This window comes from Panulirus ornatus, chromosome 20 (assembly GCF_036320965.1).
Source record: "Panulirus ornatus isolate Po-2019 chromosome 20, ASM3632096v1, whole genome shotgun sequence".
NCBI classification, from domain to species: domain Eukaryota; kingdom Metazoa; phylum Arthropoda; class Malacostraca; order Decapoda; family Palinuridae; genus Panulirus; species Panulirus ornatus.
In genome coordinates this window covers 15003961-15076049 of record NC_092243.1, presented here as the reverse complement: position 1 = coordinate 15076049, position 72089 = coordinate 15003961, and positions in this window count along the sequence as shown.

The window sequence follows — 72089 nt, the reverse complement described above, 5'->3', positions numbered from 1 at the left end:
TATGTATGTCTCACATACATTCTTCAAAGCAAACATCTGATCCACACATTCTCTACCACTTCCAAAACCACACAGCTCTTCCCCAGTCTGATGCTCTGTACATGCCTTTACCCTCTCAGTCAATACACTTGCATATGATTACCAGGAATACTCAACAAACTTATGCCTCTGTAATGTGAACGCTCACCTTTATCCCCTTTGCCTTTGTTCAATAGCACTATGCACGCATTACGCCAATCCTCAGGCACTTCATCATGATCCATACATACATTGAATATCCTTACCAACAAATCAACAACACAGTCACCCCCCCCTTTTTTTTTTTTTTTTATAAATTCCACTGCAATACCATCCAAACCCTGCCACATTACCGGCTTTCATCTTCCGCAAAGCTTTCACTACCTCTTCTCTGTTTACTAAATCATTCTCCCTGACCCTCTCACTTCGCACACCACCTCGACCAAAACACGCTATATCTGCTACTCTGTCATCAAACACATTCAACAAACCTTCAAAATACTCACTCTATCTCCGTCTCATTTCACCACTACTTGTAATTACCTCCCCATTTGCCCCCTTCACCGATGTTCCCATTTGTTCTCTTGTCTTACGCACTTTATTTACCTCCTTTCAAAACATCTTTTTATTCTCTCTAAAGTTTAATGATACTCTCTCCCCCTCACTCTCATTTGCTCTCTTTTTCACCTCCTGCACCTTTCTCTTGACCTCCATCCGCTTTTTTTTTTTACGCATCTCCCAGTCATTTGCAATATTTCCCCGCAAAAATCACCCAAACGCCTCTCTCTTCTCTTTCACTAACAATCTTACTTCTTCATCCCACCACTCACTACCCTTTCTAATCTGCCCATCCCCCACCTTTCTCATACCACATGCACCTTTTGTGCAAGCCATTACTGCTACCCTTAATACATCCCATTCCTCTACACTCCCCTTATCTCACTTGCTCTCACCTTTTGCCATTCTGCACTCAATCTCTCTCAGTACTTCCTCATACAATTTTCCTTTCAAAGCTGAATTACTCTTACCACTCTCTTCACCCCAACATTCTCTCTTCTTTTCTGAGAATCTTTACAAATCTTCACCTTCGCCTCCATCAGATAGAGATCAGACATCCCTCCACCTGCCCCTCTCAGTACATTAACGTCCAAAAGTCTCTCTTTCACACGCCTATCAATTAACACGTAATCCAGTAACGCCCTGTGGCCATCTCTCCTACACGAATACGTACACTTATGTATATCTCTCTTTTTAAACCAGGTATTCCCAATCACCAGTCTTTTTTTCAGCACACAAATCCACAAGCTCTTCACCATTTCCATTTACAACACTGAACACCCCATGTACACCAGTTATACCCTCAACTGCCACATTACTCAACTTTGCATTCAAATCACCCATCACTATAACTCAGTTTCGTGCATCAAAGCTGCTAACACACTCACTAAGCTGCTCCCAAAACACCTTGCCTCTCATGATCTTTCTTCTCATGACCAGGTGCATAGGCACCAATATTTACTCATTTCTCTCCATCCACTTTCAGTTTTACCCATATCAATCTAAAGTTTACTTTCTTAGACTCTATCACGTGTTCTCACAACTACTCGAGGAGGAGTGCTACTCCTTTCTTTGCTCTTGTCCTCTCACCAACCCCTGACTTTACTCTCAAGACATTCCCAAACCACTCTTCCCCTTTACCCTTGAGCTTCGTTTCACTCAGAGCCAAAAGATCCAGGTTCCTTTCCACAGACATACTACCTTTCTCTCCTTTTTTCTCATCTTGGTTACATCCACACACATTTAGACACCCCAATCTGAGCCTTCGAGGAGGATGAGCACTCCCCGCATGACTCCCTCTTCTGTTTCCCCTTTAAGAAATTTAAATATGAGGCCTGCAAGAGGCTATACCGCTAGTTTAAACTCGCTTTTGACGAAGATGTGTCATTAGTAATGCAGTCTTGTCCAAAAACTTTTCACTTCAAGGGAGTTCACATTTTTTTACCAATGTATGTAGCGTAATCTTAGGCTCCAGGAGCATTAATATCCTGGATAACATCAGGATTCTTTCTTAGAAAGAGGTCCTGGGGTGACAGTAAATAGCTAAACCTCTTTGTCTGCTCTACTTTTTATATAACAATACCATCCCGAGAGACTCTTACCTACGCGCAATTCCTATGATCTCTCCACACCACATAGCATTCGTATATCTTTATCTTGCCCTCCAGTTATCCTCCCAGTTTTAATTATACTATGCAAGTTATTCGTCTTCTTTGGTCTTAGATGTAACTTGACCCATAAACGCTCGGGTTTTAAATCCACACATCAACGTTGGAACTCGATGATGCAAGCTTCTCGTCTGTAAATGACTTCTTGCGTTTCACCAGAGGATGCAAGGCACCTCCAATTTTCTTTCCTTGCATGACTCTCTTTCACAGACTCCGGCAAAACGCGGGCAAATGAATCCCCAATCAAAAGCCATCTCAGCGGTAAAAATAACTGAAAAAGAAGGTAGAAATTAATCAAAGGCTTCGGTGGTGTTTCTGGGCCTCACTCTTAAAGGCAGAAAGGTCATATGAAGTCGGAAAGACGTAAGAAGGAAGGGAACTCCACAACTTCCCAACTATCGACTTGAGCTTTCTCGCTGGCATCCTCACTAAACCATGATCCCAGGTATCTAAACCTATCCATGGCCTCCAGTTCTACACACTGGCAATTGATCTTACTCTCTTATCTCCCATCCCGTCCAAAAATTTACTTCTATATTTTTTTTCGCATTTACTTTCCGCATCCTTCTCTTGCATACGAATACCAGAACCGTTCCATCCAACTCTACCTCTGATTCAGTTAACAAAACAGCACTACCTACATACAACAAACGCAACAAGTTCGAAATTTTGTTTCTCCATGGTTATCACGCCACAACCATCCCAACTCGCTCTTATCTTCAGCAATCTTCCGTCCACAGAAATATCAAACGATCACTGTGACATCACACAACATTGAGGCATTCCTCTGTTCATTTCAAGCCACTCTCTCACACCGCCCCTTACTCTCACCCATGCATAGCATCCATCAAGTAAGCTCTAAACAGCATGCAGAGGTCACTCCATGTATATCATAGAGAGTCAGGCTTCCCCAAGTGCTCCCCAATTCAGATCATCTTATGCCTTTTCTAAGATCCGTAAGTGATGCAGACACCTTATATATGCTCTGTAACATTCTGATCCACAGGCCCCTCTTCCCTCCCTTGATCTTCACCAACAGGTGGTTCACTACAGCTTTCCACACGATCACTCACAATCCCACCACTCACCAGGCCAACCAAGGAGACTTATTTTTCTATGATTCTCACACTCACTGATACTCCTCTTTCCTTTACGTAATAGAAGAGCAATAGGCCTTTGTCCAATCATCTGGCACCTGCTCACTTTTCCATGTGTCCACTCAAACCTTTCAGATCCACTCGACAGTCACCCATCTTCCACTCTTCATTACCTCTTTCGTCATCTTTATGCACCCCTCAGCTTTTCCATAACTCAAGAGCTTTATTATTCTCTTTACTTCCTCCATTCTAGTATCTTCCTCTCCCATATACCTATTTCTCTATCTCTGGCTCTTATTACCCTTAATTCGACCGTAACATCAGACACGTCTCTTTCACCATCATCATTAGTGAGGTCTTTCAAATATGTACTTTCTCCATCTGGTACATACTTCCCGTCTCCGTCATTGGTCTTCATCTCTCAGGCTTGTTTAAGTCACTTTAACTCCTAACACAGGTTTATTGTCTGCCTTTGTTTGCCTTCTTGCTGGATAGTTTGTTATCATCTTTCAAATTCTCATGAAATTTTCTCTCGACATCATCTTTTTTATTTTTATAGATGTACATCATTCTTGTAACTCCTCTATTCACGGCCTTATGTTCTGCATGAATTATCCTCGTTACATCACTGTATCCTGGTTGAGTTATATAAATGGAATTACCTATCAAAAATTGCATAGGAATATATCTTATTAACTCTCCTCTCAGAAGAGCCCGCTGAATAACATATCGTAAATTCTCTGTAATTATGTTCTTGGTATTTTCTGATGCTGAATTATTCATCTGGTCATGAGGAAGAAAAAAAGTAATGCAAATAGTACAAACACGTACGTTCGCATAAGCATGAATAATAAAAAGATGACAAAACAACGATTGTTTTCTTATCTTTACAGTATTTCTTCTTCAAAAAAATCCACGTTTTAATCTTATTTTCTTGTTCTTTTTTTTACAGATAAACACTCCCATGTAACTCCTTTGTTCAGGGTTTGAAGTTCTACAGAATTTGCCCTCATTCCATTACTGCTTTTGGTTGATATTTAGTGCAGTCAATATAAAAAAGGAATTACTCATCACATATTGCAACGGAATATATTCTATTACCTTTCCTATCAAAAAGAAGAAGAAGAAAAAAAAAACCCTGCTCAATAACTCATCGTAAATATTCCAAAATATATTCATGGTATTGTAAGGTGCTGAATTATGCATTTAGGCATGAGGATACAATCAGGAATAAAAATAGTATAAACTGCTACGCTCTTATCAGCATGGGTAATAAAAAGCTGACAAAACATCTCCTGTTTGCGTATTTTGCGTATTTCTTAACTGATTGGTTATACATATATATATATATATATATATATATATATATATATATATATATATATATATATATATATATATATATATATATATATATTATACTTTCTCGCTGTCTCCAGTGTTAGCGAGGTAGCGCAAGGAAACAGACGAAAGAAGGGCCCAACCCACCCACATACACATTTATATACATACACGCCCACACACGCAATATACATACACGCCCGTACACGCACATATACATACCTATGAATTTCAACGTATACATTCATATACATACAAAGACATATACATATATACACATGTACATATTCATACTTGCTGCCTTCATCCATTTCCGTCGCCACCCGGACACATATGAAATGGCACGCCCCTCCCCCAAATCGAGTTAGCGATAGGAAAAGACAAAAAAGCAACATTCGTTCACAACCAGTCTCTAGCTGTCATGTATAAAGCATCGAAACCACAGCTCCCTTTCCACATCTAAGCCCCACAGAACTTTCCATGGTTTACCCCAGACGCTTCACATGCCCTGGTTTAATCCAATGACAGCACGTCCACCGCGGTATACCACATCGTTCCAATTCGCTCTATTCTTTGCACGCCTTTCACCATCCTGCATGTTTAGGCCCCGATCGCTCAAAGTCTTTTTCGATCCATCCTTCCACCTCCAATTTGGTCTCCCACTTCTCCTCGTTCCCTCCACCTCTGATACATATATCCTGTTTGTCAATCTTTCCTCACTCATTCTCTCCATGTGACCAAACCATTTCACTACACCCTTTTCTGCTCTCTCCAACACACTTTATATTACCACACATCTCTATTACCCTTTCATTACTTACTCGATCAAACCACCTCACACCACATATTGTCCTTAAACATCTCATTTCCAACACATCTACCCTCCTCCGCACAATGCTATTATAGCCCACGCCTCACAACCATATAACATTGGTGGAACCACTATTCCTTCAAACATACCCAATTTTGCTCTCTAAGATAACGCTCTCACCCTCCACACATTCTTCAACGCTCCCAGAACCTTCACCTCCTTCCCCACCTTGTGACTCACTTCAGCTTCCATGGTTCCATCTGCAGCTAGATCCACTCCCAGATATCTAAAACACTTCACTTCCTCCATTTTTTCTTCATTCAAATTTACCTCCCGATTGACTTGTTCCTCAATCCTACTGAATTTAATAACCTTGCTCTTATTCACATTTACTCTCAGCTTTCTTCTTTCACACACTTTACCAAACTCAGTCACCAGCTTCTGCAGTTTCTCACCCGAATCAGCCACCAGCGGTGTATCATCAGCGAACAACTGAATCACTTCCCAAGCCCTCTCATCCACAACTCTTGGTTACACCCACACACATTTAGACACCCCAATCTGAGCCTTCGAGGAGATTGAGCACTCCCCGCATGACCCCTTCTTCTATTTCCCTAAGAAAGTTAAAATACAAGGAGGGGAGGGTTTCCAGCCCCTTGCCCCTGTCCCCTTTAGTCGCCTTCTACGACCCGCAGGGAATGTGTGGGAAGTATTCTTTCACGCCTAACCCCAGGGATATATATATATGAGGGTGAAATTGCACTTCAGTTGGAGTTCATACATTTAACATGTAATTTTTTCTATACATGTGGCACGACATGTTTCGTGGAGACAATCCACCTCATCAGGTTCATCGTCTTCACAAAACATGTTGTGCCACATGTATAAGAACATTACATGTTAGATAGAATTTTGTGAACTCCTACCGAAGTGTGATCTCACCTTCATACTATCATAACGGACTAGTGTGATTATCATATCTACACACACGTGTGACACAGCACAAACACATACACACACACACACACACACACACACACACACACATACACACACACACACACCCACACTTACGCCTGGTCATGGTTAGAAAAAGCATGAGAGGCAAGTGTTTTCGGAGCAGCTGAGTGAGTGTGTTAGCAGCTTTCGTGCGTGAGACCGGGTTATGGTGATGGGTGATTTGAATGCAAAAGTGAGTAATGTGGCAGTTGAGGGTATAATTGGTGAACATGGTGTGTTCAATGTTGTAAATGGAAATGGTGAAGAGCTTGTAGACTTGTGTGCTGAAAAAGGACTGGTGATTTGGAATACCCGTTTGAGAAGAGAGATATACATAAGTATACGTAAGTAAGTAGGAGAGATGGCCAGAGAGCATTATCGGATTACGTGTTAATTGATGGGCGCGTGAAAGAGAGACTTTTGGATGTTAATGTGGTGAGAGGGGCAACTTGTTTGATCATATCTTGTGGAGCCGAAGGTGAAGATTTGTAGAGTTTTCGGAAAAGAAGAAAGAATGGTGGGGTGAAGAGAGTGGTGAGAGTAAGTGCGCTTGGAAAGGAGACTTGTGTGAGGAAGTACCAGGAGAGATTGAGTGCCGAACAGAAAAAGTTGTGAGCAAATGACGTATGGGGAGTGGGGGAGGAATGAGATGTATTTAGGGAAGCAGTAATGGCTTGCACAAAAGATGCTTGTGGTATGAGAAAGGTGGGAGGTGGGCAGATTAGAAAGGGTTGTGAGTAGTGGGATGAAGAAGTGAAAATGTCAGTGAAAGAGAAGAAATAGACTTTTCGATAATATCTGCGGGGAAATAGTGCAAATGACTAGATGTATAAAAGAAAGAGGCAGGAGTTCAGGAGAAAGGTGCAAGAGGTGAAAAAGAGGGCAAATGAGAGTTGAGGTGAGAGAATATCATTGAATTTTAGGAAGAATAAAAAGATGTTTTGGAAGGAGGTAAATAAAGTGAGTAAGACAACAGAACGGCTGGTTTAGAAGGTATTGTAGTGGAATTCATTAAAAAGGGGGATGATTGTGTTGTTGACTGGTTGGTAAGGATGTTTAATGTATGTATGTTTCATGGTGAAGTGCCTGAGGATTGGCGGAATGCATGCATAGTGCCACTGTATAAAGGCTAAGGGGATAAAGGTGAGTGTTCAAATTACAGAGGTATAAGTTTGTTGAGCATTCATGGGAAATTATATGGGAGGGTACTGATTGAGTGGGTAAAAGCATGTACAGAGCATCAGATTAAGGAAGAGCAGTGTTGTTTCAGAAGTGGTAGAGGATGTGTGGATCAGGTGTTTGCTTTGAAGAATGTTTGTGAGAATTCCTTAGAAAAAACAGATGGATTTGTCAGTAGCTTTATGGATCTGGAGAAGGCATATGATAGAGTTGATAGAGATGCTTTGTGGAAGGTATTAAGAGTATATGGTGTGGGAAATAAGTTGCTAGAAGCAATGAAAAGTTTTTATCGAGGATGTAAGGCATGTGTATGAGTAGGAAGAGAGGAAAGTGATAGGTTCCCAGTGAATGTCGGCTTGCTAGAGGGATGCGTGATGTATCCATGGCTGTTTAATTTGTTTATGGGGGTTGTTAGGGAGGTCAATGCAAGAGTTTTGGAGATGGGGCAAGTATGCAGTCTGTCGTGGATGAGAGGGGCTAGGGAAGTGAGAAGAAAGTTGTGAGGAAATGTGAATAAGAGCAAGGTTATTAGGTTCAGCAGGGTTGAGGGAGAAGGTAATTGGGAGGAAAATGTGAATGGAGAAAAACTGGAGGAAGTAGAGTGTTTTAGATATCTGGGAGTGGATTTGGCAGCGGATCGAACCATGGTAGCGGAAGTGAGTCACAGGGTGGGGGAGGGGGCGAAGGTTCTGGAAGCGTTGAAGAATTTGTGGAAGGCGAGAACGTTATCTCGGTAAGCAAAAATGGGTATTCTTTAATGAATAGTGGTTCCAACAATGTTGTATGGTTGCGAGGCGTGGGGTATAGATAGGGTTGTGCAGAGGATGGTGGATGTGTTGGAAATGAGATTTTTGAGGACAATATGTGGTGTGAAGTGGTTTGATCGAGTAAATAATAAAAGGATAAGAGAGATGTGTGGTAATAAAAAGAGTGTGGTAGAGAGAGCAGAAGAAGGTGTATTGTAATGGTTTGGTGATACGGAGAGAATGAGTGAGGAAAGATTGACCAAGAGGATATATGTGTCGGAGGTGGAGGGAACGAGGAGAAGAGGGAGACCAAATTGGAGGTGGAAAGATGGAGTGAAAAAGATTTTGTGTGATCGGGGCCTGAACATGCAGGAGGGTGAAAGGAGGGCAAGGAATAGAGTGAATTGGAGCGATGTGGTATACCGGGGTTGACGTGCTGTCAGTGGATTGAATCAAGGCATGTGAAGCGTCTGGGGTAAACCATGGAAAGCTGTGTAGGTATGTATATTTGCGTGTGTGGACGTATGTATATACATGTGTATGGGGGGGGTTGGGCCATTTCTTTCGTCTGTTTCCTTGCGCTACCTCGCAAACGCGGGAGACAGCGACAAAGTATAATATAATAAAATATATATATATATATATATATATATATATATATATATATATATATATATATATATATATATATATATATATATATTTTTTTTTTTTAAACTATTCGCCATTTCCCGCGTTAGCGAGGTAGCGTTAAGAACAGAGGACTGGGCCTTTGTGGAATATCCTCACCTGGCCCCACTCTGTTCCTTCTTTTGGAAAAAAAAAAAAAACGAGAGGGGAGAATTTTCAGCCCCCCGCTCCCTCCCCTTTTAGTCGCCTTCTACGACACGCAGGGAATAAGTGGGAAGTATTCTTAATCCCCTATCCACTTCTCGTTCCCTCCACCTTTGACATATACAGCCTCTTTGTCAATCTTTCCTCATTCATACTCTCCATGTGACTAAACCATTTCAGTACACCCTCTTCTGCTCTCTCCACCTTTTTTTTTTTATTACCACACATCTCTCTTACCCTTTTATTACTTACTCGATCAATCCACCTCACACCACATATTGTTGTCAAACATCTCATTTCCAACACATATACCCTACTCCAAGCAAAACTATCTATAGCCCGTGCCTCAGAACCATACAAAATTGTTGGAACCACTATTCCTTCAAACATCCCCATTTTTGCTCTCCCAGATAATGTTCTCCCCTTGAACACATTCTTCATCGCTCCCAGAACCTTCGTCCCCTCCCCCACCTTGTGACTCACTTTCGCTTCCGTGGTTCCATCCACTGCCAAATCCACTCCCAGATATCTAAAACACTTCACTTCCTCCAATTTTTCTCCATTTGAATTTCACTTGTCCCTCAACCCTACTGAACCTAATAACTTTACTCTTATTCACATTTACTCTCAGCTTTCTTCTTTCACACACTTTACCAGACTCAGTCACCAACTTAGCAATGCAACTAAAATGAGAAGATAACCAAAATAACGGAATGTTCATAATGACAATACTGCCAATATGAAAATATATTCCCCATAGCACTATAGCTACAAAGTCAATAAAGCAATCTTCACAAAAGAGTAACACTGAAAATACAGCAAACGATAATATAGCCACTATGACAGTACAGCCACCATGACAATAATGTCACGACATAAATCTATCACGGTGATATTAGAGTCACTTTGATAATAAACTTGTAATGACTATATGAATATCTTGAAAATATAGGTTCCACGTCAACATATTTACCATGACAATTTAGCCATCATGGTAATATACTCAAGACGACAATGTATTCACTGTAACAATAAGGCCATGATCATATAACTGATATGACAATATAGCCAACGCAACAATAAACATTCAAATCATATTCAGTATGGCAATGTAAGCACCTGACAATATAGATACTGTGACAAAATAGTCTCTTTCGGATCATAGCAAACATATAGCCTCCAGGATAATATAGTTTCCATGACAAAATAGCGACCAAGACAGGATTTCTCATTGAAATATAGTCTCCTTGACAGTATAGCCAACGAAACAATGTAACAACATTGAAAATGTACCTACCATAACAATATAGCTACCAAGAAAATGTAGTCAGTATGACAAAATAACCCCCAGTGAAATATAATCGCCATTACAATTTAGTTACCATAATCGTACACCAATAATGAGCATAATGAGCAGGTTGACATAACCACCAACACAGTATGAAAATTACGACAATATAGTGACATGATGATATGATATCCAGAAACTTACACTTACATTACTAAATAAGCCGCCATGAAAATATTGTTATCATGATCATATGATTACAACAAAATTGTAGCTAATAACAAAATATATCCCCAACGACAAAATGAGCCATAGCAATGTAGCCATCAAGTTGATATAGCGACCAAGATGGTGTAGTCGGGATGGCATTATATTGAAATTAACAATATAGCCACCATGCCAATATCATCACCATGACAATTAGCTACCATGAAAATATAGTAACGTTGACAATGTAGCTACTATGATGATACAATCTCATGGACAATATCCACAACAGTAGTTTAGCTACTATGGCACTATATCACTATGCCAATATCGCCAAAATATTAGTATAGGCATCATGGCAAAATACCACCCAAAAAAGATACCTACCACAACGATATAGCTAATTTGACACTAGAGCTACCCTGATAATACTGGCTACATGAACAGACAGTCACCTCCTTGTAATAAAGCCAGCTTCACAAAAGAGCAACATTGAAATTACAGCAAACGGCAATATAGCCACCATCACAGCACAGCCATCATGACAATAATGTCACACTGCAAATCAATCACCATGACATTAGAGTCTCTCACCTTGATAACAAAATTACAATGACTATAAGTATCCTGAAAATACAGCCTCCATGTCAACATATTTGCCATTATGATAATTCAATCATGAAGACAATATATTCACTATAACAATAAAGCCACCATGATCATATAACTGATATAACAATATAGTCAACGCAACAATAAAGATACATTCAAATTATATTCACTGCAGCAATGTGACCACCTGACAATATAGATACTGTAACAAAATAGTCGCTTTTGGATCATAATAAACATATAGCCTCCAGGATAATATAGTCTCTATAACAAAATAGCGACCAAGACAGGATTCATCATTACAATATAGTAGTCATCTTGAGAGTATAGCCAATAAAACAAAGTAACAACCATGAAAATGTACCTGTCATAATATTGTAGCTGTCATGAAACTATAGTCAACATGACAAAATTATCACAGTGAAATATAATAGCCATTACAATATAGTTACCATAATCATACACCAATCATGATAGTATAATCCATCATGATGATATAATTCGTGACAATATAAGTTACATGATGATATGATATCCATACACTTACGCTCACAGTACCAAATAAGCCGTCATGAAAATATTGTTATCATGATCATATAATCACAACAAAATTGAAGCTAATGACAAAATATATTCCCAAAGACAAAATTAACCAAAGCAATATAGCCATCAAATTGATATAGCGACCAATATAATGTAACCAGGATGGCATTATATTGAAAATAACAATACAGCCACCATGCCAATGTCATTACCATGACAACGTAGCCACCATGATAATATATTCAAATGAAAAAATATCCACAACGGCAGTTTAGCTGCTAAGACACTATATCACCATGCCAATATCGCAATATCATCAGTATAGCCATCATGGCAATATACCACCAGAAAAAAAAATAGATACCTACCACAACGATATAGCTAACTTGACCATATAGCTACTCTGACAATACAGCCAACATCAAAAGAGTCACTATAGCAAAAATGAGAAATAGCCATCATGGCAATATAGTCACCCAACAATATAGCCACCATGGTAATACGGTCACCTAGCAATATAGCTATCATGACAATATAGTTATCATGATAATATACTCTTTATGGCAATATAGCCACCATGGTAATACGGTCACCTAGCAATATAGCTATCATGGCAATATAGTTATCATGATAATATACTCTTTATGGCAATATAGCCACCATGGTAATACGGTCACCTAGCAATATAGCTATCATGACAATATAGTTATCATAATAATATACTCTTTATGGCAATACAGCCAACATGACCATATAGCCACGATGACAACGCAATCACCATGACAATACAGAAAACATGACAGTACAGTTTCTATGACAATATTGCCATCAATTCAACAAATCAAATGACAATATAGATATTATGGCAACAGAGTCACCAAGAAAATATACTCAGAAAAGCAATATAATCGCCATTACAAAATGATCCTACTATGAAAATATAGCCACCCTGCCACCATGGTTTCCATTGTAATTTAAACACAATGATAATACATTCACAATGACCATAACAATTTAACATATCATGACAATGTAATCATCTGATATTTCAATCAAAAAGACAATTTCATTTATATAATAGAATAGCCTCAAGGGCAAAATCAACACCATTAGAAAACTACCATGAAAATACAGTCACTCTGACATGAATATCATGGTAGTCACCATGACAATATAGTTATCTTGGCAATATAGCCACTATGAGATTATATTCTTAATGACAATATAGTCGCTATGACAATATTGTCACCTTAACGATACATTTATCATGATAACATATCGCTTATGAAAAAATATACATGATTAAAAAAAAAAAAATGACAATATAGCACCTACAAAAAAGATCACCTTGCCAATATAGCCAAGGTGAGGGTATATACATCATAGAAACTTAACCAAAATGAGAAGATAGCCAAAATGACGATAAGTTCATAATGACAATACTGCCACTATGAAAACCTGTTCCCTATGATACTATAGCTACACTGACAATAAAGCCATATTCACAAAAGAGTAACATTGAAAATAGAGCAAACGAGAATATAGCCACTATGACAGTGCAGCCACCATGACAATGATGTCACGATATAAATAAATCACCATGACATTAGTCACCTTGATAATAAACTTACAATGACTATGTGAATATCATGAAAATATAGCCTCCATGTCAACATATTTGCCATGACAATTTGGCCATTATGATAATATAGTCACGACTACAATTCATTCACTATAACGTTACAGCCACAGTGATCATATAACTAATGTGACAATACAAAGAAACAATAAAGAAATATACAAATTATATTCACAATGGCAATATAACCATATGACAGTATAGATACTGTGACAAATAGTCGCTTTTGAATCATAGCAAACATATAGCCTCCAGGATAATATTGTCTCTATGACAAAATAGCGACCAAGACAGGATATATCATTATAATATAGACACCTTGACAGTATAGCCCATAGAACGAAGTAACAATCATGAAACTGTACCTCCCAAAACATTATAGATGTCATGAAATTTTAGTCAACATGACAAAATTATCACCATGAAATATCATCGGCATTACAATATAGTTACCATAATCCTACACCAATCATGATCATATAATCAGCAGGTTGACATAAACAATATCACAGTATAAAAACCATGACAGTATAAGTGACATGATGATATGATATCCATACACTTACACTTACAATACCAAAGGAGCTGCCATGAAAATATTGTTATCATGATCATATAACCACAACAATATTGTAGGTAATGACAAAATATATCCCCAACGACAAAATTAACCATAGCAATATGGCCATCAAGTTGTTATAGCGACCAAGATAATGTAGCGAGCATTGTATTGAGAATCACAATACAGCCACTGCGCCAACCATGACAATATAGTAACGTTGACAATGTAAGCTGCCATGGTAAAATATTCAAAATAAAAAAATATCCAAAAAAATATCCACAACAAGAGTTTAGCTGCTAAGACGATATATCACCATGCCAACATTTCAAAATGTTAGTATAGCCATCATGGCAATACATCAACAGAAGAAAAGAAATATACCCATCACAACGATATAGCTAACTTGACAATATACTACTCTGACAATATAGGTAACATTAAAAGACAGTCACCTCCTTGAAATAGAACAAAAAAGACAAATAGCCATCATGGCAATATGGTAATCGAACAATATAGCCATCATGGCCATATAATTGCCATAACAACGTAGTCTTAATGGCAATATAGCCACCATGACCATATAGTCACGATGGCAATACAACCACCATGACAATACAGGAAACATGAAAATACAGTCTCTGTGACAGTATTGCCATCAATTCAACACGTTAAATGACAATATAGATATTATGGCAACACAATCACGTTGACAATATACACAGAAATGTTATATAATCGTCATAATGAAATGATCCTACCATGAAAATATAGTCACCCGGCCACTATGGCCTCCATTACAATATAGCTACAATGGCAAAACATTCACCATGACAGTACTGAAACCATAACAATATAGCATATCATGACAATGTAGTCACCTGATAATTTAGTAGAAAATGAAAATTCCGCTTCTATTATGGTATATCCTCAGGGAAAAAATTAAAACACCATTAAAAAGCTACCATGAAAATGCAGTCACTATGACATTATAAATATCATGATAAAATAGTCACCATGACAATATAGTTATCTTGGCAATATAGTCACTCTGAGATTATATTCTTAATGACAATATAGTCGCTATGAAAATACTGTCACCTTGATAATATAGTTATCAAAATAACATATCGCTTGTGACAAAATATGCATGATAAAAAAAATGACAATATAGCACCTACAAATAAGATCACCTTGCCAATATAGCCAAGGTGAAGATATATACATCATAGCAACGTAGCTAAAATGAAGAAGATAGTCAAAATGACAGTATGATTATAATGACAAAACTGCCACTATGAAAATATGTCCCCTATGACACTATAGTTACACTGACAATAAAGCCATATCTACAAAAGAGTACCATTGAAATTACAGCACACGACAATATAGCCACCATGACAGTACAGCCACCATGACAATAATGTCACGATATAAAGCAATCACCGCGACATTACAGTCACCTTGATAATAAAATTACAATTACTACATAAGTATCATGAAAATGCAGCTTCCATATCACCATATTTCCCAGAATTTAGCCATTATTACAGTATAGTCACAACGACAATATATTCATTATAACAATAAAGCTACCATGAACGTATAACTGATATGATAATATAGTCAACGCAAGAATAAAGAAACAGGGTGAGGTAGGGGGCAAAAGTTCTGGGAGCGTTGAAAAATGAGTGGAAGGCGAGAACATTATCTCGGAAAGCAAAAATGGGTATGTTTGAAGGAATAGTGGTTCCAACAATGTTATATGGTTGAGAGGCGTCTGCTATAGATAGATATGTTGGAAATGAGATGTTTGAGGAAAATATGTGGTGTGAGGTGGTTTGATCAAGTAAGTAATGAAAGCGTTAGAGAGATGTGTGGAAATAGTACAGTGGGGTTGAGAGAGCAGAAGAGGGTGTTTTGAAATGGTTTGGCCACATGGAGAGAATGAGTGAGGAAAGATTGTCATAGAGGATATATGTGTCAGAGGTGGAGGGAACGAGAAGTGGGAGACCAAATTGGATGGGGAAAGATGGAGTGAAAAGGATTTTGAGTGATCGGGGCCTGAACATGCAGGAAGGTGAAAGGCTTGCAAGGAAAAGAGTGAATTGGAACGAGGTGGTATACCGGGGTCGATGTGCTGTCAATGGATTGAACCAGGGATGTGAAGCTTTTGGGGTAAACCATAGAAAGTTTTGTGGGGGCTGGATGTGAAAAGGGAGCTGTGGTTTCGGTGGAACATACATGACAGCTAGAGACTGAGTGTGATCGAATGTGGTATTTGTTGTCTTTTCCTAGCGTGCACATGCGAGACGAGGGGGTTGTCATTTCATGCGTGGCGGGGTGGCAACGAGAAATGACTAAGGGCAGCAAGTATGAATTATGTACATGTGTATATATGTATATGTCAGTGTATATATATATATATATATATATATATATATATATATATATATATATATATATATATATATATATATATACGTTGAAATATATAGGTATGTATATGTGTGTGTGTGGACGTGTATGTATATACATGTGTATGTGGGTGGGTTGGGCCATTCTTTCCTCTGTTTCCTTGCGATACCTCGCTAACGCGGGAGACAGCGACAAAGTATAATGAAAAAAGATATATGTATATATATATATATATATATATATATATATATATATATATATATATATATATATATATATATATACGTTGAAATATATAGGTATGTATATGTGCGTGTGTGGACGTGTATGTATATACATGTGTATGTGGGTGGGTTGGGCCATTCTTTCCTCTGTTTCCTTGCGATACCTCGCTAACGCGGGAGACAGCGACAAAGTATAATGAAAAAAAGATATATGTATATATATATATATATATATATATATATATATATATATATATATATATATATATATATATATATACATATATATTGACAGGCGTGCGAAAGAGAGACTTTTGGATGTTAATGTGCTGAGAGGTGCAACTGGAGGGATGTCTGATCATTATCTTGTGGAGGTTAAGGTGAAGATTTGTATGGGTTTTCGGAAAAGAAGAGTGAATGTTGGGGTGAAGAGGGTGGTGAGAGTAAGTGAGCTTGGGAAGGAGACCTGTGTGAGGAAGTACCAGGAGAGACTGAGTACAGAATGGAAAAAGGTGAGAGCAATGGAAGTAAGGGGAGTGGGGGAGGAATGGGATGTATTTAGGGAATCAGTGATGGATTGCGCAAAAGATGCTTGTGGCATGAGAAGAGTGGGAGGTGGGTTGATTAGAAAGGGTAGTGAGTGGTGGGATGAAGAAGTAAGAGTATTAGTGAAAGAGAAGAGAGAGGCATTTGGACGATTTTTGCAGGGAAAAAATGCAATTGAGTGGGAGATGTATAAAAGAAAGAGACAGGAGGTCAAGAGAAAGGTGCAAGAGGTGAAAAAAAGGGCAAATGAGAGTTGGGGTGAGAGAGTATCATTAAATTTTAGGGAGAATAAAAAGATGTTCTGGAAGGAGGTAAATAAAGTGCGTAAGACAAGGGAGCAAATGGGAACTTCAGTGAAGGGCGCAAATGGGGAGGTGATAACAAGTAGTGGTGATGTGAGAAGGAGATGGAGTGAGTATTTTGAAGGTTTGTTGAATGTGTTTGATGATAGAGTGGCAGATATAGGGTGTTTTGGTCGAGGTGGTGTGCAAAGTGAGAGGGTTAGGGAAAATGATTTGTTAAACAGAGAAGAGGTAGTGAAAGCTTTGCGGAAGATGAAAGCCGGCAAGGCAGCAGGTTTGGATGGTATTGCAGTGGAATTTATTAAAAAAGGGGGTGACTGTATTGTTGACTGGTTGGTAAGGTTATTTAATGTATGTATGACTCATGGTGAGGTGCCTGAGGATTGGCGGAATGCGTGCATAGTGCCATTGTACAAAGGCAAAGGGGATAAGAGTGAGTGCTCAAATTACAGAGGTATAAGTTTGTTGAGTATTCCTGGTAAATTATATGGGAGGGTATTGATTGAGAGGGTGAAGGCATGTACAGAGCATCAGATTGGGGAAGAGCAGTGTGGTTTCAGAAGTGGTAGAGGATGTGTGGATCAGGTGTTTGCTTTGAAGAATGTATGTGAGAAATACTTAGAAAAGCAAATGGATTTGTATGTAGCATTTATGGATCTGGAGAAGGCATATGATAGAGTTGATAGAGATGCTCTGTGGAAGGTATTAAGAATATAAGGTGTGGGAGGCAAGTTGTTAGAAGCAGTGAAAAGTTTTTATCGAGGATGTAAGGCATGTGTACGTGTAGGAAGAGAGGAAAGTGATTGGTTCTCAGTGAATGTAGGTTTGCGGCAGGGGTGTGTGATGTCTCCATGGTTGTTTAATTTGTTTATGGATGGGGTTGTTAGGGAGGTAAATGCAAGAGTTTTGGAAAGAGGGGCAAGTATGAAGTCTGTTGGGGATGAGAGAGCTTGGGAAGTGAGTCAGTTGTTGTTCGCTGATGATACAGCGCTGGTGGCTGATTCATGTGAGAAACTGCAGAAGCTGGTGACTGAGTTTGGTAAAGTGTGTGGAAGAAGAAAGTTAAGAGTAAATGTGAATAAGAGCAAGGTTATTAGGTACAGTAGGGTTGAGGGTCAAGTCAATTGGGAGGTGAGTTTGAATGAAGAAAAACTGGAGGAAGTGAAGTGTTTTAGATATCTGGGAGTGGATCTGGCAGCGGATGGAACCATGGAAGCGGAAGTGGATCATAGGGTGGGGGAGGGGGCGAAAATTCTGGGGGCCTTGAAGAATGTGTGGAAGTCGAGAACATTATCTCGGAAGGCAAAAATGGGTATGTTTGAAGGAATAGTGGTTCCAACAATGTTGTATGGTTGCGAGGCGTGGGCTATGGATAGAGTTGTGCGCAGGAGGATGGATGTGCTGGAAATGAGATGTTTGAGGACAATGTGTGGTGTGAGGTGGTTTGATCGAGTGAGTAACGTAAGGGTAAGAGAGATGTGTGGAAATAAAAAGAGCGTGGTTGAGAGAGCAGAAGAGGGTGTTTTGAAGTGGTTTGGGCACATGGAGAGAATGAGTGAGGAAAGATTGACCAAGAGGATATATGTGTCGGAGGTGGAGGGAACGAGGAGAAGAGGGAGACCAAATTGGAGGTGGAAAGATGGAGTGAAAAAGATTTTGTGTGATCGGGGCCTGAACATGCAGGAGGGTGAAAGGAGGGCAAGGAATAGAGTGAATTGGAGCGATGTGGTATACCGGGGTTGACGTGCTGTCAGTGGATTGAATCAAGGCATGTGAAGTGTCTGGGGTAAACCATGGAAAGCTGTGTAGGTATGTATATTTGCGTGTGTGGACGTATGTATATACATGTGTATGGGGGGGGTTGGGCCATTTCTTTCGTCTGTTTCCTTGCGCTACCTCGCAAACGCGGGAGACAGCGACAAAGTATAATAATAAAATATAATATATATATATATATATATATATATATATATATATATATATATATATATATATATATATATATATATATATGATTTAGAGAAATGCAGTAATTTAAGTAATGATGAAATCAATATCTGTAAGGGTTTAGTGTGTGCCAGTTTGTCAAAACCAGTGGAACTTAATTGCCCTAAAAGATTTATAAGAGCTATTAACGCCTTAAAAAAGACAAGGATATGCATATTATTGAAGAAGATAAGGCTAACACTGTTGTGATTCTAGACAAAAGTAACTATTTATCTAAAATGAATGATGTTCTAAATGATGACACAACATATTCTAAATTTGGTTGAAATCCCTTAGAAGCAGTTAATTCTCACTTCAATAAAGTAATGAAGTTGTTGTTGAAAGGTAGTAATTCTCTTATCAAAAGTTTGTCATCTTTGTCCCCTTCATTGCCATATATGTATGGACTTATCAAAACACATAAACAGATTTTTCCAGCAAGACCTATAGTGAGTTCAGTAGGCTCCATCACATATAAATTGTCAAAAAGGTTAGTTTCTTTATTAAGCCCTTTAGTGGGTAAGGTAGCAAATTCTAGTATCATGAACAATGTAGATTTAGTCAACAAGCTAAACAATATCAATGTTAATTTTGATTTTAAACTAGTTAGCTTTGATGTTTTCTCACTTTTTTCTAAAGTTCAAGTTGATGACCTTTTAGAATATTTATTTGATGTCTTGGATGATAACCATTTACCTGTTTCAAAGTATGTTTTCATTTGATAAAATTGTGCATAAAAGACTGTGTATTTCAATTCAGTGGAGATTATTATGCTAAAAAATCTGGTATGGCAATGGGTAACCCTCTTTCACTTGTACTAAGTAATCTTTATATGGAATGTTTTGAAAGAAAATTTCTAAAGGACATCTTACCTTCTAATGCAATTTGGTTTAGGTATGTAGATGATGTTCTTTGTGTTTGGCCAAGAAAAGAAAATTTACAAATAATTCTCCCCTTACTTAACAATTTAGTACCTTCCATCAAATTTACTGTAGAAAATGAAAATAATGGTGTGTTACCAATTTTTGATTGCATGATCCATAGGCAAGGAAACAAGTTTAAGTTTAACATATAAAGAAAGCCCACCAATGTATGCTCATATACCCTTTATTACTCATCTCAACATGACAGAGTTAAATCATCATCATTTCAATCTATGTTCCTTAGGGCATTACATATTTGCAGTCCAGAGTTTATTGATGATGAGTTTGAGAAGATATATTATACTGGATCTAAGTTAAAGTACCTTAGATATTTCATTGATAAATCTTTTAAGTTAGCAACGAAATCATTTTACAGAGTTGAGCCCAACCTCTCAATGACACCAAGAATCTTTTAGTTTTCCCTTTTAATAATAATTTCTCTTTACTTCCCATGTTGCTTAAATCCTTTAATGTAAATGTTGCTTTAAGCAACGATAATACTATAAAGAATATCTTAATCGGGAATTCACCAGAAAATTCTCTTGGATGCATCTATAAAGTCCCTTGTGGAAATTGTGATAAATTTTATGTTGGTCAGACTGGTAAGGATCTTTCTGTTAGACTTAAGCAACATAAATATAGTAGAAGAACGGGACAAGAATCAAATGCCTTGTTTAATCACGTTAAAAACTATGATCATTGTATTGACTGGAGTAATTAACTCTAACTGTATTACCATGAGAAGTATCATTGAATCTTCTATTATCAAATACACGAAGATTTATAATTTTAACAAATGATTATAATCTTAATATAAGTGATGGTCTATACATATCAGATAACTTTATGGTTGATGAAATTTGTAAAATGATAAGTTTATGAACGCTCGTTGTATGTTTTGGACAATCACATGTTTACCATATGGCGTCCTAGCTTCGTCTCTTCGATGTATATCAACTGACTTTTATTTCTATCTTGTGTCTCCCCTGATGATGTGATTATTACACGAAAGTGCACTTGGGAACTTATCGTGCTTCATTTTCCCCGTGGACTCATAGGAATATCTTGATCACGCGCAAAATCGTTATCCTTTCCAATATATATATATATATATATATATATATATATATATATATATATATATATATATATATATATATATATATGCTCCGAAAGTAAAAATGGGTATGTTTGAAGGAATAGTGGTTCCAACAATGTTGTATGGTTGCGAGGCGTGGGCTATGGATAGAGTTGTGGGCAGGAGGGTGGATGTGCTGGAAATGAGATGTTTGAGGACAGTATGTGGTGTGAGGTGGTTTGATCGAGTAAGTAATGTAAGGGTATATTCTTAATACCTTCCACAGAGCATCTCAATCAACTCTATCAAATGCCTTCTCCAGATCCATAAATGCTACATACAAATCTATTTGCTTTTCTAAGTATTTCTCGCATACATTCTTCAAAGCAAACACCTGATCCACACATCCTCTACCACTTCTGAAACCACACTGCTCTTCCCCAATCTGATGCTTTGTACATGCCTTCACCCTCTCAATCAATACCCTCCCATATAATTTACTAGGAATACTCAACAAACTTATACCTCTGTAATTTGAGCACTCACCCTTATCCCCTTTGCCTTTGTACAATGGCACTATGCAAGCATTTCGCCAATCCTCAGGCACCTCACCATGAATCATACATACATTAAATAACCTTGCCAACCAGTCAACAATACAGTCACCCCCTTTTTTAATAAATTCCACTGCAATACCATCCAAACCTGCTGCCTTGCCGGCTTTCATCTTCAGCAAAGCATTTACTACCTCTTCTCTGTTTACCAAATTATTTTCCCTATCCCTCTCACTTTGCACACCACCTCATCCAAAACACCCTATATCTGCCACTCTATCATCAAACACATTCAACAAACCTTCAAAATACTCACTCCATCTCCTTCTCACTTCACCACTACTTGTTATCACCTCCCCATTAGCCCCCTTCACTGAAGTTCCCATTTGCTCCCTTGTCTTACGCACTTTATTTACCTCCTTCCAAAACATCTTTTTATTCTCCCTAAAATTTAATGATACTCTCTCACCCCAACTCTCATTTGCCCTCTTTTTCACCTCTTGCACCTTTCTCTTGACCTCTTGCCTCTTTCTTTTATATATCTCCCACTCATTTGCATTATTTCCCTGCAAAAATCGTCCAAATTCCTCTCTCTTCTCTTTCACTAATGATCTTACTTCTTCATCCCACCACTCACTACCCTTTCTAATCAACCCACCTCCCACTCTTCTCATGCACAAGCATCTTTTGCGCAAGCCATCACTGCTTCCCTTAATACATCCCATTCCCCCCCCCACTCCCCTTACCTCCTTTGTTCTCACCTTTTTCCATTCTGTACTCAGTCTCTCTTGGTACTTCCTCACACAAGTCTCCTTCCCAAGCTCACTTACTCTCCCCGCTCTCTTCACCCCAACATTCTCTCTTCTTTTCTGAAAACCCCTACAGATCTTCACCTTCGCCTCCACAAGATAATGATCATACATCCCTCCAGTTGCACCTCTCAGCGCATTAACATCCAAAAGTCTCTCTTTCGCGCGCCTATCAATTAACACGTAATCCAATAACGCTCTCTGGCCATCTCTCCTACTTACATACGTATACTTATGTATATCTCGCTTTTTAAACCAGGTATTCCCAATCACCAGTCCTTTTTCAGCACATAAATCTACAAGCTTTTCACCATTTCCATTTACAACACTGAACACCCCATGTATACCAATTATTCCCTCAACTTCCACATTACTCACCTTTGCATTCAAATCACCCATCACTATAACCCGGTCTTGTGCATCAAAACCACTAACACACTCATTCAGCTGCTCCCAAAACACTTGCATCTCATGATCTTTCTTCTCATGCCCAGGTGCATATGCACCAATAATCACCCATCTCTCTCCATCAACTTTCAGTTTTACCCATATCAATCTAGAATTTGCTTTCTTACACTCTATCACATACTCCTACAACTCCTGTTTCAGGAGTAGGGCTACTCCTTCCCTTGCTCTTGTCCTCTCACTAACCCCAGACTTTACTCCCAAGACATTCCCAAACCACTCTTCCCCTTTACCCTTGAGCTTCGTTTCACTCAAAGCCAAAAAGATCCAGGTTCCTTTCCTCAAACATACTACCTATCTCTCCTTTTTTCTCAACTTTGTTACATCCACACACATTTAGACACCCCAATCTGAGCCTTCGAGGAGGATGAGCACTCCCCGCGTGACTCCTTCTGTTTCCCCTTTCGGAAAGTTAAAATACTAGGAGGGGAGGGTTTCTGGCCTCCGCTCCCGTCCCCTTTAGTCGCCTTCTACGACACGTGAGGAATGCGTGGGAAGTATTCTTTCTCCCCTATCCCCTATATATATATATATATATATATATATATATATATATATATATATATATATATATATATATATATATATATATATTGTTACGAACACGTGTGTGTTGTTATCTATTTCTTATCAGGGCGAGGAGTGATGCTTGAGGCTGGCTCGGAGTTTCTGTCCACCCAGCATTTTACGAGAGTGTAACTACGCCGAGACTCTGGGACCCTCCAACCAATAAGAATTGCTCCAATATTTCTATAGCCAATCGAAATGTAAGGTTTATAGCAGCAAGGGTGAACGCTTGTCTTCTTGTACCCACTACACCCGCTGAGATCTGATTCTTCTCTTTCCAGCCCAGCGAGGTGTGTGGTGTCCCCTGCTGTAAGCCTGTAAGCCTGTAAGCCCGTTACCCGAGTGTTGTGCTATCAGTGTTTACTGTGTTACATCAGGTTTAGATAAGTGTAACGATGAAGTTCATTGTGTCACGTCAAGCGTAACTAAGTGTCACAAGAAAGAGATCTCCTGGCTTGTAATCTTATCTGGAATGTTATCTCATGTTCAGTGTTAAACTCACTTTCAGTGTTAATGTTATGATTTATGCTTGATTTATGTGCCTATCTTTGTACACTTGAATTCTTTCATTATAAGTAGATTTAATGTAATGCTGGTCTTTAATTCAATCCCATAACTTTATTATTGTGTTATCCTGAGTTGTGCAACTTGACAAATCTATAACGTCCTTGCAAAACAAGGACCAGTAGTATTTGTAACATATGAATTGGCGACCTTGCCAGGATAATTCTTGCCTTAACGGAATCTCTTTCCTTTTCGTTAATCATACCGTTGACCAGCAACGCTGACGTTGACCAGTTCTGTCGATCTGAGCCCTCTTACGAGGACATCAAATCTTTAACAAAGCATGAGTTGAAGCTTATTGCAAATAGGTTAAAATTGAATTATGACCGGAAAGCTAGTAAAGTACAGTTGGAGACCTTAGTCATAAATCATTTTGCTAGTGAGCAGATAGAAGATGCTGCGCCTGATGTTGAAATTAGTGTCGACAATGCCGCTCCATCAGTGACGTCGGCCGAAGCCTCGATCCCTCCCCATATCCCTAGTGATGTTAATGTTGATCCCGAATACTGGTGAATTCAACTAGAGATAGCTAAGATCAATGCACAAGCACAACAAGCACAAGTGCAAGTTCAGAAGGAGCAGACTGAACAAGCTAGGTTCCAGGCTGAACAAGCTCGGTTAGCTCTCGAATGTGAAAAACTTAGACTTAACGCTTCACCATCAGGACCAGTGTCGTCTCGGTTGGGAGACTTACATCTCGTACCTAAGTTCGATGAAGATAATGTGGCTTCCTTTTTCCTTAAATTTGAACAGACTGCCCGTGACTGCTCTTGGCCGAAGTCAGCCTGGGTGACAGTTTTGCGGCCCCTCCTTTTTGGCAAAGCTGAATCCACATACACCGCGTTGAACGATGACCAGTGTGGTGATTATGAGGTCGTTAAGCAGGCAGTGATAAATTCTTATCATTTAAGTCCGGAAGCACACCGACTCAGATTTCGAGCTAAGCATAAGCGCCCTGATCAAACCTACCGAGATCACTTTTGTGAGAAGTACAAGTTAGGCGCGCAGTGGGTTCGCTCCGCAGGAGCTTACATCGATGCTGAATCGGTCCTGAAACTATTTGTGTTCGAGGAATGTAAGGACGGTCTACCCTGTGATGTACGGCAGTACGTAATAACTAAATCAGCGAAGGATTTTGAGGAGGCTGGGAAACTAGCAGATGAGTACATGTTAGATGTCAGACTTGACGCGGGCAGGCATTCAAAGGGCTACGACGGCAGAGGGATGATCAATGGTCATGTAATCCCACATGAATCTGCTACCTTGCCGGTAACTCATAAAAGTCAGGGGAAATACTCCCAGAAAGTAAAGTTTTGCTCTTACTGTGGCAAGGCTGGGCACCAGGTGAGGGATTGCTGGGCTCGAGTGAAGGAATCCAGAGATTCTACCAAGAGTAGATCGATGAGTCTCGTCTCAACTTTAGGGCCACTTAGTAAAGTAGGTGAGGCTGTCCCTGCTCTTAGGAAAAAGAGGGGTTGCGAGAGTGTTAATTACTTTGTAATTAAGGATCCGTTCTGTGGGAACTACAATGCGTTCCTGTCTGAGGGCTTTGTTAGTAGATGTGGTGTATGACGAAAAGTGACCGTATTACGGGATTCTGATGCGCTGCAGTCCCTAATGTTGGATTGCTTGGTGCCGCGAGGAGAGTTTGGAGACCGAGTCTTGCTAGATGGACTGTCGGGTCCCAAGGGAGCTCCACTAGTCGATGTGAGGGTAGAAACAGATCTCTTCACGGGCCATGCTCTCATAGGGGTTGTAGATAGGTTACCTGTCTCAGGTGTGGACTTTGTGTTAGGCAATGACCTAGCGGGTGGGAAGATGATCCCAATGCCGGTGTTGCCTACGGGCCCGGTGGAGTCCACGGAGGCAATGCAGCTTGAGGAAGAGGTACCGGACCTATTCCCCGTATGCGCAGTTACCCGGTCCATGTCCGCTAAGAAAGCAAGTTGCAAGCCCCAGGAGACAGAGCGTAAGGCGTGAAAACTACAGTCACTGCCCGAGAATGAGCCGAGTGAGGTGGAGCTCGCTGATACCTTCTTTGCTGAGTTAGGCACTGACCCCGCGTCGACGGATGAGACTGATGATTTGTCTCGTCAGAATCTGAAGAGATTACAGAGAGCCGAACCCGAGTTCAAGGAATGGTTTGAGTCGGCTGAGGCTTCGGCTGACGGTTATTACCTCCGGGATGGGTTGTTAATGAGGAGGTGGTGTCCAGTGTCATGCAATGGGGAAGACGAGGAGTGGCAGGCAGTTCACCAGGTGTTAGTGCCGCGTCCCTACAGGAGGGAGATTTTGAAGCTGGCGCATGACTCAAATTTCGCCGGTCATTTAGGGGGAAGGAAGACCCTGGACCGAGTGTGGCGGAATGTATATTGGCCTGGTGTCCGCCGGGATGTCGCTCAGTACGTAAAGACGTGTCGTACATGTCAAGTGATGGGAAAGCCTAATCAGAAGCTTAAGGCTGCCCCCTTAGTTCCTATTCCCCCATCTGAAGCTCCGTTTGATCGAGTCATAGTTGACATTGTGGGCCCATTGCCAAGAACCTCCTCTGGCCACTGTTACATTTTAAGTATTACTGATATGGCCACGAGATATCCCGAAGCAATACCGTTGAGAAGTATGAATGCCAAGACTGTTGTCCGGGAGCTGCTTAGCTTCTTCACAAAATTTGGACTTCCCAAAGAGGTGCAATCTGATCGGGGATCCAATTTCATGTCCAGGACTTTTCGACAAACCCTGAGGGAGCTGGGTATCGGTAAGATTACCTCCACTGCTTACCACCCTCAGAGCCAGGGAGCACTGGAACGTTACCATTCCACCCTGAAGTCCATGACAAAGAAGTATTGTGCTGACAACACTAAGGACTGGGATAAGGGACTCCCATTTCTTCTCTTTGCCACGAGAGAAGTGCCTAATGAATCTCTAGGTTTCTCCCCCTTTGAGCTGATGTTTGCCCACGAGGTCCGAGGGCTTCTTAAGTTACTGAAAGACGTGTGGCTCAACTCGAATGAGAGTGTCGGCCTGTTGGACTCTGTCAGCGAGTTCAAGGAGAAACTACAAAGGTGCTGGGAAACCGCTCGGCAGAATTTAACAGAGACCCAAGCACGAATGAAGAGATGGTTATGACAAACGATCTCGTTCAAGAAGGTTTGAGGCGGGCGACGAGGTGTTGCTTCTACTACCGCAGCCAGGTCAACCTTTGGCTGCCCTGTTTCAGGGCCCCTACACCATTATCCGGGGTGTAGGAGACTCAAAAATTACCTTCTCTAACCCCCGATAGGCGCAAGGTCGGAGATTATGCCACGTCAACAAAGCTTAAGCCATATTTCAGTCGTGAATCCTCCCCCCTTGGAACCGAAGGTGCCAGTCTGGGATCATCCAACGTCCAGCGGTAGCCGTGTGTGACGAAGTCGACGACGTACTGCGAGTGCCTCGGAAGCCTGGGAACCGGGCGGAGGCGCGAACGGAAGTGGGAGACCAAACTTTCGCATCTATCGGAAGATCAACGTGTGCAAATGTCCGCCCTTTTTCAAAACACCCCGGGGGTTTTCCGAAACACCTGGACAGACCTCGCTCGAACCCATGATGTGGACGTGGAAGCAGCCCGACTGGTTAAATTGGCTCCGTACAGGTGAGCCCACAACGAGAGGCCATCCTTCGCACTGAGGTGAACTATATCTTGAGCACCCACCTGATTGAGCCAAAGCCAGTCAGAGTGGAACCCCCCTTTTACTCTCGTATCCAAGTCCGAGGACCCCGCGTATTACACCGCCGGGGTTAATGAGGAAACAAAACGACATTTACCCCTGCCGCGAGTGGAAGACGCTAACGCGTCGGCAAGCCGCTTCCTGTCAAACTAGACCTAGAAAAGGGTACTGGCAGATAAGATTAGGGAAAGACACAAGTTTTACACCTTTTGTTGTGCTAGGACAAATTAAATGTAAATGAGTTTTTTGGGCAGAAAAATGCCCCTGCACATTAACATTTTAGGGACATCCCTCAAGACCTCCGGGGTTTTGTCGTCTCCCCTGATAAATTTTTAATACATAAATTTGGGGCAACTCACAGAGACTTGACACGTTCTGACGGCCTGAAAAAGCAAACCTTTCTCAATTGGAACAAAGCAGTTTGGAAGGCCAAGGTGAAAATTTTTGGGTTTATGGATCGGTCAAGGGTGAGCAAGCCCCCCCGACTGCAAAGGTCCCCCTTTATCCCAGATAGTCCCCCCCCGACCGAAGAGAAAGAACTTTTAGGGGTATTTTTGGTACTTAGGAAATGTTTTTTTGTAAATTTAACATCGAAACCCCCTCTGAAAATTTTTTTTTAAGAAAGATTTTAAAATTGTTTTGGAAGACAGTGGACATACCTTTTATCAGTTTTAAAACCTACTTTGTAATAGTCCTATTTTTCAGGGCCCCCATTTTGATCAACCCTTTCAAATTAGCTGTTACGCCAGCAATGTGGGAGCCGGGGCGTCCTCTGCAGGAGGACGAGACCATGTTTTAACCCCAAATTTTTTAGAAGAAAAAACAATCAACCCAAAAGGGAATTATTCTACCATTGATAAGAAATTTTTTTCTTTTAAAATTCCATTGCATATTTTTATGTTTACTTGTTCCCTTCAGGGAATGCACAAGGTGTATACTGATCACCACCCCTTGAAATATTTAATAAATTCCGAGATAAAATCAAAGGTTAACTATTTTGGGCCTTTTTCCCTTTAGAGTATAATTTAATATCACCATATTGCTGGGGGCACATAATGGTTTCTATTGTTTTTCCCGCCTTTTAAAGTGAAAAACCCTTTCCCGGAAAAAAACTCCCCTTTTAAGGGGGGGGGTGTTCGAACACGTGTGTTATCTATTTCTTATCAGGGCAGGGGTGATGCTTTAGGGTAGCTCGGATTTCTGCCACCCAGCATTTTTCGAGGAAAAATACCCGAGACTCTGGACCCCCAACCAAAAGAATTGCTCCAAAAAAATTTCTATAGCCAATCAAATGTAAGGTTTTTAGCACAAGTGAACGTTTTTTTCTTGTACCCCCTCACCCGCGAGATCTATTCCCTCTTTCCAGCCCAGGGTGGGGTTCCCCCCGCGTAAGCCTTAAGCCCTTACCCGAGTGTTGTGCTAAAGTCTTACGTGTTTCATCAAGTTTAGATAAGGTAACGAGAAGTTCATTGTGTCACCAAGCGAAAAAAGTGTCACAAAAAGAATCTCCTGGGTGAAATCTTACTGGGAAAGTTTTTTCTCATTTCAATGTTTTAACCCCCTTTCAGGTTAAAAGAATGATTCATGCTTGATTTTTTTCCCATCTTTAAAAACTTTAATCTTCATTATAAAAAGATTAAAAATTTAAAGCGGCTTTAATTCAATCCCATAACTTTATTTTTGTGTTGTCCTGAGGGGGTGCAAATTTACAAAATTTTAACGCCTTTCAAAACAAGGACCAGTTCTGTCGATCTGAGCCCTCTTACGAGGACATCAAATCTTTAACAAAGCATGAGTTGAAGCTTATTGCAAATAGGTTAAAATTGAATTATGACCGGAAAGCTAGTAAAGTACAGTTGGAGACCTTAGTCATAAATCATTTTGCTAGTGAACAGATAGAAGATGCTGCGCCTGATGTTGAAATTAGTGTCGACAATACCGCTCCATCAGTGACGTCGGCCGAAGCCTCGATCCCTCCCCATATCCCTAGTGATGTTAATGTTGATCCCGAATACTGGCGAATTCAACTAGAGATAGCTAAGATCAATGCACAAGCACAACAAGCACAAGTGCAAGTACAGAAGGAGCAGACTGAACAAGCTAGGTTCCAGGCTGAACAAGCTCGGTTAGCTCTCGAATGTGAAAAACTTAGACTTAACGCTTCACCATCAGGACCAGTGTCGTCTCGGTTGGGAGACTTACATCTCGTACCTAAGTTCGATGAAGATAATGTGGCTTCCTTTTTCCTTAAATTTGAACAGACTGCCCGTGACTGCTCTTAGCCGAAGTCAGCCTGGGTGACAGTTTTGCGGCCCCTCCTTTTTGGCAAAGCTGAATCCACATACACCGCGTTGAACGATGACCAGTGTGGTGATTATGAGGTCTTTAAGCAGGCAGTGATAAATTCTTATCATTTAAGTCCGGAAGCACACCGACTCAGATTTCGAGCTAAGCATAAGCGCCCTGATCAAACCTACCTAGATCACTTTTGTGAGAAGTACAAGTTAGGCGCGCAGTGGGTTCGCTCCGCAGGAGCTTACATCGATGCTGAATCGGTCCTGAAACTATTTGTGTTCGAGGAATGTTAGGACGGTCTACCCCATGATGTACGGCAGTACGTAATAACTAAATCAGCCAAGGATTTTGAGGAGGCTGGGAAACTAGCAGATGAGTACATGTTAGATGTCAGACTTGACGCGGGCAGGCATTCAAAGGGCTACGACGGCAGAGGGATGATCAATGGTCATGTAATCCCACATGAATCTGCTACCTTGCCGGTAACTCATAAAAGTCAGGGGAAATACTCCCAGAAAGTAAAGTTTTGCTCTTACTGTGGCAAGGCTGGGCACCAGGTGAGGGATTGCTGGGCTCGAGTGAAGGAATCCAGAGATTCTACCAAGAGTAGATCGATGAGTCTCGTCTCAACTTTAGGGCCACTTAGTAAAGTAGGTGAGGCTGTCCCTGCTCTTAGGAAAAAGAGGGGTTGCGAGAGTGTTAATTACTTTGTAATTAAGGATCCGTTCTGTGGGAACTACAATGCGTTCCTGTCTGAGGGCTTTGTTAGTAGATGTGGTGTATGACGAAAAGTGACCGTATTACGGGATTCTGGTGCGCTGCAGTCCCTAATGTTGGATTGCTTGGTGCCGCGAGGAGAGTTTGGAGACCGAGTCTTGCTAGATGGACTGTCGGGTCCCAAGGGAGCTCCACTAGTCGATGTGAGGGTAGAAACAGATCTCTTCACGGGCCATGCTCTCATAGGGGTTGTAGATAGGTTACCTGTCTCAGGTGTGGACTTTGTGTTAGGCAATGACCTAGCGGGTGGGAAGATGATCCCAATGCCGGTGTTGCCTACGGGGCCGGTGGAGTCCACGGAGGCAGTGCAGCTTGAGGAAGAGGTACCGGACCTATTCCCCGTATGCGCAGTTACCCGGTCCATGTCCGCTAAGAAAGCAAGTTGCAAGCCCCAGGAGACAGAGCGTAAGGCGGGAAAACTACAGTCACTGCCCGAGAGTGAGCCGAGTGAGGTGGAGCTCGCTGATACCTTCTTTGCTGAGTTAGGCACTGACCCCGCGTCGACGGATGAGACTGATGATTTGTCTCGTCAGAATCTGAAGAGATTACAGAGAGCCGAACCCGAGTTCAAGGAATGGTTTGAGTCGGCTGAGGCATCGGCTGACGGTTATTACCTCCGGGATGGGTTGTTAATGAGGAGGTGGTGTCCAGTGTCATGCAATGGGGAAGACGAGGAGTGGCAGGCAGTTCACCAGGTGTTAGTGCCGCGTCCCTACAGGAGGGAGATTTTGAAGCTGGCGCATGACTCAAATTTCGCCGGTCATTTAGGGGGAAGGAAGACCCTGGACCGAGTGTGGCGGAATGTATATTGGCCTGGTGTCCGCCGGGATGTCGCTCAGTACGTAAAGACGTGTCATACATGTCAAGTGATGGGAAAGCCTAATCAGAAGCTTAAGGCTGCCCCCTTAGTTCCTATTCCCCCATTTGAAGCTCCGTTTGATCGAGTCATAGTTGACATTGTGGGCCCATTGCCAAGAACCTCCTCTGGCCACTGTTACATTTTAAGTATTACTGATATGGCCACGAGATATCCCGAAGCAATACCGTTGAGAAGTATGAATGCCAAGACTGTTGTCCGGGAGCTGCTTAGCTTCTTCACAAAATTTGGACTTCCCAAAGAGGTGCAATCTGATCGGGGATCCAATTTCATGTCCAGGACTTTTCGACAAACCCTGAGGGAGCTGGGTATCGGTAAGATTACCTCCACTGCTTACCACCCTCAGAGCCAGGGAGCACTGGAACGTTACCATTCCACCCTGAAGTCCATGACAAAGAAGTATTGTGCCGACAACACTAAGGACTGGGATAAGGGATTCCCATTTCTTCTCTTTGCCACGAGAGAAGTGCCTAATGAATCTCTAGGTTTCTCCCCCTTTGAGCTGATGTTTGCCCACGAGGTCCGAGGGCCTCTTAAGTTACTGAAAGACGTGTGGCTCAACTCGAATGAGAGTGTCGGCCTGTTGGACTCTGTCAGCGAGTTCAAGGAGAAACTACAAAGGTGCTGGGAAACCGCTCGGCAGAATTTAACAGAGACCCAAGCACGAATGAAGAGATGGTATGACAAACGATCTCGTTCAAGAAGGTTTGAGGCGGGCGACGAGGTGTTGCTTCTACTACCGCAGCCAGGTCAACCTTTGGCTGCCCTGTTTCAGGGCCCCTACACCATTATCCGGAGTGTAGGAGACTCAAATTACCTTGTCTCTACCCCCGATAGGCGCAGAGGTCGGAGATTATGCCACGTCAACATGCTTAAGCCATATTTCAGTCGTGATCCTCCCCCCTTGGAACCGAAGGTGCCAGTCTGCATCATCCAACGTCCAGCGGTAGCCGTGTGTGACGAAGTCGACGACGTAGCTGCGAGTGCCTCGGAAGCCTGGGAACCGGACGGAGGCGCGACGGGAAGTGGGAGACCAAACTTTCGCATCTATCGGAAGATCAACGTGTGCAAATGTCCGCCTTGTTGTCAAAACACCCGGAGGTTTTCCGAAACACACCTGGACAGACCTCGCTCGTAACCCATGATGTGGACGTGGAAGCAGCCCGACTGGTTAAATTGGCTCCGTACAGGGTGAGCCCACAACGAGAGGCCATCCTTCGCACTGAGGTGAACTATATGCTTGAGCACGACCTGATTGAGCCATGCCAGTCAGAGTGGAACTCCCCTGTTACTCTCGTATCCAAGTCCGATGGGACCCATCGGTTCTGTATTGACTACCGCCGGGTTAATGAGGTAACAAGAACTGACAGTTACCCACTGCCGCGAGTGGAAGACTGCATAGATCGCGTCGGCAATGCTCGCTTCCTGTCGAAACTAGACCTCAGAAAAGGGTACTGGCAGATTAGATTGACGGAAAGAGCACAAGATATTAGCACCTTTGTTGTGCTAGGACAAACTTATAAGTGTAAAGTGATGCCTTTTGGCATGAAGAATGCCCCTGCTACATTTCAACGACTTATGGACATCCTCATCAGAGACCTGCCTGGTTGTGTCGTCTACCTGGATGATATTGTGATATACAGTAAGAGTTGGGACGAACATCTACAGAGACTTGACGACGTTCTGACGGCCTTGAATAAAGCTAACCTTGTTCTCAATTGGAACAAATGCGAGTTTGTGAAGGCCAAGGTGTAATATTTGGGTTATGTGATCGGTCAAGGTGAGCTAGCCCCACCGACTGCAAAGGTCCAGTCTTTATCCCAGATGAGTGCCCCCCGATCTCGAAGAGAACTGAGACGTTTTATGGGTATGTTTGGGTACTATAGGATGTTTATTGTAAATTTTGCAACAGTCGCAACCCCTCTGACAGATCTATTGAAGAAAGATGTTAAATATGTTTGGAATGAGCAGTGTGACATAGCCTTTCATCAGTTAAAATCCATACTTTGTAATAGTCCTATTTTGCAGGCCCCTGATTTTGATCAACCTTTCAAGTTAGCTGTTGACGCCAGCAATGTGGGAGCCGGTGCTGTCCTCTTGCAGGAGGACGAGGACCATGTTGAGCACCCTGTAAGTTATTTTAGTAAGAAATTCAATCAAGCCCAAAGGAATTATTCTACCATTGAGAAGGAACTTTTGTCTTTAATATTCGCATTGCATCATTTTCATGTTTACTTGTGTCCTTCAGGCAATGTCATCAAGGTGTATACTGATCACCACCCCTTGAAATATGTTAATAAGTTCCGAGATAAGAATCAAAGGTTAACTAGGTGGGCCTTGTTCCTTCAAGAGTATAATTTAGATATTCACCATATTGCTGGCGCACATAATGTGTTAGCTGATTGTTTATCCCGCTCTTAACGTGAGAAAATTCCTCTTCCAGGAATTTTCTCCTTTAAGGAGGGGGGTGTTACGAACACGTGTGTTATCTATTTCTTATCAGGGCGAGGAGTGATGCTTGAGGCTAGCTCGGAGTTTCTGTCCACCCAGCATTTTACGAGTGTAACTACGCCGAGACTCTGGGACCCTCCAACCAATAAGAATTGCTCCTATATTTCTATAGCCAATCGAAATGTAAGGTTTATAGCAGCAAGGGTGAACGCTTGTCTTCTTGTACCCACTACACCCGCTGAGATCTGATTCCTCTCTCTCTAGCCCAGCGAGGTGTGTGGTGTCCCCTGCTGTAAGCCTGTAAGCCCGTTACCCGAGTGTTGTGCTATAAGTGCTTACTGTGTTACATCAAGTTTAGATAAGTGTAACGATGAAGTTCATTGTGTCACGTCAAGCGTAACTAAGTGTCACAAGAAAGAGATCTCCTGGCTTGAAATCTTATCTGGAATGTTATCTCATGTTCAATGTTAAACTCACTTTCAGTGTTAACGTAATGATTCATGCTTGATTTATTTGCCTATCTTTGTACACTTGAATTCTTTCATTATAAGTAGATTTAATGTAATGCTGGTCTTTAATTCAATCCCATAACTTTATTATTGTGTTATCCTGAGTTGTGCAACTTGACAAATCTATAACGTCCTTGCAAGACAAGGACCAGTTGTATTTGTAACAATATATATATATATATATATATATATATATATATATATATATATATATATATATATGTCCTTATCTTCACTACATATAGTGCTACCGGGCTCCGACAGTACACCATAGTCTTCACAGTATCCATATCTTCACTACATATAGTGTTACCGGGCTCCGACAGTACACCATAGTCTTCACAGTATCCATATCTTCACTACATATAGTGTTACCGGGCTCCGACACTACACCATAATTTTCACAATATCGTTATCTTCACTACATATTGTGTTACCGGGTTCTGACACTACACTTTAATCTTCAAGATGTCCTTATCTTCACTACATATAGTGCTACCGGGCTCCGACACTACACCGTATTCTTTACATCCTTATTTTCACTACATATAATGTTACCAGGCACCGACACTACACAATAATCTTCACAATATCATTATCTTCACTACATATAGTGTTACCGGGCACCGACACTACACCCTTATCTTCACAATATCCATATCTTCACTACATATATTGTTACCGGGCTCCGACACTACACCATATTCCTTACATCCTTATCTTCACTACATATAGTGTTACCAGGCACCGACACTACACCATAGTCTTCATAGTATCCCTATCTCCACTACATACAGTGTTACCGGGCACCGACACTACACCATAATCTTCACAATATCCTTATCTTCACTACATATAGTGTTACCGGGCTCCGACACCACCATAATGTTCACAGTTTCCTTATCTTCACTACATATATTGTTACTGGGCTCCGATACACCATAATCTTCACATTATCCTTATCTTCACTACATATAATGTTACCGGGCTCCGACACCACCATAATGTTCACAATTTCCTTATCTTCACTACTTGTAATGTAACTATATTATTCTGAAGGTGCCTTTATTTCTCCTCTGGTCTGGGATGTAAGGTGATGTCAGGCCGGGATGGGCAGGTGGAGCTCATTCTTTGATAAGAATTTCAACATGACACACGGACCAGTCTGCAGCTCTCCCATGGGAGTTCAGCCATTCTACTTCAAAACTCCCATGTTTCCAGACACTCGATGGTCCTTCCCCACACTGATGTCATACCGTACTACTCCTGTACCCTTGGGCGACTATTTCTTCGACAACCTCTTCAATCATACCAACAAACGGTGTGCAGTGGTTGACATAAACTTCAAGGAAGACGCCACTTCATCAAACACACACGAGATGCGCTGCACTGAGGCTGCCATATATGACCTCAGGAGGGGCTGTGTCATCGAAGGACCCTCAGAATTCACCGACCTCAACGAGTTCCTGAGGACGGTGAGCCAGTATGACGTCCTTTTCTTCAAGGGCGGCTACGTTGAGGTCGCATTTGCCACAGTGTTTCAATGCGGCGCAGAGTTAGTCAACCTTGAAGATTTAGGCTGCCCACAGTATGACGCACTCGTGTACAACCAAGATTTTCTGCAAGAGGTGGACCTCCATCCCGAAGATGTTGTCTGCGTGAAGCACGCTGGCCGCCCAAACCACTGTGCTCTGGCTGAAGTGGTTGTATTTGGCAAGTGGCTTCAGCTCCCCTCCATTAAGAAAGAATGGCTTCAACTTTATCGTTCTTATCTGTTCTATAACCAGACGGAGGTCCGAGAGGTTTCTTTTTTCCCATTGAAAAAATATTGAAAACAAAAAAAGAAAAAATGAATTATTTCTCCCTCGGATCCTGCCCATCTGTCCTCATCATTCCAAGAAAAAGGAAAAAATGCTGGTGACCCCAGCAACCCCCCCGACGCTTGGTTACCTTTACGTGGTGGGGGGGATTTGGTGGACTGTGCACTGCAGACATGTTTGTCTGCAGTGTGCAGTCCATCAACGAAAAACCAAGCATTTTTTTTTTTTTTGATATAGATGACAGTTTCTCACTCACTCAGATTTATACTGTGATATAGAATAATGAAAAAGATGGAGACCAAACAAAAGAGTACGGTTGTCAAGCCAAACACCTACGTACATAACGAAGCTAAATTTCTCCTAGTACAATTCCAACTCGGTATGCGGAACACAAGACCGAAATTTCCATCCAAACTAATGCAAAACTAAAAATGTACTCTGGAGAAATACAGCTGAAAAACTCATGTAGTCATTTTCTATTAGTATAGAATTATATGTAGGTCTAGAGCAAGGTAATGAAAAGTCAATGAATCATAATCATAGCATCGCTGATATACAAAACACCTGCTGTAAGACTACATATTTGCTGAAATACAACTCAACAAGGAAAATTAAATGCGTAAATATGTTGACAACAAAACAAACTCTGATATGACACGAAGCCTCAAAATATACCATTGATCACAAAAAGTTGAGCTTTGAATAAAACTATAACTATTCATCAACATACCTATATATATAAATACGCCCTCTCCAATAGTTTATTGATGAATGATATAGTCTTATGTTAGCAGTTAGCTTGGCTTATGGTATTCTTCGCAGCACACATTACTGTATGTGCCAATGACTAGAATAAGACAAATACTTGACTAAACATACGTATCATAACCGTGATATCCACCGTCACAAACTAAGCGCGTGCAAGGAAGCATTCCTTGCACTTGTAAAAGCCTGACCCTGACGAGATGATGATGATCCTCTGCCATATCAAGTAGAACATATGATCATCATAACAACAAACAAAAATCAGAGCGATGCGCACTGCCTCACATCCCATCTTTATCTTACAAACGATCACATACAAATAGTATATTAAACAATGTTAAATCTACATTAATCACATTTACTGTAAATAGATCGAATGAAATAGACAATAACATAAATTGGATTGGATTATGAAATTTAGGTCTATAAGCCAAGCACTCGAACTTCAAAGGCTATTTAGCGGCATTTTATATATATATATATATATATATATATATATATATATATATATATATATATATATATATATATATATATATATATATATATATGAAAATATTCTATCTTAGAAATTAATTTTCATGAAAAAATATAATATATGCATATGTGCAAATACATACATATACTACAATAATGCAGAGCCAAATTTCATGTAACTTTGTTGATCTCCATGCTAGAAAATCTTACAAGATCAGTCAGTGTTGGAGGTGTGAATGGCTTCCTTGTTCTACAGACGAGAGCACAAGTAATTACAAACAGCCAGTCCGCCTCCACTATATAGCGATGGCACATTATAATTACTATTTCTAAAACCCACCAGTTTGGATGTAGAAATGATGTTCTTCCAGCGGTGGTTTTGGATGTGTTATGCGTGACGGTTCCAGAGCTTCATTTTTACTTGATATTATTATCTTTTGCAAGAAATCATACAACTAGTGACTGGCCATACGACTGCAGGTTCCTTACCATCCTTCAAAGAACAATAACAACAAGAACAACAATAACAACCATCTGAATTAATCCGAAATAAACCTAACCTAATAAAACTAACCTAACTTAATAAACCCTACCTAACATAATAAACCCTACTTAACCTAATAAACCTTACCTAACCTAATAAACCCTAACTAACCTAACAAACCTCACCTAACCCAATAAACCTAACCTAACAAACTTAATTTACTAAAGCTAAGTTAACAAACCCTACCTGAAATAATTAACCTAACCTACGAAACCTTTCCTGTTCTATCAAACCTAACCTAACAAATCTAATCTAACAAACCTAACCTAATAAACCTTACCTAACAATAAATCTAACCTAACCTAACCCCACCTAACTTAATAAACCTAAACTAATAAACTTGACCTAACGTAACCTAGCCTACCAAACCTAACCTAACAAAACTTTCCTAACAAACCTAACCCAACAAAACCTATCCAAACAAGTTTAACCTATCAAACCATACCTGAGAAGCCTTTCCTATCAACCCTAGCGTAACAAACCTTACCTAGCCTAATAAACCTCTCCTGAAAACCCTTACCCAGCAAACCTAACCTAACCTAACTTGACCTAACCTAATGTGACAAACGTTACCTAGCAAACCTAACCTAACCTAACCTAACCTTGTCTAATAAACCTATCCTGACAAACCTAACCGTTCAAACCTTACCTGACAAACCTTTTCTATCAGACGTATCCCAAAAAAAACCTTTCCAAACAAACCTAGCCTAACAAACCTAGCCTACCCTAACCTTACCTAACCTAACAAACCTATCCTAATAAACTTAAGTTTATGTTCAGAGAACACTCTGTAAACACGGGTACAAAATACCCCATCTCTCTACCTGGGATATTAATACCATGGGTACAGGCGTCCAGGTACATGACAAATGATGGAACAAAATCACAGTTGAACTAAGGTCATTACACTTAACCTGATTACCCATCACCCATCAAACTCATATCTATTATTCCTTCATAAAGCACATCCTCCTCACTGCATCCTAGGCATTACAGCCTTTCTCCTGAGCCTCTCGGTAAAGATGTGTTCAAGTAGACCATTTGGGTTCAGCTGAAACCAATCTACAGTCAACCAAGGTTTGTCTCGTGATTGTGGTAATGACATGAACACAAGAAAGATTCCAGATGATCAGACCAGATCAAAATAGACCAAACTGTCTTATAGTTGTCTTCAATCTGGTAATATGAATATATTAAATGATGTGTTGATATCTTCTTACAGTAGCACTTTTCGTTTTTGTACCAAAACATTTTCCGTAACTTCAGTATCACAAACTTCCCACCTGATCAAGCGCTATTTTCAATTTTGCCAGCATTAGTAAATACTTGTTAATATTCACAATTATAAAAGGTGGAATGTTTATCCTTGATTTAAAACTACTTGACTATAATGTTTTCTACCTCCAGAAAGTATCACTTACGAAAAATCGTAAGAAGGAAATATTTTGCCAAGACTGTGTATGGAACAGAGAAGGGGGCCAGGTGAGGATATTCCCTCTAAGGCCCAGTCCTCTGTTCTTAACGCTACCACGCTAACGCGGGAAATGGCGAATAGTTTGAAAAGAAAAAGGAATATATATACGAATAAAGTGCATATGAACCCGCCCATTCATAGAACATACAAACCTCCAACAGCCAGGATCGAACCCAGGACCCCTGTACAAGATGCAGGAATGTTAACCGCTAGGCTATGGGCCTGGTTAATAGCCTATCAAAACTAAGATAATTTTAAGATCTTTATATTGATTGGTACCTAGTGTTACGGTGGTTTGTGGGATGTGGGTATTCTGTACCAAACGAAAGCATCTTTTGAATACTCTTTTGAGACTAGAATTTGTAATGTTAGGGGTATTTTTTGTCTTAACTTGTGGGTTATCTTGTCATGGTTATGAATCTTTTTTTTTTTCTTTTTTAGGAATAGTAGCATGTGAGGGGCTCTAGGACTATCTATTTTGGTCTCTGTAGTCCGGACTCAAGGAAATGACTATTTCAATAGATTTGATTCTTTACAATGTTAAAGATTTTAATTGCTACAGCTGTCTTTCATTAGCTATTTGACGACTGACAAAAATGGAGTGAATTAATGAAATTTATTGATTTGATTAAGTACTTACGAAAGTTTACAAAAAAAGATTGTTATCGGAAGTAGATGTATTAATTACCTGATCATAACGTGATCAATTGTAATAACCATTTCAGTAAAATGATTAGAGAAAAAACGGAGGTAGGATAAATGCATGGTCATCAATATGAGTTTCATATTCCGGATTTACTCCTTAAGCAATTGAATATCCCTGTCATGAATCACCAAAATCTGTTTACACCGCAGCCAAACTAAGTAACAGGCGTGTCAGTTTCTTATATTTGGCTGTATCTTAGCTCTTCAAGATGTCATCCAAGAGACCAAGAGGTACACAAGATATGCTAGTGCTACAGTTGTCTCTCGGCCCCAACTCCTTCACTTCATTCTCGAGAAACGCATCATCTCTACACCCTCATCTTCACTACACCCTTGATACTACTGAACTGAACGTTAGCTTGAGCCTCATGGGTCAAATAAAACATGATTTCCAATGAGCCTCGCCTTCCAAAAGACTAATGAATCAGGTCAAATTCATCTTCACGATAGCATAACCTTTCGTGCGACCGGTAAAACTGGGTTCAGAGTATAGGTTTTTTGTTCTAATTCCCGGAAAAAGTATAAGACCATGAAAAGAGAAATTGAGAAAATGAATTGTGAATATGAAAGAAGACCTGATCTAAAACCGTACTGACTACTCTCAGTGATACGAGAAATCTACATCGCACACAACTAGTTGTCTCTCAGCCAACTCCTTCACTTCATTCTCGAGAAACGCATCCTCTACACCCTCATTTTCACTACACCCCTGATACTACTGAAGTGAACGTTAGCTTGAGCCTCATGGGTCAAATAAAACGTTTTCAAGTGAACCTCGCCTTTGAAAAGACTAATGAATTAGGTCAAATTCATCTTCACTACATCATAATCATTCGTGTGACCTGTAAAACTGGTTCAAAGTATAGGTTTTTTTGTTCTAATTCCCGGAAAAAGTATAAGGACATGAAAACAGATATCGATAATGAGTTGGGAATATGAAAGAAAACCTGATCTAAAACAGTACTGACTACTCTCACTGATACGAGAAATCTACATCGCACACAACTAGTTGTCTCTCAGACACCTCCTTCACTTCATTCTCGAGAAACGCATCATCTCTACACCCTCATCTTCACTACACCCCTGATACTACTGAAGTGAACGTTAGCTTGAGCCTCATGGGTCAAATAAAACGTTTTCAAATGAACCTCGTCTTCCAAAAGACTAATGAATCAGGTCAAATTCATCTTCATTACAGCATAACCTTTCGTGTGACCGGTAAAACTGTGTTCAAAGTATAGGTTTTTTGTCCTAATTCTCGGAAAAAGTATAAGAACATGAAAACAGATATTGATAATGTAGGTAAAGCTTGCCAGCACATTATGTAAAACGCTAAAGCAAGGATTGCACAGATGATAAATCCAAGATATACATCTATCCGTGCATACAGTAATGTTAAGGTTTAAACTCAACGTTATCAAAGGGACAATCAGCAGAACAGGACCAGAACCCTAGATGATCCCAGCCAAAACTATCCTTCACAAACGAAGGAGCCAAAATTACGCAGATAACGGGGACGTGGAAAGTAGTGATATGTAGTGCGAAAATTCTCCGTCACCAGTGAGTGAAAACAAATGAACGGTTCACTTGCCTTTGGTGCTGTTTGAGATTAATCGTAAATACTAAGTACGTCGCCTTTTATATGAATATTTCTCTATTAATCATTCACATAATCAACAACGACAAAGTATACTGAAATGTAAACCTGACAGAAATAATGTGATATGCCAGATAATTTTTTATCTCCTTTTGAAAACTGATTCTTATATAAACCTTATTTTCCAGCTTTGCCTGTTTGAAGAAATTTTCGTTTGGGACTATTGTCGCTTGCACAGAAAACATTATAGGAAAGGGGCTACCCAAGAACCATCCTGAGCTGACCTCTCTATTATGGGCTTATATCAATTTCCCAATCCTACCACCTACGATTCTTGGCCTCTCTCATAATCCATACCTAACTCGCTATACTTAGCAAAACTCACTACCTAGGACCCATCGCCCTATCTTTTCACAGCCATCCACACTATTGAAGAACTTCTTACCACATCATAAGTCACGGCTATTCAATTGGCGAAGAAAGGCCCAAAGCCGGCTATTGAGTGGTCTTTCATTAGCTACTTGACGACTGACAAAAATGGAGTGAATTAATGAAATTTATTGATTTGATTAAGTACTTACGAAAGTTTAAAAAAAAAGATTGTTATCGTACACATGCCTGATCATAACGTGATCAATTGTAATAATCATTTCAGTAAAATGATTAGAAAAAAAAACGGAGGTAGGATAAATGCATGGTCATCAATCTGAGTTTCATATTCCGGCTTTACTCCTAAAGCAATTGAATATCCCTGTCATAAATCACCAAAATCTGTTTACACCGCAGGCAAACTAAGTAACAGGCGTGTCAGTTTCTTATATTTGGCTGTATCTTAGCTCTTCAAGATGTCATCCAAGAGACCAAGAGGTACACAAGATATGCTAGTGCTACAGTTGTCTCTCGGCCCCAACTCCTTCACTTCATTCTCGAGAAACGCATCATCTCTACACCCTCATCTTCACTACACCCTTGATACTACTGAACTGAACGTTAGCTTGAGCCTCATGGGTCAAATAAAACATGATTTCAAATGAGCCTCGCCTTCCAAAAAACTAATGAATCAGGTCAAATTCATCTTCACTACAGCATAACCTTTAGTGCGACCGGTAAAACTGGGTTCAGAGTATAGGTTTTTTGTTCTAATTCCCGGAAAAAGTATAAGACCATGAAAAGAGAAATTGATAAAAAGTTGTGAATATGAAAGAAGACCTGATCTAAAACAGTACTGACTAATCTCACTGATACGAGAAATCTACATCGCACACAACTAGTTGTCTCTCAGCCAACTCCTTCACTTCATTCTCGAGAAACGCATAATCTCTCCACCCTCATCTTCACTACACCCCTGATACTACTGTTCTGAACGTTAGCTTCATCATCTTGGGTCAAGTAGAACGTTTTCAAATGAACCTCGCCTTCCAAAAGACTAGGGAATCAGGTCAAATTCATCTTCACTACAGCATAACCTTTCGTGTGACCGGTAAAACTGGCTTCAAAGTATAGGTTTTTTGTTCTAATTCCCGGAAGAAATATAAGAACATGAAAAGAGAAATTGATAAAAAGTTAGGAATATGAAAGGAAACCTGATCTAAAACAGTACTGACTACTCTCACTAATACGAGAAATCTACATCGCACACAACTAGGCTTCAAAATCAATGACTCTCCGAAACGAGAATGAGCTCTTTTACAATGTGTTGCTGATTAAAGGCTGAAATGGCACCAAAATCCGATCACTTTCTTCTAGTGCATTTAAAGACGATCATTTATGGAGAAATATTTCACCCTCCGCTCCGAGAAAAAAATCATCTGCGTAAAAGATTAGCTTTCTTCAGACAATGCATCTAATCTCGCCGACTGTTGCAATCTGCTAACAACGCGTTTTGTGTGTAATCACCCATCACCTACTTGACTGTACAGGGAGGCGGGTTTACAACCGTGGGGTTCTATCTCATGAATCGTCTCTACTGTCATACAAACATTTGTTTCTTGTTTTTCTCATTCTGTAAACCTCCTCCAACTAGTGAACGCATCTTCACTGAACGGAAACGGGAAAACATATCATCAGTAAAAGAGAACTAGTAGTTTTATAATCTCATGACAAGAATGAAATACCATGTTACATTTCATTATCATCACTACGCCCTCTTAATCATCACCAGCTCCTTTAGTTGTCCCTAGAAATATAAGTTTTCGTTAAATAAACAAACATTATCACCAAGAGATCCGACTTTACTCTTTTAACCAACTGAGATATAAAATCTATACGGCATTTACACACTTTGATAGGATTAGAAAATGAAAACAATGGGAAAGAAAATCATTTGGCTCTTCCTCTCCGTCTCGGTTTCGTTGGTGATACTATCTGTAATCAACAGGTTTCTCTTGGAACACCAGAGGACACTGGCCACTTTCCTGCAAGAAGAAAATGATCGAACACAGTCCGTCTATATTCCTTTCATCGGGACATTGAAGCCAAAGCCTTTGGAGCTTCACACGGACATTCCACACGTGGAGAATCCTCTAGTGGACGTCGTGCTTACTTTCCCATACCTTATCCGGAATGTTCTGACCCTACGTAAGCTGGCACAAAAGCCTCGACAACCAGCATGTTACGTCACTCGCCTGAGAAGAATCATTCAAGGCTCATCATACATCAGTATTATAGTATTGGAAATGTTTGTGGGTGTAACACAAGCAATAATAATGAGGCTCTGCCTCACCTTTCTGCGGAAGTGTTGGCGGGCTAGAGCAATCCGTCGCCAGGAAACTATGGAAAGGACAAAGTCTCACGAAGATCCCCAGAGGGCACTGTCTTACGTGGAACCTCAGCAAAATTAGTCCTCAGACATAGTCAACAAATCTAAGCATTCACACTATGTCGCAAAACCCACTGAAAAAACACCAAATGTATCTCGACTGAATGAATCAAAGGTAGCGGACTCTGCAGGAGAAAAAGGCTTTGTACAGAATTCACACACCACCAAGAAAGTACGCGATATGCCTGTAACACCTCAAGATGAAAACGAGGAGCCCTAGTAGGTAGTTCGGAAGAAAAAGAAGCGTTCCACGAATGTGAATACCACCAATATCGAAGGAAATCATGATGGTCACAAGGTACATTAGGGTTTTTCTGACTAGCAAAACTAGTCCTCAGACATAGTCAACAAATCTAAGCATTCACACTATGTCGCAAAACCTACTGAAAAAACACCAAATGTATCTCGACGGAATAAATCAAAGGTAGCGGACTCTGCAGGAGAAAAAGGCGTTGTACAGAATTCACACACCATCAATAAAGTACGCCATATGCCTGTAACACCTCAAGATGAAAACGAGGAGCCCTAGTAGGTGGTTCGGAAGAAAAAGAAGCGTTCCACGAATGTGAATACCACCAATATCGAAAGAAATCATGATGGTCACAAGGTACATTAGGGTTTTCCTGACTAGCAAAACTAGTCCTCAGACATAGTCAACATATCTAAGCATTCACACCATGTCGCAAAACCCACTGAAAAAACACCAAATGTATCTCGACGGAATGAATCAAAGGCAGGGAAATCTACAGGAGAAAAAGGTTTTGTACAGAATTCACACACCACCAACAATATAGTGGCTCATATGCCTGTAACACCTCAAGATGAAAACGAGGAGCCCTGGCAGGTGGTTCAGAAGAAAAAGAAGCGTTCCACGAATGTGAATACCACCAAAATCGAGAGAAATCATGATGGTCACAAGGTACATTAGGGTTCTTCTGACGACAACCAAAAAAGTCGCCGCGATAACAGGGACATGAAAGCCACCACAATCAACCAAACCCAGCCCGCTCATAAAAAAGGGGGTTGGTTGGAGTGGCTGGAAGTACCTTTCGCGCAACAAATGGAAATAATTGGACCCCAACTCAAAGTGTGGCGAGAATTAGAGCAGAAATACAACGTAAAGATAACATTTGCAACTACCGTTAACCCCCAAAATTACGTTATCCTTCAGGGAAAACGGCAAAATGTAGGTAAAGCTTGCCAGCACATTATAGGTCTCGTCGATAAACAAGAGGTCACTCACGACCGAGCGGAACTCGCATCAGTAATGAAGAGCATGGATCACCGCAAAGACCGTCCCAACAGAATATGGCCGCTCGGTCACGTACAAGAAACAATTGATATTGATCCAGCTTTCTTCGGACGTCTCATCGGACGGAAAGGTACTACCCTGGCCAATTTAAGGACAGAATACCACGTTCACATCCATATTCCTCATCAACATGAACAGTATAAGGGAATTGATATAATTGGTAGAAAAACAGACGTGTAGAACGCTAAAGCAAGGATTGCACAGATGATAAATCCAAGATATACATCTACCCGTGCATACAGTAATGTTAAGGTTTAAACTCAACGTTATCAAAGGGACAATCAGCAGAACAGGACCAGAACCCTAGATGATCCCAGCCAAAACTATCCTTCACAAACGAAGGAGCCAAAATTACGCAGATAACGGGGACGTGGAAAGTAGTGATTCGTAGTGCGAAAATTCTCCGTCACCAGTGAGTGAAAACAAATGAACGGTTCACTTGCCTTTGGTGCTGTTTGAGGTTAATCGTACATACTAAGCACGTCGCCTTTTATATGAATATTTCTCTATTAATCATTCACATAATCAACAACGACAAAGCATACTGAAATGTAAACCTGACAGAAATAATGTTCTATGCCAAATAACTTTTTATCTCCTTTTGAAAACTGATTCTTATATAAACCTTATTTTCCAGCTTTGCCTGTTTGAAGAAATTTCCGTTTGGGACTATTGTTGCAGGCACAGAAAACATTATAGGAAAGGGGCTACCCAAGAACCATCCTGAGCTGACCTCTCTATTATGGGCTTATATCAATTTCCCAATCCTACCACCTACGATTCTTGTCCTCTCTCATAATCCAAACCTAACTCGCTATACTTAGCAAAACTTACTACCTAGGACACATCGCCCTATCTTTTCACAGCCATCCTCACTATTGAAGAACTTCTTCCACATAATAAGGCACGGCTATTCAATTGGCGAAGAAAGGCCCAAAGCCGGCTAGTGAGTGGTCTTTCATTAGCTATTTGACGACTGACAAAAATGGAGTGAATTAATGAAATTTATTGATTTGATTAAGTACTTACGAAAGTTTACAAAAAAAGATTGTTATCGAAAGGAGATGTATTAATTACCTGATCGTAACGTGATCAATTGTAATAACCATTTCAGTAAAATGATTAGAGAAAAAAACGGAGGTAGGATAAATGCATGGTCATCAATCTGAGTTTCATATTCCGGCTTTACTCCTAAAGCAATTAAATATCCGTCATAAATCACCAAAATTTGTTTACACCGCAGGCAAACTAAGTAACAGGCGTGTCAGTTTCTTATATTTGGCTGTATCTTAGCTCTTCAAGATGTCATCCAAGAGACCAAGAGGTACACAAGATATGCTAGTGCTACAGTTGTCTCTCGGCCCCAACTCCTTCACTTCATTCTCGTGAAACGCATCATCTCTACACCCTCATCTTCACTACACCCCTGATACTACTGAAGTGAACGTTAGCTTGAGCCTCATGGGTCAAATAAAACATGATTTCAAATGAACCTCGCCTTCCAAAAGACTAATGAATCAGGTCAAATTCATCTTCACTACAGCATAACCTTTCGTGCGACCGGTAAAACTGGGTTCAGAGTATAGGTTTTTTGCTCTAATTCCCGGAAAAAGTATGAGACCATGAAAAGAGAAATTGATAAAAATTTGTGAATATGAAAGAAGACCTGATCTAAAACAGTACTGACTACTCTCACTGATACGAGAAATCTACATCGCACACAACTAGTTGTCTCTCAGCCAACTCCTTCACTTCATTCTCGAGAAACGCATCATCTCTACACCCTCATTTTCACTACACCCCTGATACTACTGAAGTGAACATTAGCTTGAGCCTCATGGGTCAAATAAAACGTTTTCAAGTGAACCTCGCCTTAGAAAAGACTAATGAATTAGGTCAAATTCATCTTCACTACATCATAATCTTTCGTGTGACCGGTAAAACTGGTTCAAAGTATAGGTTTTTTTGTTCTAATTCCCGGAAAAAGTATAAGGACATGAAAACAGATATTGCTAAAAAGTTGGGAATATGAAAGAAAACCTGATCTAAAACAGTACTGACTACTCTCACTGATACGAGAAATCTACATCGCACACAACTAGTTGTCTCTCAGACACCTCCTTTACTTCATTCTCGAGAAACGCATCATCTCTACACCCTCATCTTCACTACACCCCTGATATACTGAAGTGAACGTTAGCTTGAGCCTCATGGGTCAAATAAAACGTTTTCAAATGAACCTCGCCTTCCAAAAGACTAATGAATCAGGTCAAATTCATCTTCACTACAGCATAACCTTTCGTGTGACCGGTAAAACTGGGTTCAAAGTATAGGTTTTTTGTCCTAATTCTCGGAAAAAGTATAAGAACATGAAAACAGATATTGATAAAAAGTTGTGAATATGAAAGAAAACCCGATCTAAAACAGTACTGACTATTCTTACTGATACGAGAAGTCTACATTGCACACAACTTGTTGTCTCTCAGCCAACTCCTTCACTTCATTCTCGAGAAACGCATAATCTCTCCACCCTCATCTTCACTACACCCCTGATACTACTGAACTGAACGTTAGCTTCATCCTCTTGGGTCAAATAGAACGTTTTCAAATGAACCTCGCCTTCCAAAAGACTAAGGAATCAGGTCAAATTCATCTTCACTACAGCATAACCTTTCGTGTGACCGGTAAAACTTTGTTCAAAGTATAGGTTTTTTGTTCTAATTCCCGGAAGAAATATAAGAACATGAAAACAGAAATTGATAAAAAGTTAGGAATATGAAAGGAAACCTGATCTAAAACAGTACTGACTACTCTCACTAATACGAGAAATCTACATCGCACACAACTAGGCTTCAAAATCAATGACTCTCCGAAACGAGAATGAGCTCTTTTACAATGTGTTGCTGATTAAAGGCTGAAATGGCATCAAAATCCGATCACTTTCTTCTAGTGCATTTAAAGACGATCATTTATGGAGAAATATTTCACCCTCCGCTCCGAGAAAAAAATCATCTGCGTAAAAGATTAGCATTCTTCAGACAAAGCATCTAATCTCGCCGACTGTTGCAATCTGCTAACAACGCGTTTTGTGTGTAATCACCCATTACCTACTTGACTGTACAGGGAGGCGGGTTTACAACCGTGGGGTTCCATCTCATGAATCGTCTCTACTGTCATAAAAACATTTGTTTCTTGTTTTTCTCATTTTGTAAACCTCCTCCAACTAGTGAACGCATCTTCACTGAACGGAAACGGGAAAACATATCATCAGTAAAAGAGAACTAGTAGTTTTATAATCTCATGACAACGAATGAAATACCGTGTTACATTTCATTATCATCACTACGCCCTCTTAATCATCACCAGCCCCTTTACTTGTCCCTAGAAATATAAGTTTTCGTAAAATAAACAAACATTATCACCAAGAGATCTGACTTTACTCTTTTAACCAACTAAGATATAAAATCTATACGGCATTTACACACTTTGATAGGATTAGAAAATGAAAACAATGGGAAAGAAAATCATTTGGCTCTTCCTCTCCGTCTCGGTTTCGTTGGTGATACTATCTGTAATCAACAGGCTTCTCTTGGAACACCAGAGGACACTGGCCACTTTCCTGCAAGAAGAAAATGATCGAACACAGTCCGTCTATATTCCTTTCATCGGGACATTGAAGCCAAAGCCTTTGGAGCTTCACACGGACATTCCACACGTGGAGAATCCTCTAGTGGACGTCGTGCTTACTTTCCCATACCTTATCCGGAATGTTCTGACCCTACGTAAGCTGGCACAAAAGCCTCGACAACCAGCATGTTACGTCACTCGCCTGAGAAGAATCATTCAAGGCTCATCATACATCAGTATTATAGTATTGGAAATGTTTGTGGGTGTAACACAAGCAATAATAATGAGGCTCTGCCTCACCTTTCTGCGGAAGTGTTGGCGGGCTAGAGCAATCCGTCGCCAGGAAACTATGGAAAGGACAAAGTCTCACGAAGATCCCCAGAGGGCACTGTCTTACGTGGAACCTCAGCAAAATTAGTCCTCAGACATAGTCAACAAATCTAAGCATTCACACCATGTCGCAAAACCCACTGAAAAAACACCAAATGTATCTCGACTGAATGAATCAATGGTAGCGGACTCTGCAGGAGAAAAAGGCTTTGTACAGAATTCACACACCACCAAGAAAGTACGCGATATGCCTGTAACACCTCAAGATGAAAACGAGGAGCCCTAGTAGGTAGTTCGGAAGAAAAAGAAGCGTTCCACGAATGTGAATACCACCAATATCGAAGGAAATCATGATGGTCACAAGGTACATTAGGGTTTTTCTGACTAGCAAAACTAGTCCTCAGACATAGTCAACAAATCTAAGCATTCACACCATGTCGCAAAACCCACTGAAAAAACACCAAATGTATCTCGACGGAATAAATCAAAGGTAGCGGACTCTGCAGGAGAAAAAGGCTTTGTACAGAATTCACACACCATCAATAAAGTACGCCATATGCCTGTAACACCTCAAGATGAAAACGAGGAGCCCTAGTAGGTGGTTCGGAAGAAAAAGAAGCGTTCCACGAATGTGAATACCACCAATATCGAAAGAAATCATGATGGTCACAAGGTACATTAGGGTTTTTCTGACTAGCAAAACTAGTCCTCAGACATAGTCAACATATCTAAGCATTCACACCATGTCGCAAAACCCACTGAAAAAACACCAAATGTATCTCGACGGAATGAATCAAAGGCAGGGAAATCTACAGGAGAAAAAGGTTTTGTACAGAATTCACACACCACCAACAATATAGTGGCTCATATGCCTGTAACACCTCAAGATGAAAACGAGGAGCCCTGGCAGGTGGTTCAGAAGAAAAAGAAGCGTTCCACGAATGTGAATACCACCAAAATCGAGAGAAATCATGATGGTCACAAGGTACATTAGGGTTTTTCTGACGACAACCAAAAAAGTCGCCGCGATAACAGGGACATGAAAGCCACCACAATCAACCAAACCCAGCCCGTTCATAAAAAAGGGGGTTGGTTGGAGTGGCTGGAAGTACCTTTCGCGCAACAAATGGAAATAATTGGACCCCAACTCAAAGTGTGGCGAGAATTAGAGCAGAAATACAACGTAAAGATAACATTTGCAACTACCGTTAACCCCCAAAATTACGTTATCCTTCAGGGAAAACGGCAAAATGTAGGTAAAGCTTGCCAGCACATTATAGGTCTCGTCGATAAACAAGAGGTCACTCACGACGGAGCGGAACTCGCATCAGTAATGAAGAGCATGGATCACCGCAAAGACCGTCCCAACAGAATATGGCCGCTCGGTCACGTACAAGAAACAATTGATATTGATCCAGCTTTCTTCGGACGTCTCATCGGACGGAAAGGTACTACCCTGGCCAATTTAAGGACAGAATACCACGTTCACATCCATATTCCTCATCAACATGAACAGTATAAGGGAATTGATATAATTGGTAGAAAAACAGACGTGTAAAACGCTAAAGCAAGGATTGCACAGATGATAAATCCAAGATATACATCTACCCGTGCATACAGTAATGTTAAGGTTTAAACTCAAGGTTATCAAAGGGACAATCAGCAGAACAGGACCAGAACACTAGATGATCCCATCCAAAACTATCCTTCACAAACGAAGGAGCCAAAATTACGCAGATAACGGGGACGTGGAAAGTAGTGATATGTAGTGCGAAAATTCTCCGTCACCAGTGAGTGAAAACAAATGAACGGTTCACTTGCCTTTGGTGCTGTTTGAGGTTAATCGTACATACTAAGCACGTCGCCTTTTATATGAATATTTCTCTATTAATCATTCACATAATCAACAACGACAAAGCATACTGAAATGTAAACCTGACAGAAATAATGTTCTATGCCAAATAACTTTTTATCTCCTTTTGAAAACTGATTCTTATATAAACCTTATTTTCCAGCTTTGCCTGTTTGAAGAAATTTCCGTTTGGGACTATTGTTGCAGGCACAGAAAACATTATAGGAAAGGGGCTACCCAAGAACCATCCTGAGCTGACCTCTCTATTATGGGCTTATATCAATTTCCCAATCCTACCACCTACGATTCTTGTCCTCTCTCATAATCCAAACCTAACTCGCTATACTTAGCAAAACTTACTACCTAGGACACATCGCTCTATCTTTTCACAGCCATCCTCACTATTGAAGAACTTCTTACCACATAATAAGGCACGGCTATTCAATTGGCGAAGAAAGGCCCAAAGCCGGCTATTGAGTGGTCTTTCATTAGCTATTTGACGACTGACAAAAATGGAGTGAATTAATGAAATTTATTGATTTGATTAAGTACTTACGAAAGTTTACAAAAAAAGATTGTTATCGGAAGGAGATGTATTAATTACCTGATCGTAACGTGATCAATTGTAATAACCATTTCAGTAAAATGATTAGAGAAAAAAACGGAGGTAGGATAAATGCATGGTCATCAATCTGAGTTTCATATTCCGGCTTTACTCCTAAAGCAATTGAATATCCCTGTCATAAATCACCAAAATCTGTTTACACCGCAGGCAAACTAAGTAACAGGCGTGTCAGTTTCTTATATTTGGCTGTATCTTAGCTCTTCAAGATGTCATCCAAGAGACCAAGAGGTACACAAGATATGCTAGTGCTACAGTTGTCTCTCGGCCCCAACTCCTTCACTTCATTCTCGTGAAACGCATCATCTCTACACCCTCATCTTCACTACACCCCTGATACTACTGAAGTGAACGTTAGCTTGAGCCTCATGGGTCAAATAAAACATGATTTCAAATGAACCTCGCCTTCCAAAAGACTAATGAATCAGGTCAAATTCATCTTCACTACAGCATAACCTTTCGTGCGACCGGTAAAACTGGGTTCAGAGTATAGGTTTTTTGCTCTAATTCCCGGAAAAAGTATGAGACCATGAAAAGAGAAATTGATAAAAATTTGTGAATATGAAAGAAGACCTGATCTAAAACAGTACTGACTACTCTCACTGATACGAGAAATCTACATCGCACACAACTAGTTGTCTCTCAGCCAACTCCTTCACTTCATTCTCGAGAAACGCATCATCTCTACACCCTCATTTTCACTACACCCCTGATACTACTGAAGTGAACGTTAGCTTGAGCCTCATGGGTCAAATAAAACGTTTTCAAGTGAACCTCGCCTTAGAAAAGACTAATGAATTAGGTCAAATTCATCTTCACTACATCATAATCTTTCGTGTGACCGGTAAAACTGGTTCAAAGTATAGGTTTTTTTGTTCTAATTCCCGGAAAAAGTATAAGGACATGAAAACAGATATTGCTAAAAAGTTGGGAATATGAAAGAAAACCTGATCTAAAACAGTACTGACTACTCTCACTGATACGAGAAATCTACATCGCACACAACTAGTTGTCTCTCAGACACCTCCTTTACTTCATTCTCGAGAAACGCATCATCTCTACACCCTCATCTTCACTACACCCCTGATATACTGAAGTGAACGTTAGCTTGAGCCTCATGGGTCAAATAAAACGTTTTCAAATGAACCTCGCCTTCCAAAAGACTAATGAATCAGGTCAAATTCATCTTCACTACAGCATAACCTTTCGTGTGACCGGTAAAACTGGGTTCAAAGTATAGGTTTTTTGTCCTAATTCTCGGAAAAAGTATAAGAACATGAAAACAGATATTGATAAAAAGTTGTGAATATGAAAGAAAACCCGATCTAAAACAGTACTGACTATTCTTACTGATACGAGAAGTCTACATTGCACACAACTTGTTGTCTCTCAGCCAACTCCTTCACTTCATTCTCGAGAAACGCATAATCTCTCCACCCTCATCTTCACTACACCCCTGATACTACTGAACTGAACGTTAGCTTCATCCTCTTGGGTCAAATAGAACGTTTTCAAATGAACCTCGCCTTCCAAAAGACTAAGGAATCAGGTCAAATTCATCTTCACTACAGCATAACCTTTCGTGTGACCGGTAAAACTGGGTTCAAAGTATAGGTTTTTTGTTCTAATTCCCGGAAGAAATATAAGAACATGAAAACAGAAATTGATAAAAAGTTAGGAATATGAAAGGAAACCTGATCTAAAACAGTACTGACTACTCTCACTAATACGAGAAATCTACATCGCACACAACTAGGCTTCAAAATCAATGACTCTCCGAAACGAGAATGAGCTCTTTTACAATGTGTTGCTGATTAAAGGCTGAAATGGCATCAAAATCCGATCACTTTCTTCTAGTGCATTTAAAGACGATCATTTATGGAGAAATATTTCACCCTCCGCTCCGAGAAAAAAATCATCTGCGTAAAAGATTAGCATTCTTCAGACAAAGCATCTAATCTCGCCGACTGTTGCAATCTGCTAACAACGCGTTTTGTGTGTAATCACCCATTACCTACTTGACTGTACAGGGAGGCGGGTTTACAACCGTGGGGTTCCATCTCATGAATCGTCTCTACTGTCATAAAAACATTTGTTTCTTGTTTTTCTCATTTTGTAAACCTCCTCCAACTAGTGAACGCATCTTCACTGAACGGAAACGGGAAAACATATCATCAGTAAAAGAGAACTAGTAGTTTTATAATCTCATGACAACGAATGAAATACCGTGTTACATTTCATTATCATCACTACGCCCTCTTAATCATCACCAGCCCCTTTACTTGTCCCTAGAAATATAAGTTTTCGTAAAATAAACAAACATTATCACCAAGAGATCTGACTTTACTCTTTTAACCAACTAAGATATAAAATCTATACGGCATTTACACACTTTGATAGGATTAGAAAATGAAAACAATGGGAAAGAAAATCATTTGGCTCTTCCTCTCCGTCTCGGTTTCGTTGGTGATACTATCTGTAATCAACAGGCTTCTCTTGGAACACCAGAGGACACTGGCCACTTTCCTGCAAGAAGAAAATGATCGAACACAGTCCGTCTATATTCCTTTCATCGGGACATTGAAGCCAAAGCCTTTGGAGCTTCACACGGACATTCCACACGTGGAGAATCCTCTAGTGGACGTCGTGCTTACTTTCCCATACCTTATCCGGAATGTTCTGACCCTACGTAAGCTGGCACAAAAGCCTCGACAACCAGCATGTTACGTCACTCGCCTGAGAAGAATCATTCAAGGCTCATCATACATCAGTATTATAGTATTGGAAATGTTTGTGGGTGTAACACAAGCAATAATAATGAGGCTCTGCCTCACCTTTCTGCGGAAGTGTTGGCGGGCTAGAGCAATCCGTCGCCAGGAAACTATGGAAAGGACAAAGTCTCACGAAGATCCCCAGAGGGCACTGTCTTACGTGGAACCTCAGCAAAATTAGTCCTCAGACATAGTCAACAAATCTAAGCATTCACACCATGTCGCAAAACCCACTGAAAAAACACCAAATGTATCTCGACTGAATGAATCAAAGGTAGCGGACTCTGCAGGAGAAAAAGGCTTTGTACAGAATTCACACACCACCAAGAAAGTACGCGATATGCCTGTAACACCTCAAGATGAAAACGAGGAGCCCTAGTAGGTAGTTCGGAAGAAAAAGAAGCGTTCCACGAATGTGAATACCACCAATATCGAAGGAAATCATGATGGTCACAAGGTACATTAGGGTTTTTCTGACTAGCAAAACTAGTCCTCAGACATAGTCAACAAATCTAAGCATTCACACCATGTCGCAAAACCCACTGAAAAAACACCAAATGTATCTCGACGGAATAAATCAAAGGTAGCGGACTCTGCAGGAGAAAAAGGCTTTGTACAGAATTCACACACCATCAATAAAGTACGCCATATGCCTGTAACACCTCAAGATGAAAACGAGGAGCCCTAGTAGGTGGTTCGGAAGAAAAAGAAGCGTTCCACGAATGTGAATACCACCAATATCGAAAGAAATCATGATGGTCACAAGGTACATTAGGGTTTTTCTGACTAGCAAAACTAGTCCTCAGACATAGTCAACATATCTAAGCATTCACACCATGTCGCAAAACCCACTGAAAAAACACCAAATGTATCTCGACGGAATGAATCAAAGGCAGGGAAATCTACAGGAGAAAAAGGTTTTGTACAGAATTCACACACCACCAACAATATAGTGGCTCATATGCCTGTAACACCTCAAGATGAAAACGAGGAGCCCTGGCAGGTGGTTCAGAAGAAAAAGAAGCGTTCCACGAATGTGAATACCACCAAAATCGAGAGAAATCATGATGGTCACAAGGTACATTAGGGTTTTTCTGACGACAACCAAAAAAGTCGCCGCGATAACAGGGACATGAAAGCCACCACAATCAACCAAACCCAGCCCGTTCATAAAAAAGGGGGTTGGTTGGAGTGGCTGGAAGTACCTTTCGCGCAACAAATGGAAATAATTGGACCCCAACTCAAAGTGTGGCGAGAATTAGAGCAGAAATACAACGTAAAGATAACATTTGCAACTACCGTTAACCCCCAAAATTACGTTATCCTTCAGGGAAAACGGCAAAATGTAGGTAAAGCTTGCCAGCACATTATAGGTCTCGTCGATAAACAAGAGGTCACTCACGACGGAGCGGAACTCGCATCAGTAATGAAGAGCATGGATCACCGCAAAGACCGTCCCAACAGAATATGGCCGCTCGGTCACGTACAAGAAACAATTGATATTGATCCAGCTTTCTTCGGACGTCTCATCGGACGGAAAGGTACTACCCTGGCCAATTTAAGGACAGAATACCACGTTCACATCCATATTCCTCATCAACATGAACAGTATAAGGGAATTGATATAATTGGTAGAAAAACAGACGTGTAGAACGCTAAAGCAAGGATTGCACAGATGATAAATCCAAGATATACATCTACCCGTGCATACAGTAATGTTAAGGTTTAAAATCAAGGTTATCAAAGGGACAATCAGCAGAACAGGACCAGAACCCTAGATGATCCCATCCAAAACTATCCTTCACAAACGAAGGAGCCAAAATTACGCAGATAACGGGGACGTGGAAAGTAGTGATATGTAGTGCGAAAATTCTCCGTCACCAGTGAGTGAAAACAAATGAACGGTTCACTTGCCTTTGGTGCTGTTTGAGGTTAATCGTACATACTAAGCACGTCGCCTTTTATATGAATATTTCTCTATTAATCATTCACATAATCAACAACGACAAAGCATACTGAAATGTAAACCTGACAGAAATAATGTTCTATGCCAAATAACTTTTTATCTCCTTTTGAAAACTGATTCTTATATAAACTTTATTTTCCAGCTTTGCCTGTTTGAAGAAATTTCCGTTTGGGACTATTGTTGCAGGCACAGAAAACATTATAGGAAAGGGGCTACCCAAGAACCATCCTGAGCTGACCTCTCTATTATGGGCTTATATCAATTTCCCAATCCTACCACCTACGATTCTTGTCCTCTCTCATAATCCAAACCTAACTCGCTATACTTAGCAAAACTTACTACCTAGGACACATCGCCCTATCTTTTCACAGCCATCCTCACTATTGAAGAACTTCTTACCACATAATAAGGCACGGCTATTCAATTGGCGAAGAAAGGCCCAAAGCCGGCTATTGAGTGGTCTTTCATTAGCTATTTGACGACTGACAAAAATGGAGTGAATTAATGAAATTTATTGATTTGATTAAGTACTTACGAAAGTTTACAAAAAAAGATTGTTATCGGAAGGAGATGTATTAATTACCTGATCGTAACGTGATCAATTGTAATAACCATTTCAGTAAAATGATTAGAGAAAAAAACGGAGGTAGGATAAATGCATGGTCATCAATCTGAGTTTCATATTCCGGCTTTACTCCTAAAGCAATTGAATATCCCTGTCATAAATCACCAAAATCTGTTTACACCGCAGGCAAACTAAGTAACAGGCGTGTCAGTTTCTTATATTTGGCTGTATCTCAGCTCTTCAAGATGTCATCCAAGAGACCAAGAGGTACACAAGATATGCTAGTGCTACAGTTGTCTCTCGGCCCCAACTCCTTCACTTCATTCTCGTGAAACGCATCATCTCTACACCCTCATCTTCACTACACCCCTGATACTACTGAAGTGAACGTTAGCTTGAGCCTCATGGGTCAAATAAAACATGATTTCAAATGAACCTCGCCTTCCAAAAGACTAATGAATCAGGTCAAATTCATCTTCACTATAGCATAACCTTTCGTGCGACCGGTAAAACTGGGTTCAGAGTATAGGTTTTTTGCTCTAATTCCCGGAAAAAGTATGAGACCATGAAAAGAGAAATTGATAAAAATTTGTGAACATGAAAGAAGACCTGATCTAAAACAGTACTGACTACTCTCACTGATACGAGAAATCTACATCGCACACAACTAGTTGTCTCTCAGCCAACTCCTTCACTTCATTCTCGAGAAACGCATCATCTCTACACCCTCATTTTCACTACACCCCTGATACTACTGAAGTGAACGTTAGCTTGAGCCTCATGGGTCAAATAAAACGTTTTCAAGTGAACCTCGCCTTAGAAAAGACTAATGAATTAGGTCAAATTCATCTTCACTACATCATAATCTTTCGTGTGACCGGTAAAACTGGTTCAAAGTATAGGTTTTTTTGTTCTAATTCCCGGAAAAAGTATAAGGACATGAAAACAGATATTGCTAAAAAGTTGGGAATATGAAAGAAAACCTGATCTAAAACAGTACTGACTACTCTCACTGATACGAGAAATCTACATCGCACACAACTAGTTGTCTCTCAGACACCTCCTTTACTTCATTCTCGAGAAACGCATCATCTCTACACCCTCATCTTCACTACACCCCTGATATACTGAAGTGAACGTTAGCTTGAGCCTCATGGGTCAAATAAAACGTTTTCAAATGAACCTCGCCTTCCAAAAGACTAATGAATCAGGTCAAATTCATCTTCACTACAGCATAACCTTTCGTGTGACCGGTAAAACTGGGTTCAAAGTATAGGTTTTTTGTCCTAATTCTCGGAAAAAGTATAAGAACATGAAAACAGATATTGATAAAAAGTTGTGAATATGAAAGAAAACCCGATCTAAAACAGTACTGACTATTCTTACTGATACGAGAAGTCTACATTGCACACAACTTGTTGTCTCTCAGCCAACTCCTTCACTTCATTCTCGAGAAACGCATAATCTCTCCACCCTCATCTTCACTACACCCCTGATACTACTGAACTGAACGTTAGCTTCATCCTCTTGGGTCAAATAGAACGTTTTCAAATGAACCTCGCCTTCCAAAAGACTAAGGAATCAGGTCAAATTCATCTTCACTACAGCATAACCTTTCGTGTGACCGGTAAAACTGGGTTCAAAGTATAGGTTTTTTGTTCTAATTCCCGGAAGAAATATAAGAACATGAAAACAGAAATTGATAAAAAGTTAGGAATATGAAAGGAAACCTGATCTAAAACAGTACTGACTACTCTCACTAATACGAGAAATCTACATCGCACACAACTAGGCTTCAAAATCAATGACTCTCCGAAACGAGAATGAGCTCTTTTACAATGTGTTGCTGATTAAAGGCTGAAATGGCATCAAAATCCGATCACTTTCTTCTAGTGCATTTAAAGACGATCATTTATGGAGAAATATTTCACCCTCCGCTCCGAGAAAAAAATCATCTGCGTAAAAGATTAGCATTCTTCAGACAAAGCATCTAATCTCGCCGACTGTTGCAATCTGCTAACAACGCGTTTTGTGTGTAATCACCCATTACCTACTTGACTGTACAGGGAGGCGGGTTTACAACCGTGGGGTTCCATCTCATGAATCGTCTCTACTGTCATAAAAACATTTGTTTCTTGTTTTTCTCATTTTGTAAACCTCCTCCAACTAGTGAACGCATCTTCACTGAACGGAAACGGGAAAACATATCATCAGTAAAAGAGAACTAGTAGTTTTATAATCTCATGACAACGAATGAAATACCGTGTTACATTTCATTATCATCACTACGCCCTCTTAATCATCACCAGCCCCTTTACTTGTCCCTAGAAATATAAGTTTTCGTAAAATAAACAAACATTATCACCAAGAGATCTGACTTTACTCTTTTAACCAACTAAGATATAAAATCTATACGGCATTTACACACTTTGATAGGATTAGAAAATGAAAACAATGGGAAAGAAAATCATTTGGCTCTTCCTCTCCGTCTCGGTTTCGTTGGTGATACTATCTGTAATCAACAGGCTTCTCTTGGAACACCAGAGGACACTGGCCACTTTCCTGCAAGAAGAAAATGATCGAACACAGTCCGTCTATATTCCTTTCATCGGGACATTGAAGCCAAAGCCTTTGGAGCTTCACACGGACATTCCACACGTGGAGAATCCTCTAGTGGACGTCGTGCTTACTTTCCCATACCTTATCCGGAATGTTCTGACCCTACGTAAGCTGGCACAAAAGCCTCGACAACCAGCATGTTACGTCACTCGCCTGAGAAGAATCATTCAAGGCTCATCATACATCAGTATTATAGTATTGGAAATGTTTGTGGGTGTAACACAAGCAATAATAATGAGGCTCTGCCTCACCTTTCTGCGGAAGTGTTGGCGGGCTAGAGCAATCCGTCGCCAGGAAACTATGGAAAGGACAAAGTCTCACGAAGATCCCCAGAGGGCACTGTCTTACGTGGAACCTCAGCAAAATTAGTCCTCAGACATAGTCAACAAATCTAAGCATTCACACCATGTCGCAAAACCCACTGAAAAAACACCAAATGTATCTCGACTGAATGAATCAAAGGTAGCGGACTCTGCAGGAGAAAAAGGCTTTGTACAGAATTCACACACCACCAAGAAAGTACGCGATATGCCTGTAACACCTCAAGATGAAAACGAGGAGCCCTAGTAGGTAGTTCGGAAGAAAAAGAAGCGTTCCACGAATGTGAATACCACCAATATCGAAGGAAATCATGATGGTCACAAGGTACATTAGGGTTTTTCTGACTAGCAAAACTAGTCCTCAGACATAGTCAACAAATCTAAGCATTCACACCATGTCGCAAAACCCACTGAAAAAACACCAAATGTATCTCGACGGAATAAATCAAAGGTAGCGGACTCTGCAGGAGAAAAAGGCTTTGTACAGAATTCACACACCATCAATAAAGTACGCCATATGCCTGTAACACCTCAAGATGAAAACGAGGAGCCCTAGTAGGTGGTTCGGAAGAAAAAGAAGCGTTCCACGAATGTGAATACCACCAATATCGAAAGAAATCATGATGGTCACAAGGTACATTAGGGTTTTTCTGACTAGCAAAACTAGTCCTCAGACATAGTCAACATATCTAAGCATTCACACCATGTCGCAAAACCCACTGAAAAAACACCAAATGTATCTCGACGGAATGAATCAAAGGCAGGGAAATCTACAGGAGAAAAAGGTTTTGTACAGAATTCACACACCACCAACAATATAGTGGCTCATATGCCTGTAACACCTCAAGATGAAAACGAGGAGCCCTGGCAGGTGGTTCAGAAGAAAAAGAAGCGTTCCACGAATGTGAATACCACCAAAATCGAGAGAAATCATGATGGTCACAAGGTACATTAGGGTCTTTCTGACGACAACCAAAAAAGTCGCCGCGATAACAGGGACATGAAAGCCACCACAATCAACCAAACCCAGCCCGTTCATAAAAAAGGGGGTTGGTTGGAGTGGCTGGAAGTACCTTTCGCGCAACAAATGGAAATAATTGGACCCCAACTCAAAGTGTGGCGAGAATTAGAGCAGAAATACAACGTAAAGATAACATTTGCAACTACCGTTAACCCCCAAAATTACGTTATCCTTCAGGGAAAACGGCAAAATGTAGGTAAAGCTTGCCAGCACATTATAGGTCTCGTCGATAAACAAGAGGTCACTCACGACGGAGCGGAACTCGCATCAGTAATGAAGAGCATGGATCACCGCAAAGACCGTCCCAACAGAATATGGCCGCTCGGTCACGTACAAGAAACAATTGATATTGATCCAGCTTTCTTCGGACGTCTCATCGGACGGAAAGGTACTACCCTGGCCAATTTAAGGACAGAATACCACGTTCACATCCATATTCCTCATCAACATGAACAGTATAAGGGAATTGATATAATTGGTAGAAAAACAGACGTGTAAAACGCTAAAGCAAGGATTGCACAGATGATAAATCCAAGATATACATCTACCCGTGCATACAGTAATGTTAAGGTTTAAACTCAAGGTTATCAAAGGGACAATCAGCAGAACAGGACCAGAACACTAGATGATCCCATCCAAAACTATCCTTCACAAACGAAGGAGCCAAAATTACGCAGATAACGGGGACGTGGAAAGTAGTGATATGTAGTGCGAAAATTCTCCGTCACCAGTGAGTGAAAACAAATGAACGGTTCACTTGCCTTTGGTGCTGTTTGAGGTTAATCGTACATACTAAGCACGTCGCCTTTTATATGAATATTTCTCTATTAATCATTCACATAATCAACAACGACAAAGCATACTGAAATGTAAACCTGACAGAAATAATGTTCTATGCCAAATAACTTTTTATCTCCTTTTGAAAACTGATTCTTATATAAACCTTATTTTCCAGCTTTGCCTGTTTGAAGAAATTTCCGTTTGGGACTATTGTTGCAGGCACAGAAAACATTATAGGAAAGGGGCTACCCAAGAACCATCCTGAGCTGACCTCTCTATTATGGGCTTATATCAATTTCCCAATCCTACCACCTACGATTCTTGTCCTCTCTCATAATCCAAACCTAACTCGCTATACTTAGCAAAACTTACTACCTAGGACACATCGCCCTATCTTTTCACAGCCATCCTCACTATTGAAGAACTTCTTACCACATAATAAGGCACGGCTATTCAATTGGCGAAGAAAGGCCCAAAGCCGGCTATTGAGTGGTCTTTCATTAGCTATTTGACGACTGACAAAAATGGAGTGAATTAATGAAATTTATTGATTTGATTAAGTACTTACGAAAGTTTACAAAAAAAGATTGTTATCGGAAGGAGATGTATTAATTACCTGATCGTAACGTGATCAATTGTAATAACCATTTCAGTAAAATGATTAGAGAAAAAAACGGAGGTAGGATAAATGCATGGTCATCAATCTGAGTTTCATATTCCGGCTTTACTCCTAAAGCAATTGAATATCCCTGTCATAAATCACCAAAATCTGTTTACACCGCAGGCAAACTAAGTAACAGGCGTGTCAGTTTCTTATATTTGGCTGTATCTTAGCTCTTCAAGATGTCATCCAAGAGACCAAGAGGTACACAAGATATGCTAGTGCTACAGTTGTCTCTCGGCCCCAACTCCTTCACTTCATTCTCGTGAAACGCATCATCTCTACACCCTCATCTTCACTACACCCCTGATACTACTGAACTGAACGTTAGCTTGAGCCTCATGGGTCAAATAAAACATGATTTCAAATGAACCTCGCCTTCCAAAAGACTAATGAATCAGGTCAAATTCATCTTCACTATAGCATAACCTTTCGTGCGACCGGTAAAACTGGGTTCAGAGTATAGGTTTTTTGCTCTAATTCCCGGAAAAAGTATGAGACCATGAAAAGAGAAATTGATAAAAATTTGTGAATATGAAAGAAGACCTGATCTAAAACAGTACTGACTACTCTCACTGATACGAGAAATCTACATCGCACACAACTAGTTGTCTCTCAGCCAACTCCTTCACTTCATTCTCGAGAAACGCATCATCTCTACACCCTCATTTTCACTACACCCCTGATACTACTGAAGTGAACGTTAGCTTGAGCCTCATGGGTCAAATAAAACGTTTTCAAGTGAACCTCGCCTTAGAAAAGACTAATGAATTAGGTCAAATTCATCTTCACTACATCATAATCTTTCGTGTGACCGGTAAAACTGGTTCAAAGTATAGGTTTTTTTGTTCTAATTCCCGGAAAAAGTATAAGGACATGAAAACAGATATTGCTAAAAAGTTGGGAATATGAAAGAAAACCTGATCTAAAACAGTACTGACTACTCTCACTGATACGAGAAATCTACATCGCACACAACTAGTTGTCTCTCAGACACCTCCTTTACTTCATTCTCGAGAAACGCATCATCTCTACACCCTCATCTTCACTACACCCCTGATATACTGAAGTGAACGTTAGCTTGAGCCTCATGGGTCAAATAAAACGTTTTCAAATGAACCTCGCCTTCCAAAAGACTAATGAATCAGGTCAAATTCATCTTCACTACAGCATAACCTTTCGTGTGACCGGTAAAACTGGGTTCAAAGTATAGGTTTTTTGTCCTAATTCTCGGAAAAAGTATAAGAACATGAAAACAGATATTGATAAAAAGTTGTGAATATGAAAGAAAACCCGATCTAAAACAGTACTGACTATTCTTACTGATACGAGAAGTCTACATTGCACACAACTTGTTGTCTCTCAGCCAACTCCTTCACTTCATTCTCGAGAAACGCATAATCTCTCCACCCTCATCTTCACTACACCCCTGATACTACTGAACTGAACGTTAGCTTCATCCTCTTGGGTCAAATAGAACGTTTTCAAATGAACCTCGCCTTCCAAAAGACTAAGGAATCAGGTCAAATTCATCTTCACTACAGCATAACCTTTCGTGTGACCGGTAAAACTGGGTTCAAAGTATAGGTTTTTTGTTCTAATTCCCGGAAGAAATATAAGAACATGAAAACAGAAATTGATAAAAAGTTAGGAATATGAAAGGAAACCTGATCTAAAACAGTACTGACTACTCTCACTAATACGAGAAATCTACATCGCACACAACTAGGCTTCAAAATCAATGACTCTCCGAAACGAGAATGAGCTCTTTTACAATGTGTTGCTGATTAAAGGCTGAAATGGCATCAAAATCCGATCACTTTCTTCTAGTGCATTTAAAGACGATCATTTATGGAGAAATATTTCACCCTCCGCTCCGAGAAAAAAATCATCTGCGTAAAAGATTAGCATTCTTCAGACAAAGCATCTAATCTCGCCGACTGTTGCAATCTGCTAACAACGCGTTTTGTGTGTAATCACCCATTACCTACTTGACTGTACAGGGAGGCGGGTTTACAACCGTGGGGTTCCATCTCATGAATCGTCTCTACTGTCATAAAAACATTTGTTTCTTGTTTTTCTCATTTTGTAAACCTCCTCCAACTAGTGAACGCATCTTCACTGAACGGAAACGGGAAAACATATCATCAGTAAAAGAGAACTAGTAGTTTTATAATCTCATGACAACGAATGAAATACCGTGTTACATTTCATTATCATCACTACGCCCTCTTAATCATCACCAGCCCCTTTACTTGTCCCTAGAAATATAAGTTTTCGTAAAATAAACAAACATTATCACCAAGAGATCTGACTTTACTCTTTTAACCAACTAAGATATAAAATCTATACGGCATTTACACACTTTGATAGGATTAGAAAATGAAAACAATGGGAAAGAAAATCATTTGGCTCTTCCTCTCCGTCTCGGTTTCGTTGGTGATACTATCTGTAATCAACAGGCTTCTCTTGGAACACCAGAGGACACTGGCCACTTTCCTGCAAGAAGAAAATGATCGAACACAGTCCGTCTATATTCCTTTCATCGGGACATTGAAGCCAAAGCCTTTGGAGCTTCACACGGACATTCCACACGTGGAGAATCCTCTAGTGGACGTCGTGCTTACTTTCCCATACCTTATCCGGAATGTTCTGACCCTACGTAAGCTGGCACAAAAGCCTCGACAACCAGCATGTTACGTCACTCGCCTGAGAAGAATCATTCAAGGCTCATCATACATCAGTATTATAGTATTGGAAATGTTTGTGGGTGTAACACAAGCAATAATAATGAGGCTCTGCCTCACCTTTCTGCGGAAGTGTTGGCGGGCTAGAGCAATCCGTCGCCAGGAAACTATGGAAAGGACAAAGTCTCACGAAGATCCCCAGAGGGCACTGTCTTACGTGGAACCTCAGCAAAATTAGTCCTCAGACATAGTCAACAAATCTAAGCATTCACACCATGTCGCAAAACCCACTGAAAAAACACCAAATGTATCTCGACTGAATGAATCAAAGGTAGCGGACTCTGCAGGAGAAAAAGGCTTTGTACAGAATTCACACACCACCAAGAAAGTACGCGATATGCCTGTAACACCTCAAGATGAAAACGAGGAGCCCTAGTAGGTAGTTCGGAAGAAAAAGAAGCGTTCCACGAATGTGAATACCACCAATATCGAAGGAAATCATGATGGTCACAAGGTACATTAGGGTTTTTCTGACTAGCAAAACTAGTCCTCAGACATAGTCAACAAATCTAAGCATTCACACCATGTCGCAAAACCCACTGAAAAAACACCAAATGTATCTCGACGGAATAAATCAAAGGTAGCGGACTCTGCAGGAGAAAAAGGCTTTGTACAGAATTCACACACCATCAATAAAGTACGCCATATGCCTGTAACACCTCAAGATGAAAACGAGGAGCCCTAGTAGGTGGTTCGGAAGAAAAAGAAGCGTTCCACGAATGTGAATACCATCAATATCGAAAGAAATCATGATGGTCACAAGGTACATTAGGGTTTTTCTGACTAGCAAAACTAGTCCTCAGACATAGTCAACATATCTAAGCATTCACACCATGTCGCAAAACCCACTGAAAAAACACCAAATGTATCTCGACGGAATGAATCAAAGGCAGGGAAATCTACAGGAGAAAAAGGTTTTGTACAGAATTCACACACCACCAACAATATAGTGGCTCATATGCCTGTAACACCTCAAGATGAAAACGAGGAGCCCTGGCAGGTGGTTCAGAAGAAAAAGAAGCGTTCCACGAATGTGAATACCACCAAAATCGAGAGAAATCATGATGGTCACAAGGTACATTAGGGTCTTTCTGACGACAACCAAAAAAGTCGCCGCGATAACAGGGACATGAAAGCCACCACAATCAACCAAACCCAGCCCGTTCATAAAAAAGGGGGTTGGTTGGAGTGGCTGGAAGTACCTTTCGCGCAACAAATGGAAATAATTGGACCCCAACTCAAAGTGTGGCGAGAATTAGAGCAGAAATACAACGTAAAGATAACATTTGCAACTACCGTTAACCCCCAAAATTACGTTATCCTTCAGGGAAAACGGCAAAATGTAGGTAAAGCTTGCCAGCACATTATAGGTCTCGTCGATAAACAAGAGGTCACTCACGACGGAGCGGAACTCGCATCAGTAATGAAGAGCATGGATCACCGCAAAGACCGTCCCAACAGAATATGGCCGCTCGGTCACGTACAAGAAACAATTGATATTGATCCAGCTTTCTTCGGACGTCTCATCGGACGGAAAGGTACTACCCTGGCCAATTTAAGGACAGAATACCACGTTCACATCCATATTCCTCATCAACATGAACAGTATAAGGGAATTGATATAATTGGTAGAAAAACAGACGTGTAAAACGCTAAAGCAAGGATTGCACAGATGATAAATCCAAGATATACATCTACCCGTGCATACAGTAATGTTAAGGTTTAAACTCAAGGTTATCAAAGGGACAATCAGCAGAACAGGACCAGAACACTAGATGATCCCATCCAAAACTATCCTTCACAAACGAAGGAGCCAAAATTACGCAGATAACGGGGACGTGGAAAGTAGTGATATGTAGTGCGAAAATTCTCCGTCACCAGTGAGTGAAAACAAATGAGCGGTTCACTTGCCTTTGGTGCTGTTTGAGGTTAATCGTACATACTAAGCACGTCGCCTTTTATATGAATATTTCTCTATTAATCATTCACATAATCAACAACGACAAAGCATACTGAAATGTAAACCTGACAGAAATAATGTTCTATGCCAAATAACTTTTTATCTCCTTTTGAAAACTGATTCTTATATAAACCTTATTTTCCAGCTTTGCCTGTTTGAAGAAATTTCCGTTTGGGACTATTGTTGCAGGCACAGAAAACATTATAGGAAAGGGGCTACCCAAGAACCATCCTGAGCTGACCTCTCTATTATGGGCTTATATCAATTTCCCAATCCTACCACCTACGATTCTTGTCCTCTCTCATAATCCAAACCTAACTCGCTATACTTAGCAAAACTTACTACCTAGGACACATCGCCCTATCTTTTCACAGCCATCCTCACTATTGAAGAACTTCTTACCACATAATAAGGCACGGCTATTCAATTGGCGAAGAAAGGCCCAAAGCCGGCTATTGAGTGGTCTTTCATTAGCTATTTGACGACTGACAAAAATGGAGTGAATTAATGAAATTTATTGATTTGATTAAGTACTTACGAAAGTTTACAAAAAAAGATTGTTATCGGAAGGAGATGTATTAATTACCTGATCGTAACGTGATCAATTGTAATAACCATTTCAGTAAAATGATTAGAGAAAAAAACGGAGGTAGGATAAATGCATGGTCATCAATCTGAGTTTCATATTCCGGCTTTACTCCTAAAGCAATTGAATATCCCTGTCATAAATCACCAAAATCTGTTTACACCGCAGGCAAACTAAGTAACAGGCGTGTCAGTTTCTTATATTTGGCTGTATCTTAGCTCTTCAAGATGTCATCCAAGAGACCAAGAGGTACACAAGATATGCTAGTGCTACAGTTGTCTCTCGGCCCCAACTCCTTCACTTCATTCTCGTGAAACGCATCATCTCTACACCCTCATCTTCACTACACCCCTGATACTACTGAACTGAACGTTAGCTTGAGCCTCATGGGTCAAATAAAACATGATTTCAAATGAACCTCGCCTTCCAAAAGACTAATGAATCAGGTCAAATTCATCTTCACTATAGCATAACCTTTCGTGCGACCGGTAAAACTGGGTTCAGAGTATAGGTTTTTTGCTCTAATTCCCGGAAAAAGTATAAGACCATGAAAAGAGAAATTGATAAAAATTTGTGAATATGAAAGAAGACCTGATCTAAAACAGTACTGACTACTCTCACTGATACGAGAAATCTACATCGCACACAACTAGTTGTCTCTCAGCCAACTCCTTCACTTCATTCTCGAGAAACGCATCATCTCTACACCCTCATTTTCACTACACCCCTGATACTACTGAAGTGAACGTTAGCTTGAGCCTCATGGGTCAAATAAAACGTTTTCAAGTGAACCTCGCCTTAGAAAAGACTAATGAATTAGGTCAAATTCATCTTCACTACATCATAATCTTTCGTGTGACCGGTAAAACTGGTTCAAAGTATAGGTTTTTTTGTTCTAATTCCCGGAAAAAGTATAAGGACATGAAAACAGATATTGCTAAAAAGTTGGGAATATGAAAGAAAACCTGATCTAAAACAGTACTGACTACTCTCACTGATACGAGAAATCTACATCGCACACAACTAGTTGTCTCTCAGACACCTCCTTTACTTCATTCTCGAGAAACGCATCATCTCTACACCCTCATCTTCACTACACCCCTGATATACTGAAGTGAACGTTAGCTTGAGCCTCATGGGTCAAATAAAACGTTTTCAAATGAACCTCGCCTTCCAAAAGACTAATGAATCAGGTCAAATTCATCTTCACTACAGCATAACCTTTCGTGTGACCGGTAAAACTGGGTTCAAAGTATAGGTTTTTTGTCCTAATTCTCGGAAAAAGTATAAGAACATGAAAACAGATATTGATAAAAAGTTGTGAATATGAAAGAAAACCCGATCTAAAACAGTACTGACTATTCTTACTGATACGAGAAGTCTACATTGCACACAACTTGTTGTCTCTCAGCCAACTCCTTCACTTCATTCTCGAGAAACGCATAATCTCTCCACCCTCATCTTCACTACACCCCTGATACTACTGAACTGAACGTTAGCTTCATCCTCTTGGGTCAAATAGAACGTTTTCAAATGAACCTCGCCTTCCAAAAGACTAAGGAATCAGGTCAAATTCATCTTCACTACAGCATAACCTTTCGTGTGACCGGTAAAACTGGGTTCAAAGTATAGGTTTTTTGTTCTAATTCCCGGAAGAAATATAAGAACATGAAAACAGAAATTGATAAAAAGTTAGGAATATGAAAGGAAACCTGATCTAAAACAGTACTGACTACTCTCACTAATACGAGAAATCTACATCGCACACAACTAGGCTTCAAAATCAATGACTCTCCGAAACGAGAATGAGCTCTTTTACAATGTGTTGCTGATTAAAGGCTGAAATGGCATCAAAATCCGATCACTTTCTTCTAGTGCATTTAAAGACGATCATTTATGGAGAAATATTTCACCCTCCGCTCCGAGAAAAAAATCATCTGCGTAAAAGATTAGCATTCTTCAGACAAAGCATCTAATCTCGCCGACTGTTGCAATCTGCTAACAACGCGTTTTGTGTGTAATCACCCATTACCTACTTGACTGTACAGGGAGGCGGGTTTACAACCGTGGGGTTCCATCTCATGAATCGTCTCTACTGTCATAAAAACATTTGTTTCTTGTTTTTCTCATTTTGTAAACCTCCTCCAACTAGTGAACGCATCTTCACTGAACGGAAACGGGAAAACATATCATCAGTAAAAGAGAACTAGTAGTTTTATAATCTCATGACAACGAATGAAATACCGTGTTACATTTCATTATCATCACTACGCCCTCTTAATCATCACCAGCCCCTTTACTTGTCCCTAGAAATATAAGTTTTCGTAAAATAAACAAACATTATCACCAAGAGATCTGACTTTACTCTTTTAACCAACTAAGATATAAAATCTATACGGCATTTACACACTTTGATAGGATTAGAAAATGAAAACAATGGGAAAGAAAATCATTTGGCTCTTCCTCTCCGTCTCGGTTTCGTTGGTGATACTATCTGTAATCAACAGGCTTCTCTTGGAACACCAGAGGACACTGGCCACTTTCCTGCAAGAAGAAAATGATCGAACACAGTCCGTCTATATTCCTTTCATCGGGACATTGAAGCCAAAGCCTTTGGAGCTTCACACGGACATTCCACACGTGGAGAATCCTCTAGTGGACGTCGTGCTTACTTTCCCATACCTTATCCGGAATGTTCTGACCCTACGTAAGCTGGCACAAAAGCCTCGACAACCAGCATGTTACGTCACTCGCCTGAGAAGAATCATTCAAGGCTCATCATACATCAGTATTATAGTATTGGAAATGTTTGTGGGTGTAACACAAGCAATAATAATGAGGCTCTGCCTCACCTTTCTGCGGAAGTGTTGGCGGGCTAGAGCAATCCGTCGCCAGGAAACTATGGAAAGGACAAAGTCTCACGAAGATCCCCAGAGGGCACTGTCTTACGTGGAACCTCAGCAAAATTAGTCCTCAGACATAGTCAACAAATCTAAGCAT